Below are 72,089 nucleotides of genomic sequence, written 5' to 3' on the forward strand. Positions count from 1 at the left end.
AGTGATCTTCCTACTCCATCCTCCCAGGTAGCTGGGATTTCAGGTGTGTGTCACCATGCCCAGCTAATTTTTGTAGAGATGAGGTTTTACCGTGTTGATCAGGCTGGTCTCGAACTCCTGATCTCAAGTGATCCACCCGCTCAGCCTCCCAAAGTGCTGGGATTATAGGCATAGCCACCGTGTACGGCCATATTTTGCCTTCTTGTTTCATACCTCCCTTCTGGTTTGGCTGTGGTATTTTAAAGAGAATTCCATACATCAATGTCATTTAAAGGTGTCATTTTATTTTGCTCATATAAGAAGGCCAGAAATTAGTAGTTGCTGGCTTTAGCAGCTTGGTGACAACAGGGTACACGTTACTTCTTAGCTTTTTCCACTTGCTCTCAAGATGGCCACTGCCTCTCAAAACACCATCTCTGCTTTCAAGGCAGGAAGGGACTATGCCAGCCATCTCTGTCCCTTTTAATAGGAAAACATGTGCTTTATCAGAAGTCCCCCTAACATAATTCTCTTGGGTTAGAACCAGCTCATGTGGCATCCCGAGCTGCTGGGGAGGCTGGGAAAGCAGTATTTGGCTTTTAAACCTCTCTAGTAGAGCCAGCAAGGGAAAAGGGGGTTGGACTTAAGTGAAATGTATATCCCTCTACACCAATGTTATCCGTCTTTGCTCCCTAACACATACCATCTCCTACACGTTCATAAATTTCTAGTCATACATTCTGTAGGACAAATAGAAAGAAGTAAGGGTGTCCATAAACCCCTTTGAATGACCAAACGGATGGCAATCAGACAAAGATTGGCTCCAACCTCTAGGAGTGAATGATTTCTTTGGATGCTAAGTACTGTGGTCTCACTGTGTTCCTCAAAATTCGTATGTTGAAACTTAATTACCAATGTGATAGCATTAAGAGGTGGGAGCCTTTAGGTGGCTACTATGTCATGAGGACACGTAAAGGGGCTTGATGAAATGGGTTTGCTCTCTTCTGCTCTTCCACCATGTGAGAACACAGAATTTCTCCCCTTTTTGCCCTTCTGTTCCTTCCACCATGTAAGGATACCTAGTTGGCATCATCTATGAGGAATATGCCTTCACCAGCCTCCAAACCTGCCAGTGCCTTGATCTTAGGCTTCCCAGCCTCTAGAACCATGTGAAAATAAATTTCTATTGTTTATAAATTACCCCATCTCAGGTATTTTCTTATAGAAGCACAAACAAACTGAGATACTAAGGTAGATACAGTTCTTTTGTTTTGTTTTGTTTTGTTTTGTTTTGAGACAGGGTCTCCCTCTGTCACCCATGCTGGAGTACAGTGGCACAATCTCAGCTCACTGCAGCCTTGACCTCCCAGCTCAAACAATCCTCCCACCTCAGCTTCTCAAATAGCTGGGACTACAGGCATATGCCACTACACCAGGCTAGCTTTTAAATTTTTTAGTTGTAGTAGAGATGGGGGTCTCCCTACGTTGCTCAGGCTGGTCTTGAATTCCTGGGCTCAAATGATCTCCCACCTTGGCCTCCCAAAGTGTTGGGATTACAGGAATGAGTCACTGCACCTGGCCTAAAGTTGGGTTTTGACTTGTCTGATGATTCCATGTTGGTTGAAGGATATTAGAGGAAACTAACAATATGAGAATGAAGTTGGGGTGAGCGTGAGAGGCCAGGGCAGATTTGCAGGAAACAAAACAGAAGCCAGGTTCTCACGAGTCAGAAAGCTGCCCTGACATCAGGAGATTTTCACTGTAGTGGGATTTCTAGCTACCTCTGTTCAGTATCTCCGACAGATGATATTTGAATGTTTGAAACTCCCCCTTAAAGTGGATGAAATCTATATCATAGTTAGCAATAATGTTAAAATTTAAATAGTTCTGGAAAATTAGCCTTAACTTACTTTTTTTTTTCAAGATATAAAGAGCTGATAGGAAAAATGATGTCATTCTTATTTAATTTAAATAAAGTTCAGGCCAGATGCAGTGGCTCATGCCTGTAGTCCCAGCACTTTGGGAGGCCAAGGTGAGAGGACTGCTTGAGCCAAGAAGTTTGAGATCTGCCTAGAAAAAAAAATTAATGTTAATAAATAAATAAAGTTTAGATTCTTCACTTCCAGGGGCCAAGAGTAAGAAATCAGTCCTTTTGTGTACTGCTGCTCAGCAGAGTTCTAGTTAGAATATTAAACAAATGGCCAGGCACCATGGCTCATACCTGTAATCCTAGCACTTTGGGAGGCTGAGTAGGTGGATCACTTGAGGCCAGGAGTTTGAGATTAGCCTGGCCAACATGGTGAAACCCTATCTCTACTAAAAATACAAAAATTAGCCTTGTGGTGGTGGGTGCCTGTAATCCCAGCTACTTGGGAGGCTGAGGCAGGAGAATCACTTGAACCCAGAAGGCAGAGGTTGTAGTGAGCTGAAATCACGCCACTGCACTTGAGCCTGGGCAACAGAGTGAGTCTCCATCTAAAAAAAAACCACAAAAAACAAAAACAAAGACTTTGCTGGAGACTAAATAGCAAAGGCATAATAAAAGTGAAACAAACAGCTCGTAAATAATCCAGTTTCTGGTATTTTTCTTTAAAAAAATTTTTTTTCTTGATTTGATAATCCAGATTTTCAGACACAGCTTGTATTCCATGATTAAAGACCCATAGCATTATTCAGGGAACCCAGGGAAAGAAATCTTTTGAAGATTTTCCTTCTTCTATGTGGTGGATGCCATTTTAACCTCCATCACCTAAGTATGCACTTAGTACTAGTGCTATTTTAAGCTCTTGGCATCCACATTGAGAGAGAGAAAGAGAGGCTGAGTCTCCCTCCTGCCTCTTTAGATTCTGACTAGAGTTCTAGTTTCCTGTCTGATCTCCCACAATGTACTCAAATGACTGACTCCCCAAATGACCTCCCTCTTCAAGTGAGAGATGTATTTACAAGATTGGGGCCTGACTATGACCCCTGCAGGATATTCGTATCAGAATAAAAGACACCATCCCCACAGCCTCAACACTCATACACAACAGGGAAACAGAATCGCAGCTGGGGGGCCGGCAAGGGGGCCAGTGCAATAGGAATGTAATGTCCATACAAGAACCAATATTAGCTCCTCTGAGTAGGGGAAGGATTATCTGAAGAAAAGAAGTAAGGCCAAACTACAAAATGTGGAAATGAGCAGAAAGCTAAGCCTAGGGTCAGAAAAACATAACTCATGCTTTCCAAATAGATAGTAAGAAGTACATCACAGTAACAGTCAGAGTTAGCATTACTTTATGAGACCCCCAGGCTCTATGCTTCTGAGAGTCCTGGGAGTGTTTCACTTTGTTCCTAGAACTCATCCTGTGGCAATCCTGGGCGCTGACCCTTTTCCTCTGATGCACTCTGGTGACATATCCCATGACTGCCTGCCCAAGTCCCCATGCTGAGCACTTCTAGTCTCTGTGCACAGCCTGGCTGTGCAAGGCTCCTGACGCCACCATTAGAGCACATGCTGGCCTTTCTCCCATCAATGACAAGTCCCTAATGCTGCCTGTAGAGTTGTTGATATTGCCTCTGGGGATATTGATGCCTCTTAACTTAGCATAATTTTTATTTTTATTTATTTATTATTTTGAGATGGAGTTTCACTCTTGTTGCCCAGGCTGGAGTGCAATGGCGCCATCTTGGCTCACTGCAACCTCCGCCTCCCTGGGTTCAAGCAATTCTCCTGCCTCAGCCTCCCGAGTAGCTGAGATTACAGGCGCCCACCACCATGCCCAGCTAATTTTTTTTGTATTTTTAGAGAAGGGAGTTCTCCATGTTGGTCAGGCTGGTCTCGAACTCCCAACCTCAGGTGATCCGCCCACCTCAGCCTCCCAAAGTGCTGGGATTACAGGTGTGAGCCACCATGCCCGGCCTCTTAGCATAATTTTTAAAACAAAACAACCTCTTTTAGTTCCTGCTGTTTCTACTGCAGTCCATTTGCTCAAAACAGGAGAAATTGAAGGGGGTTGGCCTTGGGAAGGGAGTCCATGTCAGACTTCCTGGCATGCTCCACTTTGTTTTTGAACTAAAAGTCAGGTCTCTGCCCCTGGGGAGCCATTATTATCCCAGCAAGCCCCTGGATTTCTCAAGTTCCAGTCCTCTAGTGGGCTGCCTCCCCTCCCTGACCTTACCATATTCCTTGTATAAATCCCTGCGCCCACGTCTGCTATGTGTATGCTGGGGCCTTTGTTATGTATGACTCATCTACTTCCCCGCTTTTCTGTTTTTCTGCTACCTTGTATGTCCTCAGCAAAAGTTAACACTAAGCCTGAAAAATATAGTCTCGCACATATAAAAACCAAGGAAAAAAGCAATACGTGATGTAGTATTGAGAACTTCATCAAAACTGTGTGTAAGCAACAATAGTCATTTAAAATGTTTTAAATTATTACCCAATTTAAAAAGTATAGGACCAATAGAACATTATATCTTGAGATTGCCTTAAAATCATTTGCCTCTCTTATTTGGTAAGTAAGCTGAGGCTCAGAGAAATTAAATGACTAGTCTAGAGCCACAGAGTTGATTAGTGAAAGAACTAAATTAAGTGAAACTTTTACAAAGTGTAATATATGAATGGGAATTTACATATCTATATAGCATTAGTGTACATATTCTAATTTGAAGCGGTAAAACATTCTATAATAATCTTGAGCTTTAGCTGTTGACTAAACTGAATTTCAGTTTGAACATTATCTTCCCACTCCCAACCCTTAACACATCAGCACAATATGCTCAGCTAGGTCAAAAAAATTCTTTAAAGGTCAAGCAAATGATAATTACAAAGGAATGGAGTGCTTCCAATTTTACTCTCACAGACAATGCGATTTTTATTCATTAGCTTATAGTTTATATGCAGTTTACTGTACTGTTAGCAGATGTCTCTGGAATGTGAGTGCTGGCTGTGGGACTTTGGAACACAGAGATGGCTATAACCAAAGAACAGTCAAGGAAGCAGAGATTTGTAATTATTTGGTTCATTTGAGCCCTCAGGTAGCTTATTTGGATAACTCAGAGTCCAAGGCCTGGATTTTCTCATGTTAATCATTCTAGTTCTCTCTCTTTTTTTGAGATGGAGTTTTGTTCTTGTTGCCCAGGCTGGAGTACAATGGCACAATCTCAGCTCACTACAACCTCTGCCTCCTGGGTTCAAGTGATTCTTCTGCCTCAACCTCTCAAGTAGCTGGGATTACAGGCATGCACCATCACACCCGGCTAATTTTGTATTTTCAGTAGAAACAGGGTTTCACTATCTTGGTCAGGCTGGTCTCAAACCCCTGAACTCAAGTGATCCACCTGCCTCAGCCTCTCAAATCTAGTTCTTAACAGGTACCCAGTGGGTGCTTAATTAATGCTTAATAATGAGGGCGACAACTCACATTTTATAGCATGGTCCTCTCCATCAAATCTTTTTACACATGAAGTACTAATAATTATAAAACCTTCACTATATGTTGTATAGCTTCAGCCTGAGTAAAAATGCTGGGGGATCAGCCTGGCATGGAGGCTCATGCCTGCAACTCCAGTACTTTGGGAGGCCAAGGGGAGACGATCTCTTGAGCCCAAGAGTTTGAGAACAGCCTGGACAACATGAGGAGACCTCTCTACAAAAAAACTTAAAAATTAGCTGGGCATGGTTGTGAGCGCCTGCGGTCTCAGCTACTCCTCAGGCTGAGGGAGGAGGATGGCTTGAGGCAAAACTGACTTTGTAGATTGGGAAATTGGATGCTAGGCAGACAAATCAGTGGTTTTCACAGTTGGTCTGAGTAGTACAGAGGCGTGAGAGGGGAGTTGGCTGGGATGAGCAGGAACCCTGTTTAGGCTGTGAGAGGCTCTTACCTCCTATTTCCTCTTTCCAGAGCTCCCACTTTGTCTTCATGAAAAGCAGCAAAGCTGGGGGTGACGGAGTGAGATGCTATCTAAAAAAAAAAAAAAAAAAAAAAGCCGAGAGACCGCTGTAAACATTCTTTCTCTAGCTCGACCGTATTAGATTGGGACCTGACAAAACAAAATTTTAACAGGAAGAAAAACTCAGAGAAAATATTAAAGATGAGCCGGGCGCGGTGGCTCACGCCTGTAATCCCAGCACTTTGGGAGGCCGAGGCGGGTGGATCACGAGGTCAAGAGATCGAGACCATCCTGGTCAACATGGTGAAACCCCGTCTCTACTAAAAAACTACAAAAAATTAGCTCGGCATGGCGGCGTGTGCCTGTAATTCCAGCTACTCAGGAGGTTGAGGCAGAAGAATTGCCTGAATCCAGGAGGCGGAGGTTGAGGTGAGCCGAGATCCTGCCATTGCACTCCAGCCTGGGTAACAAGAGCGAAACTCCGTCTCAAAAAAAAAAAAAAAAAAAAAAAGAAAAGAAAATATTAAAGATTATTTTCAAATAAAAAGGTGAAACAGGAAACTATCCTGAGCAGTTTTTTAAAAAAAGATTTTACAAAACTGAGAAGATAGTACAGCGTTCCCATATACCCCATACCATTTCCCCTGTTATTAACATCTTACATTAGCATAATAAATTTATTACTATGAATACACCGCTATTTATATGTTCTTATTAACTAAAGTCCACAATTTACTCAGGTTTACTTCATTCTATGGAATATGTTTTCTGTTGTTCCAGGATCCCATCCAATATGCCACATACATCTGGTTTTCTTGTCTCCTTAGGTTCCTCTTAACTGTGAGTTTCTCAGATTTTTCCTATTTTTGATGACTTTGGCAGTTTTGATGAATACGACTCAAATATTTTGTGGGCTGTCCTTCTCTTTGGATTTGTTAGATGTTTTGTGCATCATTAGACTGGAGTTATGGGTTTTTATGAGGAATATCAAGAAGGTAAAGTGCCATTTTTGTCACATTATATTAAGGGTACCTACTTTTTTTTTTTTTTTTTTTTTTGGAGCAGGGTTTTTCTCTTGTTGTTCAGGCTGGAGTACAATGGCGCAATCTCGGCTCACCTCAACCTCCGTCTCCCAGGTTCAAGCAATTCTCTTGCCTCAGCCTCTCAAGTAGCTGAGATTATAGGCATGCGCCACCATGCCCGGCTAATTATTTTTCTATTTTTAGTAGAGACAGGGTTTCTCCACGTTGTTCTGGCTGGTCTCGGACTCACAAACTCAGGTGATTCGCCCGCCTCAGCCTCCCAAAGTGCTGGGATTACAGGCGTGAGCCACCACACCCGGCCCAGGGTACCTACTGTTTTTTTTTTTTTTTTAAATTCATTTATTTTCCATATATCCTCTGAAGGATACCTACTATTAACATACTCTACCATTGTTGATGTTGACCTTGATCACCTCGCTGAGGTGGTATTTGTCAGACTTCTCCACCATAAAGCTACTCTTCTTTCTCCCTCCTTTCCATACCGTACTCTTTATAAGGAGGTCATTACACATTTCCTCACTTAAGGAATGGGGAGCTGTACTCCACCTTCTTGAGGACAGAACATCTACATAAATTATTTGGAATTCTTCTGAAAGGAAGATTTGTCTCATCCCCATTTATTTATTTCTTCTGTCAGTTATATCAGTATGAACTTATGAATGTTTATAGATTATGGTATAATTCAATGTGGGTTGAGTATTCTGCTTGGGACCAGAAGTATTTTAGATTTTGGATTTTGGAATATTTACATATACATAATGAGATATCTTGGAGATGGGGCCCAAGCCTAAACAAGAAATTCATTTGTGTTTCATATACACCTTATGCACATAGCCTGAAGGCAGTTTTATACAATATTTAAAAATCATTTTGTGCATGAAACAAAGTTTGTGCTGAGTACTTAGTGGTGGGATTTTCTACTTGTGGCATCATGTCAGCACTCATAAAGTTTTGGACTTGGAGCATTTCACATTAGTGGGGTTCAACCTGTACTATTTCATTTTGTTGCTCAAATTGTTCCAACTCTCACCATCTCACAGCTCTTTCGGATGGTTTCTGTGTCCCTTTGACACATTCACACCAATGTTGGGTTTTTTACTTAATTGTTCAATTTCAGCATACATGTACAATAGTATCAGAATTGTTAACCCGTGGGAAATGACATCAGCCAGAGGACAGTGCTCATGTATAAGTCCCTTTTGTCTTTTTTTCTTTGCAATTTATTTTTAATTTTTATATATTCAAGGGGTACATGTGCAAGTTTACACATGGATATATTATGTATGATGAGGTTTGGGCTTTCAGTGTACCCACCACCTGAACAATGAACATTGTACTCAATAGGTAATTTTTTGACCTTCACCCCTCTCCTATCCTCCCCCACTTTTGCTGTCTCCAGTGTCTATTATGTTTCTCTGTATGTCCATGTATACCCATCATTTAGCTCCCACTTAAAAGTGAAAACATGTGGTGTCTGATTTTCTGTTTCTGAGTTATTTCACTTAGGATGATGGCCTCTAGCTTCATCCATGTTGCTGCAAAAGACATTATTTCATTCTTTTTTATGACTGCATAGTATTCCGTGGTGTATATATACTACATATTTTTAATCCAATCATTGGTTGATGGACATTTAGGTTGATTGCATGACTTTACTATTGTGAATAGTGCTGTGATAAACATATGAGTGCAGGCATCTTTTTTTTTTTTTTATAAAATCCAGATCCTGTACAACAATTTTTTTTGCAGGTATCTTTTTGATACAACATTTTTTTTTTCTTTCAGGTAAGTATTCAGTAGTGGGATTGCTGGGTTGAATGTTAGTTTTATTCTTAGTTCTTTGAGAAATCGTCATACAGTTTTCCATGGAGGATGTACTAATTTATATTCCTACCAACAGTGTATAAATGTTCCCTTTTCTCCAATAGGAATGCTTTTATACTGTTGATGGGAGCGTAAATTAGTCAATCATTATGGAAGGCAGTGTGGCGATTCCTCAAGGATCTAGAAATAGAAATACCATTTGACCCAGCAATCCCATTACTGGGTATTTATCCAAAGGATTGTAAATCATTCTGTTATAAAGACACATGCACACATATGTTTATTGTGGCACTGTTCACAATAGCAAAAACTTGGAACCCACTCAAATGCCTATCAATGATAGACTGGATAAAGAAAATGTGGCACATATACACCATGGAATACTATGCAGCCATAAAAAAGGATGAGTTCATGTCCTTTGCAGGGACATGGATAAAGCTGGAAACAATCATTCTCAGCAAACTGACACAAGAATGGAAAACCAAACACCACATGTTCTCACTCATAAGTGGGTGTTGAACGATGAGAACATATGGACACAGGCAGAGGAACATCGTACACTGGGGCCTTTCAGGGGTGGGAGGCTAGGAGATGGATAGCAGGGGGTGGGGGGATAGGGGAGGGATAGCGTTAGGAGAAATGCCTAATGTAGTTGATGGGGTGACGGATGCAGCACACCATCATAGCACGTGTATAACTATGTAAAAAACCTGCATGTTCTGCACATGTACCCCAGAACTTAAAGTAAAATTTTTTAAAAAAGAAAAAATATTACCCCTTGTGAATACTAACCTTTTCTACAACATTAATAAAAGTACCTTGATTTATGTAAAAAAAGTAAAATAAATAAATGTTCCCTTTTCTCCACATGCTCACCAACGTCTATTTTTTGACTTCTTAACAATAGCCATTCTGACGGCTGTTGAGATCATATCTCATTGTGGTTTTTGTTTGCATTTCTCTGATGATTAGTAATGTTGAGCATTTTTTTGTATGTTTATTGGCTGCTTGTGTCTTCTTTAGAAAAATGTCTTTTCATGTCCTTTGTCCACTTTTTAATGTTTTTTTTTTTCTTGTTGAGCTTTTGATTTCCTTATAAAGTCTGGATATCAGTCCTTTGTTGGACACATAGTTTACAAATATTTTCCCTCATTCTGTAGGTTTGTTTACTCTGTTGACTATTTCTTTTTCTGTGCAAAAGGTTTTTAATTTATATAAGTCCCATTTGTCTATTTTTTATTTCACTGCATTTGCTTTTGAGGTCATAGTCATAAATTCTTTGTGTAGGCCATTATCTAGAAGAATTTTTCCTAGGTTTTCTTCTAGGATTTTTACCATTTCAGATCATACATTTAAGTCTTTAATTCATCTTGAATTTAAAATTTTGTATATGGTCAGAGACAGAGGTCCAGCTTCATTCTTCTGCATATGCTCCAATTTTTCCAGCACCATTTATTGAATAGAGTATCCATTCCCCAGTGTATATTTTTGTTGATTTTGTCAAAGATCATTTGGTTGTAGGTATGTGGCTTTATTTCTGGGTTCTCTTTCTGTTCCATTGATTTGTGTGTCTTTTTTTTTTTTTTTGAGACGGAGTTTCACTCTTGTTACCCAGGCTGGAGTGCAATGGCGCGATCTCGGCTCACTGCAACCTCTGCCTCCTGGGTTCAGGCAATTCTCCTGCCTCAGCCTCCTGAGTAGCTGGGATTACAGGCACACGCCACCATGACCAGCTAATTTTTTGTACTTTTAGTAGAGATGGGGTTTCACCATGTTGACCAGGGTGGTCTTGATCTCTTGACCTTGTGATCCACCCACCTCGGCCTCCCAAAGTGCTGGGATTACAGGCTTGAGCCACCGTGCCTGGCCCTGTGTGTCTATTTTTGTACCATTACCATGCTGTTTTGGTTACTATAGCCCTGTAGAATAATTTGAAGTCAAGTAATGTGATACTTCTGGCTTTGTTCTTTGTTAATTTTTTTCTTTTTTGAGACAGGGTCTTGCTCTGCTGTCCAGGCTGGAGTGCGGTGGCATGATTTTGGCTCACTGCAGCTTCAACTGCACAGGCTCAAGTGACCCTCCCACCTCAAACTCCCAAGTAGCTTGAACCACAGGTGAGTACCATCATTCCCAGCTATTTTTTTATTTTATTTTTTATAGATATGGGTTCTCACCATGTTGTCCAGGCTGGTCTCACACTCCTGAGCTTAAGCAGTCATCCTGCCTCAGCATCCTAAATTGCTGAGATTACAGGTGTGAGCCACCACACCTGGCTTATTTTAGTTCTTTTTGCTTAGGATTGCTTTGGCTATTCAAGCTTTTGTGTGGTTCCATATAAATTTTAGAATTTGTTTTTCTAATTCTATGAAAAATTCTATTGGAAATTTGATAAGAAATGCATTGAATCTGTAGATTGCTTTGGGCAATATGGTCATTTTAGTGATATTAATTCTTCCAATCCATGAGCATGTTTAGCCATTTGTTTGTGCCATATGATTTCTTCCATCAGTGTTTTACAGTTCTTCTTGAAGAGATCTTTCATCTTCTTGGTTAAGTGTATTCTTAAGTATTTTATTTTTGTGTGTGGCTATTATAAATTGGATTAACTGCTTTATTTTGTTCTCAGTTTGATCTTGACTCACTGCAACCCCCACCTCCCAGATTCAAGTGATTCTTGTGCCTCAGCCTTCCTAAGTAGCTGGAATTACAGGCACCCACCACCATGTCCAGATAATTTTTTGTATTTTAGTAGAGATGGGATTTCACCATGTTGCCCAGGCTGGTCTCGAACTCCTGGCCTCAAGTGATCTGCCTGCCTCGGCCTCCCAAAGTGCTGGGATTACAGGTGTGAGCCACCATGCCCGGCCTGATCCTTTTTTTTTTTTGAGACGGAGTTTTGCTCTTGTTACCCAGGCTGGAGTGCAATGGCGTGATCTTGGCTCACCGCAACCTCTGCCTCCTGGGTTCAGGCGATTCTCCTTCCTCAGTCTCCTGAGTAGCTGGGATTACAGGCACACACCACCATGCCCAGCTAATGTTTTGTATTTTTAATAGAGATGGGGTTTCACCATGTTGACCAGGATGGTCTCGATCTCTTGACCTTGTGATCCACCCGCCTCAGCCTCCCAAAGTGCTCGGATTACAGGCTTGAGCCACTGTGCCTGGCGATACTTTTTTAATTGCCAAAAAATATGCCATCATATGGATATACCATAGTTTATGCATCTATTGAAGGACATCTTGGTTGCTTCAATTTAAGAGTTATGAATAATACTAATGACATTGATTAAAACAGTGATAGAGTGGCATAAGAGCCTACACAAAATCGGAATTGGTCAGATATAGATAATTATATAAAGGCCACATATGCTGGTACATTCCTGGAATCCCAGCACTTTGGGAGGCTGAGATGGGAGGATTGCTTGAGCTCAGGAGTTGGAGACTAGCCTGGGCAACATAGAGAGACCTCATCTCTACTAAAATTCATGATTATTAGCCAGGCATGATGGTATGTGCCTGTAGTCTCAGCTACTCACAAGTCTGAAGCGGGAGGATCACTCGAGCCCAGGAGATTGAAGTTGCAGTGAGCTATGATCATATACTGAACTCCAGCCTGGACAACAAAGTTAGACCCTGTCTCAAAAAACAAAATTATTTCAGAAGGATATATTTTAAAATTAGTATATGATAAAGTAGCAACTTAAATTATTGAATATATCATTTTCATTACATGTCGCCTGCCACTTACTCAGTGTTCTTCATGTATTCAGATGATTTACAATAATTAATCACCTATATTTAAATCATTTGAGTCTATTAAAAAAGGTATTACTTGTGATAATTTTTTAATTATGCAAATCCAAATGTAAGGCTTTAATTTTATGGCTCATTTCCACATAGTTTTATTCCATTTCCGTGGATTACTTACTTTTTATGAGGGCCATCTTGATTTCCTCTTAGGAAAAACCCAGTGTAAAAGCATTTCTCTCATTTCACAATGAATGGTATAATTAAGATTTAATTAGAAGCATACTAGTAAGGGAATTGAAAGCTACTCTGAACCTGTAAATGAAATGTTACACTTTAAAATTGTTCACATGTTGCAACTCACAGCCTTAAAAAGCTACCATATGTAAACTTAATTTGAGATGGAGCTTTTTAAAATAACATGATTACTTGTTACATTGAACCTCTTCCTTGTCATGTGTCCACCAAAAAAAGAGCTCATTTATCTAAAAGAGAAAGGCTCACAGATGCTTCAAGGAAGAAAAGGGGAATTTTCAGTACATGTGCTTTATGAAGAACATCCTGTACAAGCATTCAAGGGTGAGGAGAAGACTTTACTCTCTTTAATACAGGTCCTACCTACTTCTCCCACCTTTTTATAGCCTCACAAAGATACATGTTTGGGAAGTGATTTGCCCATCACATATGAATTGATTTTTAATAAATATGTAACTTCGAACAATGCTTTAAAAATAATGCTTATCAGAATTTGGGTCTTCATTATTGCTTCTAATCTCATTAACTTTTTTCAAATTTAGAAATGCCATTTCCAAGACGAACAGAGGGTATATTTAAAGGTGATTTGCATCTGCAGCCATACCACCCTAAACATGCTTCTCATTTGAATTGAGATTAACTGCTTTTCTGAATGGTGGGTTGGAATAGCAATTTAGTGTAGAATTGTGAGCCTTGGTGAGGCTGCTGAAAATGACCTACTGATATCAGTTGACTATAAGAAAGAGGAGTGGCTTTGCTGCAAAGTGGATTTCTGGAAATTATAAGTGCCTAAGACTTGAAAGATTTCTGATAACCTGGACTATAAGTAGATTAGTATCATAGAAACCTTTTCTGTCCATCCTGTTCTTTATATCCAAGTCCAGAGGGCCTAATCACGAGATGAAGCAGAGAAATAACCAAGTGCTTGTGAACATTATGGAGACCAGAAATTGCAGGAAATCCAGAACATCCAAAGGCTTGACATTCTCAGGGTGGCCCAGAATTTATACTCTAAATGCAGAGCATCTCTGGAGACATCCACAGGTCTCTGTCATTAAGACAATATATTATCCTAATCAGTACAACTAATAATGGGGTGGATATTTTAATATATTTTAAGAGGATGTAGAAGGATCTTCTGGAGGTAATTATTTTAGAGAGATGGCTAATTATCTCATGTATAAAGATCTCCAGGAAAGATGATTTTATTAACCTTGAACCTTAAATTTCTTTTTCTACAGTTTTTAGAATATAACCTGAATAGTAGTGGCCACATGTAATGCTTCCCAGGATGACATTAAATCACATTTCTCCCAGGATGACATTTGTTTGCTCAGAATATATAACCAAGGATACACACACACACACACACACACACACACCAGAGCTTAAGATCCACATGGAATAACAGACTTGCTGTCCTGAGTTGAGTTGATATCATTTCATTCTAAAGCAGAGACATTTGATGGTTTTGAAGTTTTGATGTTTTAGGCAGTCCATCATAGCTTTGTGCCAGGTAAGTGTATTATTTGCTTTGTGAAATACTAGAAATACCTTATGGGTCTTTAGTTTTTTCCCTATGAATCCTTAGATGTCCTGGGATCTGAGGCTGAAACCCACTGGTTTACAGAATGGAAACAATGGAGTCACTACTTGTACATTATGATCATTTCAGGCACTATGGCAATTGAGTTGAAGCTCTGCAAAGATGAGCCAGATAATCAATATATATTTGCAGATGGATCATAATCCAGGAATAAGTTTGCCACAATCAATTAAATCTTTTTTTTTTTTTGTATAAAAATGGTCCAAATATGTAGCTGGACATGGTGGCTCATGCCTGTAATCTTAGCACTTTGGGAGGCCAAGGCAGGTAGATCACTTGAGCCCCAGGAGTTCAAGCCAGCCCGGGCAACATGGTGAAACCCTGTCTCTACCAAAAATACAAAAATTAGCTTGTCCGATAATCTGGTCTCAAAATAAGTAAATAAATAGATAAAAATTTTAAAATAAAACATAATATCTCTTCCTTCCTTAGATAAAAAAAAAATGAAAAAGAATGGTCCAAATAATGAGCTTTATGTTTTTCCTAAAGAACCATAAATATGGTATGAATTGAAGGGGCTCAGAAAGGTCCAGTTGCCTCAAAATTCCTCCCTTTACCAAACCTGCTTAATCCCATCTACCTCCTTTTCTTCAGTGTGGTCTCCAGAAGGATGCTGTTTAAGATCCATTTTCCATTAAGAGGAAAGAGAGGGCCTTGCACTGGATGCCTGTTAGGTTTGGCACCTAGTTCCCCTTTTCTACAAACTTCTTCCATCTCTGCTCATCCACATGGTCACAAGTTGGCTTCCAAGCAGCCATGATTATATTTTATGGAGTCCTAATTAGGGAAAAGGAGTCAGACTGACAGGATGAGTTGAAAGCAAAGAGATAAAGCAAATAAGCTACAGGATTGCCTTTCTTCATTGTCCAGGAGATATAAACAAAAAGAGGGAGAAAAGCTATAGGTCTGTCTGTCTTTACGGCCCAGGATGTATAGTTCTCCTGAGCAAATAATGTACACAACTCACAAACTTCCTGCTTATCACCAAATGCTTCAATTCATCATCAAACACGATGGCTAACAGAAGAATGCAAGTTGGTTTCCTGCTACCTTGGCATTATCAATCAGCCCAAGAACCATCCAATAAAATCTCCAGCAAGCTTTTGTTTCCTTGCAATCAGCTCCTCTTCTGCTGGTTCTGCCCACTGCTCCCTGGCAACATATTCTCATAGTTTCTTTAATAAATCTGTCTTTCTTTACCTACAACTGTCTTGGTAAATTCTTATTCCTCTCCCCCCTCCCCAAATCCAACACCTCACCACCAGCCCAGATAGTTGCTGCTCACCTGAGACATACATTATGGCTCCTAACCACCTTGTTGGCTACAATCTGGGCTGAACAGAAATTCCTTAAAAATTTGGGATTGGGATTAAGAGGTCTGGTCTTTGGCTGGGTTGAAAATTTTAATGTAAGCCATATGAAAAATGAGTTTGGGCTGGGCACAGTAGCTCACACCTGTAATCCCAGCATTTTGGGAGGCTGAGGTGGGTGAATCACCTGAGGTCATGAGTTTAAGACCAGCCTGGCCAACATGGTGAAACCCTGTCTCTACTAAAAATACAAAAAAATATCTGGGTGTGGTGGCACACACCTATAATCCCAGCTACTTGGGAGACTGAGGCAGGAGAATCGCTTGAACCCAGGAGGTGGAGGTTGCAGTGAGCTGAGATTGCACCACTGCACTCCAGCCTGGGTGACAAGAGTAAAACTCTGCCTCAAAAAAAAAAAAAAAAACTAACTAATGGAGTTTGTGTAGCTATATTTTCCACCACAAAGCCTGGGGAAAATTAGAAACATGTAGAATAGAATAAGAACAGACAGGGTGTGTGGTGCATAGTTCCAATCCCATCCCGAGACATGGCCTTGTATTTCTCACTTTTTGCTAAAGTTAACTTGCGTTGGTTTCTGTTTCTTAAAACCAGTACAAATCCAATAGCTAGGCTGTCTTGATGGAAGTCTACTGGTCAGTCCCAGAGTCATGTTATTGCCTCTACCAGATCAGTTAGTAGTTGTCCTCAGATGCACAGAGAATCTAGTCTCTGAAGACATAGGAATATAAACAAGGTATCAGGAGAATCAAAATGAGATCTTGGCTTACATCTGACTTATCCAATATTTATATGTATACATAAATATATACATATTTCTTTGTTGTAAAACCAAATTTAAATAGTTGTCATAGCCTTTAAAATGTTAGCACACCAATGAAAGGGAACTGATATGCAACCATCTTCCCTGTGGTATTCTGAGCAGTAGAATGGTTTTTCTTTGTTTGTTTGTTTGTTTGCTTCTAGTGGGTAATTTCTTTCTCTTTCTCTCTCTCTTTTTTTTGGGGGGAAGAAAAAAAATGACCCCGTCAATAGTTTTATCATTCAAATATAGAAAACATAGATCTCCATTCTTCATAAAGAACTGGGGTGGTCGCAGCTGGAAATAACTGGATAATTAAAATACCAATCAGAAGAGCTGAGATTAAATGACTTTATTTGAATAGAGCAATTGGGCAAAATTAGAATTTAAAGGAAAATAAAATAGCTTATAAAAGAAGCAAACATTTTAACACTGGCCCTGTCTTCAAGTAAGCATAGCATAAGGATGGTAAGACGTGGTACTTGGGCCAAATGTTGCGATAGGTAAATTCAGGAACATCCACTTCTCTGAGACATGGACATTCATACACTTCATCTTTACTATAACATCTGCTTCCTGTGCTTCTATTGTTATATACACAGTGAATATAAACTATGACTTATTTACAAAGAATATTTACATTTTGATATATTTTTAAAGACATGCTGTATAGAAATAACATCTTGATTTCTTTAGAAATCTATATATCTTAGGAAATTAAATGGATAATAAATAATAAAACATACTTTGAAACTCAAAAGACACATAAAATCCATATGTGGTTATTAATAAGCATTGAACAAGTTTGTCTTTTTTTTTTTTTTTTTTTTTTTTGAGACAGACTCTTGCTACATTGTAGGGTAGCCAGAAAGCATAAAAGAAAAAAAAATTTTTTTTTTTTTTTTTTTGAGACGGAGTTTTGCTCGTTACCCAGGCTGGAGTGCAATGGCGCGATCTTGTCTCACTGCAACCTCCGCCTCCTGGGTTCAGGCAATTCTCCTGCCTCAGCCTCCTGAGTAGCTGAGATTACAGTATGCGCCACCATGCCCAGCTGATTTTTTGTATTTTTAGTAGAGACGGGGATTCCACCATGTTGACCAGGATGGTCTCGATCTCTTGACCTCGTGATACACCCACCTCGGCCTCCCAAAGTGCTGGGATTACAGGCTTGAGCCACCGCGCCCGGCCTAGAAAAAAAAATTTTTTTTAAAAGACAGACTCTTGCTATAAGTGAAACTATGAATCTTTTATGTCTGACCTAGGGCAGGGCATGTTCCAAGGTAGCAACAGCAGAGGAGCCTTGCCAATTGCCTGTTAAATTGACTGGTAGGAAAGCCTCTGATTGTCTCCTCAATACCACGACACTAGCAATATTTAAATTAGATATATTGTAATTAGAAATACAAGAGGCAAACCAAGCCTGTTCCTGTACTTTGGTCACAAATGTGGAGCTTTGGAGTATACTAGAAATGGCGGTTCCCATAAGGAAGACGTATGGATGGGTAGCGCAAATCAGGCACTGATCAGTGTTATTATGAAAAAAGGTCATAGTATAATTGTGACTGGAATTATGATATGTCCCATGCCAGGTGTTAAGGGGATGCTAAGATGTTCCAGGCACCATAGACTGTCTTGGGGTGGCATGGACTCTACTTGGGATCTGGAATATCTCATCCCCCTATTGGCCCAAATTATAAGGGAATGGGGCATGGCTACAAAACTGTCATCAATGCCATGACATACGCAGACATTAGTACGACCAACCTGCAAATGGCTGTGGGAGCGCCAGTCTAAGATATTATAATTGTCTAACTGGAGGCTACGTGCCTGTTTGCCATGACAGACCTCCCAGCTAGAGTGGAATCCATTACTTTTCTGGCTTTGTTCTTTAGCACAGGAAAAAATGTTTGGGAAAGTGGCATTGATTGCATTGCCTAGTTTGAGGCTGCCTGCAACTAAGACTGTTAAGGCGTTTCCTTTACCATGATGTAGTCACAATTGTGTTTGGGCAGGTACACAGTAAGGATTAGAATTTTTATAACTTACACACAGTGGGAGTATAGTAGAGTGATATGTAGTGTTACCCAGCACCTTAGTCCAATGTGTGCCATTAACGAGGGACCCTACAGGGGGTAAATCTATCCCTCCCAGTCAAGCAGTTATGTTATTAAAGGCTGGGAAGGGGGTGTCTGCCCAGGTGACAGGGCAAAAGAAAGGGAGATCAAAGGTATGAGCCCAATAGAGTGTAGCAGGTGCAGGTTGCAGACAAAGCGTCAGCATAAAAAGGATCAATACCCCATGCAAGTTGCAATGTACAACAGAGAGCATAGCAAGAAACAAATTATCTGGAGTACATGGTGTCTGTGGCCGGAGCAGGATTCATTCAGCCTCCTCTGTTGTCTTCTTCAGCATCCCCCAGGTGAGGTCCAGGGCCTTTATCTGAGGAAGCTGCATCATCTGGGGTTGTGGGTCCTGCAGAATTATCTCCTTCATTTCTGGTATCAAGTTGGGTCCTAGTCATGCCATGGTAAGGTTTGATGCATCGTGCTGGAATCCAAAGAGGACCTGAGGGCGTGTAAACACAAGCATATCCTCTTCCCCATGTTAGCAAATCATTTGGACCACACCATACTTTACTATTTACATCCTTCCATAAAACTGCAGGCTTTATGTTTTGAGAGGCTTTAGCAAAGTGCTTTTCTATAGCTGATTGAAATTTACATTTAAATTTAAGAAATTAAGGGTAAATAAGGCTTGTGCTAGTAGTGTTGCAGGGTCCTTACTCATGCTCCCCCTTGTTTTCTGAGCATATTTATAAGGGTGGAGTGAGCATGTTCTACTATGGCCTGTCCTTGGGGGTTATACGGGATGCCTGTGGAATGTTGGATGTTCCATGTGTGGCAAAATTGTTGAAATTGTGAGCTGGCATAAGCTGGACCATTATCAGTTTTAATTTTTGTGGGCTGCCCCACAAACACAAAAGTTAAGAGAAGATGTTTAATGACATATTGAATGGACTCGCCAGGAAGAGGATGTGCACTAATTAGATGAGTGTTAGTATCAATGGATACATGTACACATCTTAGTTTTCCAAATTCAGGGATGTGTGTAACATCTGTCTGCCATAACTGATTAGGTTCTAGTCTTCTAGGGTTAACGCCTGTTGAAGGAGGGGACGTGTCTGTGAGCTGACAATCTGGACATTGCAGGATGATTTGCTTGGCTAGTCTTTGGGTAAGTTGAAATTGTTTAGTTAAGTTTCTCCAATTTTGGTGGAAAAATTGATGTGATTGGGTGGATGTCATAACTTGCAGGTGTGCTTGATCATTTCCATAAGCCAGTGGGCCAGGCAGTGAGCTGTGGGCTTGAATGTGTGTAACGAAAATAGGGTGTGTGCGATGATCTAGAAATTGCTGAAGTCAGAGGAAAAGGGCACACAGGGTGGGCTCCAGAGTAGACTTAATTAGGGCTGTCTCAAGGTTCTGCAATAAATAAAGAGAGTAAGCAGAGTTACTAACAATATTGATGGGCTGAGTGAAAAAGTTTCCAAGGCCAATATCGGAGCTCCAATCTCAGTTCTCTGAGTGCTAGCAAATCCAGTTCAAGTGAGGAAATTATGTGGTCTCCACCAAAGGGTTGATTTTCCATGTTTACCAGATCCATCAGTAAACAGTGTTAAAGCGTTAGGTATGGGGGATTGAACAACTTTTGTAGGCAAAACCACAGAAGTACAAGATAAGAACTGAAAGAGCTTGTCAGCAGGAAGGACATGCTCTATATGGCCTGTGTAATCAGAGAGTGCTATTTGTAGATCCATAGATAATGGCAATACTGCTTCAAATTGCTTTTTACTTAAAGGAATCCTGTTGATATTAGGGTCATAACCTAGCAACTGATTGCATCATCTGCAGCTTGAATAGATGACTTTACTAAGTAGCTGGATATACGGAGAGAGTGTTTTAATCCAGGTATGTGAGCAAAAAACCCATTCTAGAAAGCGTAGGCGTGGGGCCATCTGTCTTATTAACTATGTAGGGGAGTGTTGGGTGGGAAAGACAAACAACTGAACCGAGTGCTTTGGGTCTATGTGATCTAGTTGCCTTTGAGAAATGACTTGTTCAATTCCTCAATTTCCCTTCTTGCTGCAAGGGTTAAATACCTGGGAAAATCCAAGGCTGCATTGCCTTTTAAGATAGAAAACAGGTTTTGCAGCTTATCGGTTGTAATACCCAAGGCGAGGCAAAGCCAGCAATTTCTGATAATCATTTAAGGGGTGTAAGTTGCTAGTATTTAATTTAACCTTTTGACTGGGAAGTTATTATGTACCCAAGATATTTCCAAGGAGAAGACATCCATACTTTTTCAGGTGCTATGATTAAACCTCTTAACTGTGTATTCTTTATGACACAGGCATATAAACTTAAAAGTATTGGCTCTGTTGGGGCTGCCAGTAATATGTCATTCATAAAATGAATAATCTTGCTATTAGGAAATTGTTTTCTACTGGGGATTAAAGCATGATCTACATGATGCTAACACATGGTAGGACTGTTCAGCATTCCTTGAAGAAACACTTTCCAGTAAAATCAATGAGCTGGCCTTTCATTATTGGTAGCTGGTATGGTAAACACAAATTTTTCTCTGTCCTCTTCTGCAAGTGGAATCTTATAAAAACAGTCTTTTTTTTTTTTTTTTTTTGAGACGAAGTTTCACTCTTGTTACCCAGGCTGGAGTGCAATGGCGCGATCTCGGCTCACCGCAACCTCCGCCTCCTGGGTTCAGGCAATTCTCCTGCCTCAGCCTCCTCAGTAGCTGGGATTACAGGCACGCGCCACCATGCCCAGCTAATGTTTTGTATTTTTTTTAGTAGAGACGGGGTTTCACCATGTTGACCAGGATGGTCTCGATCTCTTGACCTTGTGATCCACCCGCCTCGGCCTCCCAAAGTGCTGGGATTACAGGCTTGAGCCACCGCGCCCGGCAAAAACAGTCTTTTAAGTCAATAATGATAATAGGCCAAACTTGAGGAATTGCTGCGGGGAAAGGGAGGCCCTGTTGAAGGGGCCCCATAGGTTATAGATTAGCATTAATAGTCCATAAGTCATGCAAAAGTGTCAGTTTGCCAGACCTTTTAGGAATGATGAAAATGGGCACATTCCAATGGCTGTTAGATGGTTCCATATGGCCTGCCGGCTTTTAATTGCTCCTCAACTAATTCATGGGCTCTTTGTAATTTCTCTCCCTTCAGAGGCCACTGTTCTACCCAGATAGGAGGGAGCCACATCAGGAGTAGGGGAGAGATAATAGTGGCCACTACTAGTTGTTATTCTGCCCTCCAGAGGAGGTACTGACTGGTGTTTAAAGTTGTTTTAGCTAGCACTTGCCAGTCCCATGGGCTCATATGGAAGTTGTTTGCTATGGCTTTAATTAATCCTTTTGTAAATAGGCTAGTGGCTTTGTTTTCTCTAATGCTTTTTCTTACCTCTTTGTAAGCATACACCTGATTGCTTTTTTGATCTTGCATCGCCAAGTAGGCCAAGAGATCCCTTCCTAATGCCACTTGCCTAAGACAGGGTCCCATAGCTGTATCCCCTGTCCTTTTTCCAATTTACTAGGGGAGGAGGCTCAAGCAAAATCTCTGTTTCCTCTTTGATATTTTTACCTGGTAATTGCTGGACTGAGGGAGAAGGTAAGGTAGCTGATGGTTCCTCTTCTCTTCCCTTTTTGGGCTCTTCTGTGTAGAACGGGACCATAGCAGCCTTAACTAAGGTCCATAATGTTAGAGATGTTACTGGGACTCATTGCCTTTGTGCATGATGCTGTTTAAGATTTCTCCCCGCTCGTTCTCAGAGCTGTACATCTAGTGTGCCTTCTGCTGCTAGACGTTTTAATACTTTTATATACTGCTTCTGTTGTGCTGATAATGGTGGTTCCATGATGAAACCCTAGCCTGAACAATTCCCTCGAACTTGGAAATCCCAAGCAGGTACCAGTGACTTACTGACTTATTGACTTACTGACTTACTGAGTGCACAGTCTTCTTTATCTATGTTTTTGAGGGTTCCATTACAATCTATGATCCATTACAGTGATCCTCACGTGGGGCACCAACGGTAAGGTCCAACCCACAGACCCTGACCCAGAGATGGATGAACAAATGCACTGAGACACAGATATCCAGTGAAAAAGCAGGCTTAGGGGTCCACGTCACTCACAGACACCAAGGAGGGTGCTGTAAAGAGCCAGCAGCCACAGCCCTTACCACCTGGTGCTCTGGGCATTTATTCAGTATAGATTTAATGACAGAGGCTTTGAGTCAACACGTTTGTGGATAATTAACATGGTGCCTTCCCCAGAGAGAACAGTCTTATGAATGATTAAATGCCAGGTTCCAAGGCCTAAAGCAAACACCTTTTGTGGGTAATAACATTGTTGACCCCCTAAGTAGGGAGCAGTCATGTGCCCATGGATATTCAAAGGTTGCTCTTAGGACCACATGAGTAAACAAGCTCTTTACATAAACTCCCTTACATTCCTTTGTACCCACCTAATTTCCTCTGGGTAAGAACCACCGTCTTCAGCTCATTCCTTCCTGAGGCTTTTGCAAAATCCTCCCAGCCTTCTAAATAACATTTTTTCTCTATAATTTTTCTCTTATAATTTCTCCCAGCACCCTGACTGAACCCCTATAGGTTTGGTGATCAGAATTTGGTCACTGATAATATATATCTACTGAAACATATATATTATTTATGTATATTTTCATTTACCTGTAAGTTGAACAAATATTAAAATTATGTTGATACAAACTCAAAGTTCTAATACAATTCATTTATTAGAAATATACATTTACAGCTGGGCGGGGTGGCTCACGCCTGTAATCCCACCACTTTGGGAGGCTGAGGTGGGCGGATCACGAAGTCAGGAGTTAGAGACCAGTCTGGCCAACATGGTGAAACCCCGTCTCTACTAAAAATACCAAAATTAGCTGGGTGTGGTGGCATGTGCCTGTACTCTCAGCTACTTGGGAGGCTGGGGCAGGAGAATGGCTTGAACTCAGGAGGCAAAGGTTGCAGTGAGCTAAGATCACATCACTGCACTCCAGCCTGGGTGACAGAGCAAAACTCCGTCTCAAAAAAAAAAAAAAAAAGAAAGAAAGAAAGAAAGAAAGAAATATACGTTTACAACCAGACAGTCTGTCAAGTAAATGTGATTCAACTTCATTGTTTTAAAAATATCTACTAAAAGCTAATCAGAAACTCAAAAGAATGCAATGGATTATCAAACAAACAAACAAACAAAACTCCTAATTGCTGAAGATATAAGATAATCTATCTTCAGGTGAAAAAAAAAATCTATCTTCAGGTGAGAGATCTGGAAATGAGATTGGCCACTGGAGTGAATTGGAGATTGGACTCTGTACAAAGTATCATGAATGAACATGATTTACATGTCTCATGTGTTCAGGTCATTCTACTCAGGCATGCAAAGCTTATGGGCATTAGGAGTTAAGTTAGGGCATTGTTTTACATATTAAAGAATTACAGCCTCTCTGCTCCTCCTGTTCGCCAGACAGCCGCATCTAGTCTCCCATCACCAGCCACATCCCTGAGACGCCATAGGGAAGGTGAAGGTCGGAGTTAACGGATTTGGTCGTATTGGGCGCCTGGTCACTAGGGCTGCTTTTAACTCTGGTAAAGTGGATATTGTCACCATCAATGATCCCTTCATTGACCTCAACTACATGGTCTACATGTTCCAGTAGGATTCCACCCATGGCAAATTCCATGGCACTGTCAAGGCTGAGAACGGGAAGCTTGTTATCAATGGAAATCCCATCACCATCTTCCAGGAGCAAGATCCCTCCAAAATCAAGTGGGGCAATGCTGGCGCTGAGTACGTGGTAGAGTCCACTAGCGTCTTCACCACCATGGAGAAGGCTGGGGCTCACTTGCAGGGGGGAGCCAAAAGGGTCATCATATCTGCCCCTTCTGCTGATGCCCCCATGTTCGTGATGGGCGTGAACCGTGAGAAGTATGACAACAGCCTCAAGATCGTCAGCAATGCCTCCTGCACCACCAACTGCTTAGTGCCCCTGGCCAAGGTCATCCATGACAACTTTGGTATCGTGGAAGGACTCATGACCACTGTCCACGCCATCACTGCCACCCAGAAGACCGTGGATGGACCCTCCGGGAAACTGTGGTGTGATGGCCGTGGGGCTCTCCAGAACATCATCCCTGCCTCTACTGGAGCTGCCAAGGTCGTGGGCAAGGTCATCCCTGAGCTGAACGGGAAGCTCACTGGCATGGCCTTCCGTGTCCCCACTGCCAAAGTGTCAGTGATGGACCTGACCTGCTGTCTGGAAAAACCTGCCAAATATGATGACATCAAGGAGGTGGTGAAGCAGGCGTCGGAGGGCCCCCTCAAGGGCATCCTGGGATACACTGAGCACCAGGTGGTGTCCTCTGACTTCAACAGCAACACCCATTCTTCCACCTTTGATGCTGGGGCTGGCATTGCCCTCAACGACCACTTCGTCAAGCTCATTTCCTGGTATGACAATGAATTTGGCTACAGCAACAGGGTGGTGGACCTCATGTCCCACATGGCCTCCAAGGAATAAGACCCCTTGACCACCAGCCCCAGAGAGAGCATGAGAGGAAGAGAGGCCCTCACTGCTGGGGAGTCCCTGCCACAGAGTCCCCCAACACACTGAATTGCCCCTCCTCACAGTTTCCATGCAGACCCCTTGAAGAGGGAGGGGCCTAGGGAGCCCCACCTTGTCATGTACCATCAATAAAGTCCCCTGTGCTCAGCCAAAATAAATAAATAAATAAAAATAAAAAGAATTACAAAATATGTTTCCACTGATGTATCAATGTAAAAAGCACTTAAAGCACATGTGCATTTGTACTACATAAATTCAGTGTAACAAATGTATTGAGTGCCTTCTATGTGTAAGACATCAGGCTAAGTGCTTCTGAGTAAACAAATATGAATAGGACACAGTCCACATTTTCCATAAGATCATCTCATGGCTGGAGGGGACATAAGATATACATTCTGACTTTAATAAAAAGTGAGGTAAAACACAGAAAAGATTGCCATTTAAGACAGCAAGTTGAACATATGATTAGATCTGTTCCTTCCTGAAACTCCACAAGATTTGTAAAAGGATTTGTAAAAAGACACATAAGGATATAGAGAACAGGAGAGAAGAAAAGGTAAAAATATTGGTGCTTGGCATGGTGGTGCATGCCTGTAGTCCAGCTGCTTGGGAGGTTGAGGCAGGAGGGTCTCTTGAGCACAGGAGTGCTCAAGTCCAGCCTGGGCAACATAGCAAGAACCCATCTCTTAGAAAATATATTGGAAGCTGGAAAGCAGGTGGACTAATAAAAACTGACTTAGCAGAACCTAAGCAGAAAAGCTAATTTGTAGGCCTGTAATAGGAAAAAAAGGCAACTGAATTATATTGTAGAATCCTCAAAGAGCTCAAGAAGTGGAGGGGCATCAGGTACCTCTGAAAATGCAGATAAAGGAAGAACCAAAACAGGATGATTGAAAGGCTGTCTATAATACCCTCCCTGCTACTCTATGTCCAATCCCAACTCCAACAGAGTATCAGTAAAATCCTGATATCTGGAGAAAGCAAAGCAAAGGGAGTCTGGACCAAGAGACATAAGCATATTTGAGGGCAGCAACATTTTGCTAAAATAGGGGATTAAGTAAAAGTTCATTAACTGAAGTTTGAGCTGCTAACCTTTTTCCACTGCCAGGATCAGAGATTACTGGCAGCAAGATAGCATGCTGGCAGAGCCTTCTCTGGAGAGGATAATCTGACCAAGAGAAATGACTTAAAATACTGATGTTTTCTATGCTTTGTTTTGGGTAACCATCCTGTGCATTTTAAGATTTTTTGCAGTGTTCTTGGTCTCTATTCATTAGATGCCAGTAGCATACCCTTCTCCCAGTTTTGACAACCAAAAAATGTTTCCAGACATTGCTAAATATACCACAAAGATGAGGAGCAAAACTGTCCCCCCCTGAGAGCCATTGGCCTATACTGAAACTCACAGTAAAAAAAGACCTATCCATGAACACAGAGTTTCCATTCAGCTTTGTAGTGTCTCTCTCTTACATGTAAGCAGAAAGTCAAGGTTCACTAGACACTTAAAGTACAGTATCGATAAAAACGAACAGGAAACCAGGTGCAGTGGCTCATGTCTGTAATCCCAGCGCTTTGGGAGGCTGAGGCAGGCAGATTGTGAGGTCAGGAGATCAAGACCATCCCGGCCAATATGGTGAAACTCCGTCTCTACTATAAATACAAAAAATTAGCTGGGTGTGGTGGTGGATGCCCATAATCCCAGCTACTTGGGAGGCTGAGGCAGGAGAATTGCTTGAACCCCAGGAGGCAGAGATTGCAGTGAGATCATTCCACTGCACTCCAGCCTGGTGACAGAGTAAGACTCTGTCTCAAAAAAAAAAAAAAAAAAAAAAAATGTAAAGAAGATGCTGTAAAAGAATATAAGAAAAAAAAAAAAGGATACAAAGGGAAATGTGGTTATATGCAAATACTATGGTGTTTTATATAAGAGACTTGAGGATCTGAAGCTTTTGGCATCTGTGGGGAGGTCCTGAAACCATTCCCCAGCTGGTATCAAAGGATGACTATGTATTTTAAGCTATGAATTTGCACTGATATTTCTAATTTTAATCCAATATTACAGAGTTCGTTTCTCTCTTTTCGTATTTGTAACTTTCTTCGCTGACAGTCTGAAACTGGACTCCAATTATTCTTGATATATTTGCCGATTCCACCAATCCCTCTGAATGTGAGCAACCTCCCAGTCACTGCTGCCCAATCCTCTGCATGGAGACCCTTTTTATCCACTCAGAACCCAATACTCTGCTTCAGGCTGATGCTGCCACTCTCCCTTACACCACTGTTCTATTCATCTTACCTGTGCTCTGACACCTCTCTCTGGGCCTCTGACACGCATCCCTACCAAGCACAGATGCCTATCTTACTCGACTTGACCTTTAAGATTGAATTGTTCCAGGAAGGGAATGGAAAGAAAGATGCAAAGTGCCTGTAATTTCCTGCAACCTCTGCCTCTGCACCTGGCCCCTTAACATGCTTTTTAAGCCATCTTTTTACCATTACAAACAATATTGCAATGAGTAAGTATGTCTATAACAGTAAGTGTTGTGAACTTGCTGCATTAAAGGGCACGTGCATTTGCAATATTGTTGGTTCTGCACATTGATTTTCACAGAAGTTTAACAATTTACACATCCAGCTGCAGCACAGGATGGTGCTTGAAAGACCTGAAAAGAAAGCTAATTCTAATACATAAAAAGATCTAAAAGTTACATGATGATTTTTGCAAAACTTAAGACAACGTATTTTCTCTTTCGGAAATACATTTATTGTTACACCAATCAAATTACCTACTATTTAGTTTCTCAGTAACAAAAATTAAACAAAATTTAGCTATCCCAAGCAAACTTAGGAACACAAAAATAACCAAGCAGATGGGGTAAAAAGTAACCATAAGAACCCCCAGGCAGGGCACAGCAGACTGGGCCTGTATTCCCAGTGGTTTGGCAGGCTGGGGCAGGAGGATCTCTTGAGCCTAGGAATTCGAGACCATCCTGGACAATCTAGCGAGACTATGTGTCAAAACCAAACCAAACAAAATAACAACAAAAAAGTTTCTGAAGAACCCTCAGAAACATAAATTAGGACCCTAAGCTAAATAGAATTTAGTGCAGCAGCTCTTCAATTTACGAGGCAAAAATTACAACATTGAAAAGCAGGATGACACAAACCCCAGTAATTTTCTCCCAATCTGGTTGGTCAGATACTTGTCAGAAAACTGTTGTCCAGGTTATGAGCTTAAATTCTTTTTACAGACTGGGAATGGTATCAGAATGCTTGTTAGAGTGTCCCCTGCTATTGCCTGGGGCATGTCAGAAACTGGATGAGAGTCTGAAGTTGAGCAGTTTGTCCAGGATTTCCTGGATTTTAGCACTGCACGTGCTGCGTCCCTGGTACCCCAAGCAAAGCTGCACGTTGGCCACTGTAGGACAAGACCTGTGTCAAGTACAGCCGCCACTTGACAGATGTGGCTACTTACATTTAAGTTAAATATTTATTTTTGAGATGGGGTCTCACTGTGTAGCGCACACTGCAGTGCAGTGGGGCGATCTCGGCTCACTGCAGCCTAGACAGCTTGGCTCAAGCCATCCTCCCCGCTCAGCCTAGGACTACGGGCTTGCGTCACCACGCCCAGCGGCTAATGTTTGTATTTTTAGTAGACACGGGGTTTCACCATGTTCGCCAGGCTGGACTCGAACTCCTGGCCTCAAGTGATCTGCCTGCCTCGGTCTCCCAAAGTGCTGGGATTACAGGCGTGAGCCACCGCGCCAGGCCCCAAATTAAACAAAATTTACAATTCAGTTCCTCAGCTGCAGTAGCCACATTTCAACGGCTCAACAGCCTACATGTGGCCAGTGACTGCCCTAACAATGCAGATGTAGAATATTTCCCTCGTCCCAGAGAGTTCTGACAACGTTGCTATCAGAAGAAATGCTGCTGTTCTAACGGAGTTGAGATTTTTTTTAAAAAAACAAAACCAACAAGCTTGGAAACCGCTAGTCTCCACCGCCTATCATAACCAACAGGCATTATTACTCTCTCCAAATTGGATAAGGAAAAAAATTATGCTAAGGTACACCACGCGGAAAACCTGCCGAGGCACCGGCCAGCGGCCTTTCTCTAACGCAGGCGACGGTCACTTCCACAGTGGAGGCCGTCGCCGTCGTCCGGTCCAGCGAGGTAAGAAACTTGTAAGATGCCGGAAACTCGCAGAGAGGTAGGCGTTCAAGGGTCAGGAGCCCCGAGATGCAATTGCCCAAAGCGGTGGGCGCTCGTAGTCTCCGGCTTGCGAGCCTGGGCTCGGGAGCCCCCAGCGCACGGATGCGCTCCGCACAGCTCCGAACGCCCGCGGGGGAGCGCGCGGCCGCAGCGTGGGCGCGCTCCCGCACGCTCGCAAGCCCGCCGCCCGGAGGCAGCCGGCAGCCAATGGGGCGGGGCGCTACACGCAGGGGGTGGGGCCGTGACGCGCCCTCCTCGTGACCGCGCTCTCGGCCTGCGCCCGCGGAAGCCGGAAGCGGCGGCTGTCGGCTGTGCAGGTTGGGGACGGAGAGGCGCCGGTGGGCGCCCTGGGGTGTGTGAGCCCGGTGATGGAGCCGGGCCCGCCAGCCGCGCGGCGGAGGTGTTCGCTGCCGCGGTGGCTGCCGCTGGGGCTGCTGCTGTGGTCGGGGCTGGCCCTGGGCGCGCTCCCCTTCGGCAACAGTCCGCGCAGGGTCTTCAGCGACCTCCTGTCGGACCAGCAGTTGCTGGAGGTGGAGGACTTGTCCCTGTCCCTGCTGCAGGGTGGAGGGCTGGGGCCTCTGTCGCTGCCCCCGGACCTGCCGGATCTGGATCCCGAGTGCCGGGAACTCCTGCTGGACTTCGCCAATAGCAGCGCAGAGCTGACAGGGTGTCTGGTGCGCAGCGCCCGGCCTGTGCGCCTCTGTCAGACCTGCTACCCCCTCTTCCAACAGGTCGTCAGCAAGATGGACAACATCAGCCGAGCCGTGGGGGTGGGTACAGGACCACGCCCGGGACTGTAGCGCGGGAGAGTTGGGAAAGGAGGAGGATGTAATGATGGTCAACGCTGGGGCCTCAGTTTCCCCAATAGTAAGAAAAAGGGGTTGGACTGGGTCTGTGGAGTTTGGGGCATCAGAAAAAAGGGGGTGGCATTATGGGACTTGGGGTTTGGGTTTTTGCTTCCATGAATGCTGTTGGACATCTTTTAAGTACATAATCATACCTTGGTTTATGTAGGTGTGATTGGTTTTCTTGGGGGTCTTGATTTTCCAACCCTCTTCCTCTTCCTGCACCCACTCCACCATAGCTTCTCATCTTCACCTGGAGTTCCTAGGAAGGATCCTTTTCTGGAACAAGTGGGGTGGAGACACTGGTAGTGGTTATGAATTTGAGTTCTGTAGCCAGAAATGTTCTTGTCCACCACCTTCTAGCCAGGTAACCTTGGATTAATTATCTTCTCAGAACCTTAGTTTCCTCCTCTATAAAGTGGAAAGAACAGCTGTATTAGCTGTTGGAAGAGTTAAAAGAGCTATTGCCTGGGACATCATCTTAGTAATGTAGGCAGTCTGGAGCCAGCGGCCAGAAGTCCGGTTCCCCGCTGCTTATTAGCGGTATACTCTGGGCAAGTTACTTACAGTCTCTGTGCTTGTTTACTAATCTGTAAAATGGGGCTAAAAGGAGGTTTTAGAAAACTGACACAGTAATACCTCTAAGTAAATGGGAGGTAACATTTAAAGAGATTGTAAGACTGCCGTTCATTCTTGGTACCTTGAGGGTTTTTCTAGTCTTGTGGTAGCTGCTGTGAGGGTCTTAATTTTAAAAAGAAAGAAGGAAAGACACAATTTCTGCTCCTACATAGAACTTTATAAAGTTCAGACTAGGAAAAGATTATAGAGAGTCAGGGTTGGTGGGAGTCACGAGGTGTGGGCCGGATATGCTTGGTAAAGGAAAAACAGGAATAACACTGGAATTGGAGAATGAGAAAGTTCCTCTTGTATTAAAGGGACAGGAAGTAGTCTCATGAAAATGTGGTTGGAATTATTTCATAAATTTAAACTTATCTAAACTTGCTTATAGTTGCACTAAATATAAATTTGTGTCTAGTTGTATCCCGCTTTGAGTCAGCCTGTTACTATTTAAAATAAATCTCTCATGGCGGACGTGGTGGCTAACTCCTGTAATCCCAGCACTTTGGGAGGCCGAGTGGGTGGATCACCTGAGGTCAGAAGTTGGAGACCAGCCTGGCCAACATGTTGAAACTCCATCTCTACTAAAAATACAAAAATTAGCGGGCATGGTGGCACACGCCTGTAGTCCCAGCTGCTCTGATGACTAATGAAGTAGAATCGCTTGAGCCTGAGAGGCCGAGGTTGCAATGAGCTGAGATTGTGCCACTGCACTCTAGCCTGGGCAACAGAGTGAGACTCCATCTTGAAATAAATAAATAAATAAAACTAAAATAAAAATCTGTCATTTTACATAAATGGATTTATTTGCATTAAATAAATTCTGTGGTCAATCTTTCTGTAAAGAGCACGTTTTCTTTTTTTTTTTTTTTTTGAGACAAGGTCTCACCGTTGCCTAGGCTGGAGCGCAGTGGTATGGTCAGAACTCACTGCAACCTCTGCCTCCTGGGTTCAAGTGATTTTCCTGCCTCAGTTTCCCAAGTAGCTGGAACTACAGGCGTGCACCACCCACACCTGGCTAATTCTTGTATTTTTAGTAGAGACGGGTTTCACTATGTTGGCCAGGCTGGTCTCGAACTCCTGGCCTCAAGTAATCTGCCCACCTCGGCCTCCCAAAGTGCTGGGATTACAGGCATGAGCCACCACACCTGGCCAAGGACATATTTTCAAGGTAAATAAATCCAGGCTTACATGCAGTATTTTCCAGGTAGACTCCATTGGGTATAACAGGGAATATGTATCTTACTATCACTTTAAAATAAAGTACCCAAGACACGTTCCTATCAACTGCAGCAGGATATAATATAGCATCATATTCAGTTTTGAGCAGTTAAGTTGAGTTGTTTTTAGGGTGCCATTTACTCTAAAGAACAAGTGCTGTTGTGAACAGTATGGCCAGGGATTCTTAGCAAAGCTTAGGTCTTTGGAGGCAGCAAATGTTTTTCTTACGTGTGTAGGTATTGTGGAATTAAAAAGAGGCTAAAAGTAGCACCTCAAACTCCAGTGTGCAGTATTATGGGCATCACCCAATCCACATGTGAATTTCTATATGAATTCCCCACTACCCAGACGAGGCTTCCCAGTTTGGGAGCTGTAGAAACTCCTTTCCTCTTCCTCAGATTCTACCAGCAACCTGGGTACCTAGCTCAACTCACCCTGATGTGAAAGGAAGAGGATAAAGAGGTGAAGAGGCAGGGAAACCCTTTTTGTATTTTCTCTCCAGTTCATCCTAGGCCTTGGCCTCAGCTCTCCTTTTTTTTCCAGTAGAGCTGAATATGATTCATTAGCTTAAAAGCATGACTTCTACAGTTCTAAGGTAGTCTATGGATTTAAAAAGTTTTATGGACTGGTTTGGGAGCTGAACCATCATGTATAATAATGAACCTGTGAGGCCAAGCCTGGTGGCTCATGCCTGTAATCCCAGTCCTTTGGGAGGGCAAGGCAGGCAGATCACTTGAGATTAGGAGTTTGAGACCAGCCTCGCCAACATGATAAAACCCTGTCTCTCCTAAACATACAAAAAAAAAAAAAAATTAGCCAGGCATGGTGGTGTGCAGCTACTCAGGTGACTGAGACAGGAGAATCGCTTGAACCCAGGAGGTGGAGGTTGCAGTGAGCCAAGATAGTGCCACTTCTCTCCAGCCTGGGCGACAGAATGAGACTCAGTCTCAAAAAAAAAAAAAAAAAAAAAAAAAACTATGGAAAAATGTGTCATGAGTGAACTTGAAGGAATTAGTTTGGGGGAGGTTTATTTATCCACTGTAATGTATTTTCTTTGACTCAGACTCAGTCTTTCATTTAAATTAGTTTTTAGCAAGCACCTACTCTTTTTGAATATTGGACTGGTAACAGGATAAGAAGGAAAAGAAGGGTAAGATTCAGGCCTCAAATTATCAATATAGTTAGGGGAAATAAAGTACCTTATATGGAGAAGAAGGAAAATACCATGTTATAAATTGTGTCATAGCAATTTAGAGCAAAAGAGTGAAAAGAATGCCGAGTTAAAGGGGGGAACAGAGGCAGGTGCAGTGGCTCACACCTGTAATCACAGCACTTTGGGAGACTGAGGCAGGTGGATCGCTTGAGGCCAGGAGTTCAAGACCAGCCTAGCTAACATGGCAAAACCCTGTCTCTACTAAAAATACAAAAAATTAGCCAGGGGTGGTGGTGTGTGCCTGTAATCTCAGCTACTCATGAGGCTGAGGTGGGAGAATCACTTGAGCCTGGGAGACAAAGGTTTCAGTGAGCTGAGATTGCACCACTGCACTCCAGCCTGGGTGACAGTGAGACTCTGTCTCCAAAAAAGAAAGAAAAGAAATGAGGGAACAGAGCAAGGCTAGTTCATCAGAGGAATCCTGCAAGCTGAATCTCAAGGCATTCTTCCTACCCTTTAGAGTGAAAGGACATGGATTGATTGAGAAAGGAGTATAACAAGGAGAAAAAAAAGAATCAAAGCGAGAAACTAGTAAGCTATTTATGTGGTACCGCAATCTAATTAGTTTAACTATAATAGAATTTTCTGATAAACATTCTAGATTCTTGTCACTTTTAGAATTTCTGGCACAGGGATTGCATTTAGTTTTATTATCTCAAGGTAAAAAATACAGCGATTTGTGAAACCTGAATGGTAGAATCAATGGATTCCCTCTTCTATAGAGTCATACTTGCTCCTTTTAGTTTAAACTGATATTATCAAAATGGTCCTGAGGATGCTTTTGACCCCTCAGATTCTGAATTGGTAGGCTCTGCCCTATTCTACTTGGTTTGTTTAAAATTTGGATAGATAGACGGATCTTTATATACCTACATAGCTATCTATCTCTCTGTCTATCTATATAGCTTTGTGAAGTGCTAGTCATTTGGATTATGTATTTGGTGAGTATTCAGTATACTTTGACTATAGATTATTAAGTAACAAATTCTTAGGACTATAGGGAGAAAACCGGAACATAGCATAATAATCTATGTCTTTCATTAGAGATCAGAAAATGTAATATTTCTTCTGCATCACTAAAAAAAATTATTGAGTACCTATTATGGGCAGGTCGTGGTAGCTACTAGGAATATAGTGTGCATGAGCAGAACTTGTAGTCCGAAGACAGACATTAAGCATATCATCACACAAATAATTAATTCATGTGTGGTAAGTGTTGCTGATTAAAAAACCCCACATGCTACCAATGCATATGACAAGAGTGCTGATCCTGAGTATGACTAGGGAGTGGGCAGAATGGTCCGTGATTAAAGCAGACACCTACAATTTGGGAGAATATGGGGCAGGGGAGGGAAGGTATACATGTAAAGAAATAGCAGGCATGAAGACGGAGATGAGAAAGACTTTGTGGGCTATTTGAAGTCTAGAACACAGCACAGTGAGCAGGAAGGAGACCCATGGCCTGAGGTGCCAGGTCATGCGGGCCTTGTAGGATATGTTAAGGATTTTGGACTTTGATTTTAAAGCAATATGTTATGGAAAGGTTTAATTCTGTGGAATGACATAATCAGATTTGTACTTTAAAAGGCTGTTCTGGCTATGTGACAGAAAATGGAGGGGGTGGGGGCTGGGAGGGTAGGGGAAGAAGATGTGTGGGGAGATGAATTAGACTATTGCAGTGTATGAGAGAATGGTGACTAGGTTATGTGGGGGCCATCATGATGGGGAGAAATAGGAAGATTTCAGAGATACTTAGGAGGCAGAAATTATAGGCTTGGTGTTAATTGAATGTGGGGAATAACGGAAAGGTAGTGATGATTTCCAGGGCTTTAATAAGAACAGCTTAGTGAATAGGGTTATCATTTACTGAGCTGGAGGGAGGAGTCTGTTTAGTGAGGAAAGATCATTAACTCAGTTTTGAACTTGTTGATTTTGAGGTGTTTATGAACCATCTAAGTGGAGATATTGCCTATGTGGTTAAATATACGCATCTAGAGGACTGGACTGGAGATAACACCTTTGGGAGTGATCAGCATAAAAATGGCATTTGAAACCATGACATGGATGAACATACCTGAAGAATGAGTAGGAACACTACAAGTTTAAGATTAAGTAGAGGGTAAATTCTCAAAGGTGACTGAGAAGGAAGAATTGGAGAGAGAAGAATCAGAAGAGCACGATATCCTGTAAATCAAGAAAAGGGAAGGTGTGGCTATTTGTGTCAAATCCTGCTGAGAGAATTGGAGGTACATCTGTCAACACTGGCATTATTGGTGACACTAACAAGGGTAAATTTGATGGAGTCCTTTGGTATAAAAGTGAGACCAGAGTGGGTTGAACAGGGAATGGAAGATGAGGAGGTGGGAAGAATGAACCTAGACAACTGCTGAAAAGTTTGGGCTTGATGGGGAGATAAGAAAGAGGGGTCACTGAAGAGCAATGTGGGACTCAGGAACTTGCTTTCATTTCTCTCTCTCTCTTTTTTTTTTTTTTTTTTTTAAGACAGAGGCTCACTGTCGCCCAAGCTGGAGTGCAGTGGCACAATCTTGGCTCACTGCAACCTCCACCTTCCGGGTTCAAGCAATTCTCCAGCCTCAGCCTCCTAAGTAGCTGGGACTACAGGTGTGCACCACTACGCCTAGCTCATTTTTATACTTTTAGTAGAGATGGGTTTTCACCTTGTTGGATAGACTGGTCTCAAAATCATGACCTCAGGTGATCCACCCACCTCACCCTCCCAAAGTGCTGGGATTACAGGCATGAGCCACTGTGCCAGGCCAGCTTTCTTTCATTTCTTTTCCTTCCTCTGTCCCTCCATTCCTCTGTCCTGCCTTCTTTTCTTCCTTGCTCAAGATGGGAGGCAGCTGAACATGTTTAAATGTTGATAGGAAGGGTCCTTTAGAGAAGGTGAAGATTCTGTAGGAGGGAGTGGGAAGCAGACAAGGTCAGTTTCTAGAAAAGGCAGGGTAGATGGAATCTAGGGCATCCTCAGAGAGACAGGCCTTGAAAGGGACAGGTGCCTTCCCCACCATAATAGGAGGGTAGGAGAGGTTGGGTGTATAGGTAGGCAGGTTAGAGTTTCAGCCCGAAGGCGTCTATTTTCCAGGAGGTTAGATCTTTTGAGAGTAAAGAGTGAGAGAGAGATTAGAGCTTCTGGCAGAGTGGGAAGGATTTGAAATAATGGGTGTAAAAAGGAGAGAATGAGCAGACAGAAAAGTGAGGGGTATAGTTTGGGATCATGGATTTACTGTGGAATTAATCTGGTGTTAATTTTTTGCTGGCAGCTTCTGACTTCCTGGATGCAGGCATGACAAAAGGAAATGGTTGGATTCATGATGGTTAGGATTCTGCTAAGTGGTTATGATAGATTTGAGTATTAAGAATTCTAAGTATTAACAAGGAGCATTGTTTTTCTGGTCACTTGGTGAGGTGTTGGAAATACAAAGATGTGACAGTTCCATTTTAAAGGGACTTTTGTCCAGAAGAGAAACCTACACATATATAGGTGGATATCATGCTTTAAGAAACTGAGCCTCAGGGTAATGACTTATCCTGACCCATGTAGTGGAAGAGGCAGGGTTTGATTTCAGGAAGGCAGGACAGAGGGACAGAGGGACAGAGGAATGGAAAGAAATGAAAGAAAGTTCCTGACTCCCACATTGCTCTTCACTACCCTCTCTTTCTTCTCTCCCCATCAAGCCCAAACTCTTCAGCAGCTGTCTGGGCTCATTTCCCACTTCCTCATCTTCCATTCCCTGTTCAGCCCCCTCTGATCTCACTTTCACAACCAAGGACTCCATCAAATTCACTCTTGTTAGTATCACCAATAGTGCCAATGTTGAAAGATGCACCTCCAATTCTCTCAGCAGGATTTGACCCAAATAACCACACCTTCCCTTTTCTTGATTTATAGGACATCTTGCTCTCCTTATTTTTCCTTCTCAGTCACCTTTGATAGTTTACCCCTTACCCAGCTAACACTACCTATTTCATAGAGTTGTTATGAGGATTAAATAAGGAAATGCAGTTGGAACATGTAGCACTGTTAAGTACTTAGTAAGTACCGCATCATCATTTGGATTACTAATTATTTATTTTCTGTCCTCACTGTTGCCATCATCCTTTCATCATACCCGAGCTATAGAAGTAGCCTAATTAGTCTCCCTGCCTCCTCACGCTAAATAGCACAGCCGAGACATATATTCCTGAAACTGCTTTTCACGACACCGTCCTCAAAAATCTTCAAGAATTTCTCACTGTCTAACTCTGATGACCCTCAAGGCCTCTCATAACCTTCTAACCTAGCCCTCTAATACCCCTACTTTTGTAGACTACTGAATACTCCCTGAGTACCACATAATTATTACCACTTTCACCCCATGATCATTTAATTCTTCTGTTTTCCACTCCTCTTCTCTTCCTCAATATAGAGCTTAGTTCATATCCTGCTTCCTTCATGAACTCTTTGTTAATTTCTCAAAACTACATTGATATCTTCCTCAGCTGAACTGTTACACACATTGAACACTCATACAGGCTGTACTGTATTGATTTTTAAAATCAGCCAGTCAACTTAAGCAACTAATTACACTTAGCCAACTAAACCCACTTAGAGCACTTCAGGTTGGCAGTATGTTAGTTAGGTGAAATAGTATATGTCAGTCACTATATACCAGACAGTGTGCTGAGTGATTAATGTATGCTATTTAATACAGTAACTGTAGGATCCTTGATTTTGAAACTGAACCTTAGAGAGGGTAGTCAAGATCACTAGCTGGTGACCCAGGCTTGTATTAATACAGTATTATTACTTCTACTTAAGAAATGATAATAGGCCAGGCACGGTGGCTTACGCCTATAATCCCAGCATTTGGAAGGCGGAGGCGAGTGGATCACCTGAGGTCAGGAGTTCAAGACTAGTCTGGCCAAACCAGAGATGGTGAAACCCTGTCTCTACTAAAAATACAAAATTAGCAAGGCATGCCTATAGTCCCAACTACTCAGGCAGCTGAGGCAGGAGGATCGCGTGAACCCGGGAGGTGCAGGTTGCAGTGAACTGAGATTGTGCCACTGCACTCCAGCCTGGGCGATAGAGTGAGACTCCATCTCAAAAAAAAAAAGTGATAATAGAAATTTTCTTCTATGACTTCTATTGCTCAGAAAATAATTCTAAGAAAGAGACTTTTAAAATGTTTTGTTAATGGCTGGGCACGTGGCCGGTGCCTGTAATCCCAGCACTTTGGGAGGCCGAGGCAGGCGGATCATTTGAGGTCAGGAGTTTGAGATCAGCCTGGCCGATATAGTGAAACCTCGTCTCTACTAAAAATACAAAAATTAGCCGGGTATGGTGACATGCACCTGTAATCTCAGCTACTACTGAGGCATGAGAATTGCTTGAACCCGGGAGGCAGAGGCTGCAGTGAGCCGAGATCTTGCCACTGCACTTCAGCCTGGGTGAGAGAGTGAGACTGTCTCAAAAAAAAAAAATAATTTTTATAAAAAGTTTTGTTCAATTCACTATTTTAAAAGCAAGCACCCATTCAAATGTACCTTATAATGGGATGGCAAAACTAAGCTGCAAAGAAGATAACCTTCCCTAAATGAAGATCAGCAAGTATTTTAAAGCAAAAATTCTTCCTTTTTTCTCTCTTTTCTCCTTTTTTCCTTTTCTCCTCCCACATGACTGATCATTTTTCCCAGGAGTTACCACTCTCTTTATTATTCATCACACTGTATAACTCCTTTTCTGTGTATCTATGAGAGGTTCTCAAAGCCCCAGAATTGGTGGCATTTTTTAATACTTTTTATATCCTCAAAACTTCAGGATTTTTATAGTGCCTAGTAAATGGTAGGAGTTAAATAACTTTGAAAGAATGAAGGGCCAGCAGGACTCAGTTAGTTCCTTGCTTGGGGCACAAGGGAAAGGAAATAGATAAGGACCAAATAATTTGGGAACTTTGATTTATTATCTGCATAACATGAGTTTCTTTCATTATTAAAATGATCTGTAAAAGTGTATTTTTCCATTTGAATACAAACTAGATATAAAGATTTTCTTCTCTTGCAAACGAACCCAGTACCAGTAATATTAGCTGCTAATTACTTTATTACCATTGTTATTATTAATGTTAACATTATCTGGTCATATCAAACAAAATGTTAAAAGACTTATCATAAATGTTATTTTTTGTAAGGTTTTTGCCTCAAGTTGTTTGTAAAGTCTAAAAATACTCAGACTTATTTTTCTGTCTTCTTTTTGTTACAGAACACTTCAGAGAGTCAGAGTTGTGCCAGAAGTCTCTTAATGGCAGATAGAATGCAAATAGTTGTGATTCTCTCTGAGTTTTTTAATACCACATGGCAGGAGGCAAATTGTGCCAGTAAGTAATTCTTTCATTTTAATGTTGTACTTATAGTTCAGTAGTACAGATGTCAGGTTTTATTTTAGTGAATTTTGGGATCTTTGAAGCTGGATAATACTTTTTATTGCTAAGTCTAAATAAACTGTCATGAACACCATGGTTTATAAATGGTAACTGAGCAAATAGTGAAAGGCAGAAAAGTGTAGCAGTTACTATGAGCTTTGGATTTACACAGACTTGGGTTTGATTCTAAGCTCTGCATCTTACTAGCCCTAACCTACTAACTGTCAGATATGGAGAAAAACTTTGCCTCTTGGAAGTTCATTTCCTTCATCTGTAAATTGGTGGTTATGATAGAACCTATCTTTTATAGTTGCCTTGAGAATTAAATGAAATAAATTGTATAAAGCACTTAGCTCAATGCCTGACACATAATGTTCAAGAAATGTTAACTGTTTCATATAATAATAATTATGATGTTTACAATAATCCATCAAGTGGCATGTGGCAGGGGATGGGGTGGGATGATAATATCTGTTCCATCTTTGCAGGTTTGTGTGGAATTGTGTAATAAAATAAGATCTACTTTTAGGTATTCTTTGGAAAAATTAAAATCGCTATTCCAATTCACATGGTGTTTTGAATACCAACTATGTACTAGGCTGTTCTTATCTTTCAAGCCTTATAATTTAGTGAGTAAGATATATTTACAAATACAACCTAGGACAGACACATCCATGCTTTAATAAAGTTATAGTCCTTGGGGGAAGAAGAAAATAAAGAAGAATTTGAAATGACTTCCTGGAGGAGCTAGCTACCTTTTGAACTTAGGCCTGTACTATTGGACATGATTTCAATAGGTAGAGATGATGACGCCAGTGAGGTGGCTCACGCCAGTAATCCCAGGACTTTGGGAAGCCAAGGCAGGATTGCTTCAGCCCAGAAGTTCGAGACCAGCCTGGGCAACATAGTGAGACCCCCATCTCTACAAAAAAATTTTTTTTTAATTAGCTGGGCATGGTGGTGAGTATCTGTAGTCCTAGCCACTTGGGACGCTAAGGCAGGAGGATCACTTGAGCCCAGGAGTTCAAGGATGCAGTGAGCTGTGATTGTGCCACTGCATTCCAGTCTAGGCAGCAGAGCAAGACCCTGTCTTAAAATAAAAAAGCAGAAATGAGAGAAGAACATCGCAGGTAGTGGCATGAGCAGAGGCACAGAGGCATAAAAGGGCAACAGATGTTCCAGGAAGCACAATGGGAGGTAAAGTTGGCAAGGGAAGGTAGGACCTTGACTGATAAGAGTAGTTCACAATTTGGGCCAACAAAAAGGGTATATAGGCCAGGCATGGTGGCTCATGCCTTTAATCCCAGCACTTTGGGAGACTAAGGTGGGAGAATTGTTTGAGCCTAGGCATTTAAGACCAGCCTGGGCAACATGGCAAGACCTTGTCTCAACAAAAAATAAAAAATTAGCTGGACTTAGTGGCATGTGCCTATAGTCCCAGCTACTTGGGAGGCTGGGATGGGAGGATTACTTGAGCCTGGGAGGTCAAGACTGCAGTGAACCATAATTGTGCCACTGCACTCCAGTCTGGGCAACATAACGAGACCCTGTCTACAACAACAAGAAGCAAGAAACAAAAAAACAAGAAAGGCTTATACAGTGTTCTCCTATTGGGATTATATAGTATTCTATTAGCTATGGTGTCACTTGCTATAGTTTCAGTCATTGCAGTCAACTGCAGTCCAAAAATATGAAATGGAAAATTTCAGAAGTAAACAATTTATAAGCTTAAATTGTGTGTGATTCTGAGTAGCATAATGGAATCTCATGCCATCCTGCTTCATCCACTTGGGCTGTGAATCATCCCTTTGTCCAGCATGTCTGTGCTCTAGATGCTGTCCCTCCTGTGAGGCACTCAAGAGCATCTTGGTTATAAAATCAACTGTGGTGGTATGGCACTGCTTGTATTCAAGTAACCCTTTGTTTACTTACTATTTAGTGATAGTAACATAATTATTAGTTTTTATTGTTTAACTCTTACTCTGCCTAATTTATAATTTAAACTTTATAATGGGTATGATATAGAAAATTCTTAGGGTACTTTTGTTCTTCCATGAGGCATCCTATCTTGAAAATATTCTTTACATTGAACTTCTGAAGATCAAATAAAATGCCAGGCAGTTGGATATGTCTTATTTAAAAGACTCTTCCCAATTAAAATTAATTTGACCCAGATATATGATCTCAGGTAAAAGAAGCGAAGTACAGAGAAGTAGGATTTTTTTTATTGTTCTAAAAATACATATATATTTTGGGGAAGGCAGTTGGATAGCTGCGTGGGCAGGAAAGGAAGGAAGATTTAGTTTTTATTGTATTTGCATTTGAACTCTTTGGATTTTATGCCATAGACATTTAATACCTATTCAAAAATATATAGAAATTTAAAAAACAGAATGTTCAAATCTGTGACGAGTATTTATATGTTAGATGTGGTTAGAGAGATTAGCTATTTTATTTTCCAGAATTATGCATCAAAAATTATCTTTATTCATTGTCCCATTTACGTGGCAGAAGAGTGAAAGAGTAAATCCCATGTGTGAAGAAGGAACCTTTATAACCTAATCACTTCCTAAAGGCCCCACTTCTTGATATTATCACATTGGCCATCAAGTTTCAACACTTAAATTTTGGGAGACACATTCAGACCATAGACCATAGCAGGGGCTACTAGAATTTTTATAAAATAATATTAAAAAATAGAAAAATGTAAAAACATAAAAGGTAAAATTTTAGAAATAATACTATTAAAATGAATATACTGCCCAAAACTGTCTTTCTGTTCTGCTTACTTTAGCTTGAAATAGGATTGGCATCTAGTCTCTGAGGTTATTATTCATGAAAAGAAGGCTAGGAATCCAAGAGAGGAGAGAATGCCATCCATGTACTACTCCCATCCCTTTTCTCTTTAGAATTCCTATGTCTCTGAATGATATTAGTCTTGGTAGGAAACTGGTTACTGGAAATCGATGGAAGGTCAAAAGAAGTGTTAAGAGTGCAACTCTTTCTACTCATAGTATAGATAACATGGAAACTAGCTCTTATGGAAAACGACCGCTAAAAAGTAAAGAGAGTATGTTAAAGATTTCTCAGAATTTTAAAGCTGCGTATTGTTGACAAAGGGGTAGCCTTGTTATTGAGACCCTTGTTGATTATCTTGTGCATACAACAGTTAGATAACCAGCAGAATGACCAGATTTGATGAGTTCATGACTGCTTTAGTGTTTTGGTTCTTTGATAAGCAATATCCAGTATGAAGTATTATTGTAATAAGATAGGCCTCAGAATGATCAGTTCAGATATTTGTTCTTACACACTGAAAACTCACTCTGTCTTTATGAGCAGCCTACATCTTCAGTAATGCAGGTGATCTGGGTGATAATTTCTGAGCATAATGATGCTTTTGAACTACTCTATAACATTGATGTATATTCTGATTCATCAAAGGAAAACTAACTTTCAGTTAATACATAAAATGTATATCTTGATGCTTTAAAAAACAACAACAGTAGTACTTAATGGTTAACCAGAAGGTCAATTAACCGAAACCTTTCTTTCCCATATTTTATCCAGAGGGAAATGTACTAAGCATTATAATTATATTGTTTGTATCTTATAATTTAAAGTTTCTTAGTTTTCATATTTTTTAAACTTAATTAGGTCATTTAGGTACAAAGTTTCCATTGTTTACTTTGTATTTTCTGAAGCTTACCCTAAATGGGTGATTATCTCTGCTATTTTCTACAAAACTAGTTTTGAAAAACAGCAGTGATGTTTATAAAATTCCTAAGAGATGCCAAATGCTTTATTTAGAGAGATAATTCCTGTTATGATAATTTAGTAGGTTTCTATTTGAGGTCTTAACTTGAATCCTTAATACCTTTAAGAATGCCTCCTGAGGCCAGGCCCAGTGGCTTACACCTGTAATCCCAGCACTTTGGAAGGCTGAGGTGGGCAGATCACTTGAGCTCAGGAGTTAGAGACCAGTCTGGGCACGTGGTGAAACCCGTCTCTACAGAAAATACAACAATTAGCTGGGTGTGGCGGTATATGCCTGCAGTCCCAGGTACATGGGAGGCTGAGGTGGGAAGATCGCTTGAGCCTGGGAGGTGGAGGCTGCAGTGAGCTGAGATCGTGCCACTGCACTGTAACCTGGGTGACAGAGTGAGAGCCTGTCTCAGAAAAAAAAAAAAAAAAAAAAAAAATGCCTCTTGAGCTGATGCCTCAGCCTTCATGAGAAAGCCACTCTGTTAATCTGTCCTTGATGAGGCTCCATTGATTATCTAAGATGAAGGAAATTCATAATGACCACTTCACTTAGTGCTTATAGGAAGCATTATTATTATTAATATTCCTTAACTTACTAATTTCTAAACTATGTACGTTTTCACTTTTTATAACCTTAAACTCCCAATTCCTGCAAAAAGATAAACAAGGAATTTACTAAAGTTCTGTTATGTCAATTTGGAAAGTCAGAGCTCTTTAATAATGAAGATTTTTTAAACCCCATTATATAAATGAACTCCTTTGTGCTTTATGATACCACCGTCTAATGATCATTGAAAAAAGTTTGATGGTACTGTATTAATGTAGTACTTAACAAGATGACCAGTCTATATTGGCTTTTAGTTTAATTTCCAAATTATTTTAAGTGAAAAGTAAACTACTCTCAGATAGGAGAAATTTAACTTCTTTGGTTCTTCAGAGAATTTTTTTTATACATTACTTTTTAAAAAGAAATTATTTGTTTTAGTTATGTATCTTGCATAGAAGAAATTTGCTATTGCTCTCTCATGATAATGCACTTTATACTACTTTTGCAGGCAGTATGTGGACACACACCCCCTTTCATCTCTATATTGTGTATGTCAGTTGTCACGACATAGCTCGTTGTAACACAGATGTACAATTGTCGTGAATGAAATTGTGTTCCCTCAACTTCCCTGCAACACATCAACTACAAATACTGAAAACTTGTTCAATCTTCTTGGCCTAATAGCCTAATATTCTGCATATATGTAATTGTTTTTATATGAACTCTGCATCAATCCCAAAAGGGTAGTGGGCTACTTCATGATGATATTAAACTGGCATTAAGAGGGGCTTATGTTTATATGTTTATATGTATATATACACATATAAGTCTTACTCTGTCATACAGGCTGGAATACAGTGGTGAAGTCACAACTTATTGCAGCCTCAACTTCCCCAAGGTGAAGCGATCCTCCCATTTCAGCCTCCCAGGCAGCTGGGACCACAGGTGCACGTCACCATGCCTGGCTAATTTTTGTATTATTTGTAGAGACAGGGTTTCACCATGTTGCCCAGGCTGGTCTCGAACTCCTGGACTCAAGCAACCCTCCCACTTCCCAAAGTGCTGGGATTACAGGTGTGAACCACCATGCCGGGCCTATTTTTATTTCAGTTGCGGTATGATCATCAGCATCACCTATTTCTCTGGCTTAGTTTCCTAATTTTTAGTGATCCCTCAGATTTTTTAAATGATAAAGGTGAGAAGTTAGAATGAGATTCATGTTCTTGAGAAGATAAAGCTTCAGAGAATGTAGAATGTGAGTTCAGCGAGGGGATGACTCTAGAAATAGGTTCACCAAGAGGGTCCTGTGTACACTGGGTGCAGAAGGAGCCCTCCACAAGGGGCTTCTGTGAGGAGGTGAATGGGGCTGAGTTCCAGCTCAGCTTCTGGAGGTGGGAATGCCCCTTTGTAATTTATCCAGCCAGAGTGGGCATCTTTTTCTGATTTGCACAAAGGAGCTTTACTATGCTGTCTGCCCTCTGTCTACCAGGTTTAGGTTTCATCTCTATTGCTAACTCTGATCAGTGGTGGGGACTGCCTGAATCCTTGTATGGTATAAGATATCAATGGGTAGTGGAGGGAGTAGGGAGTGGCATGTATTTGTAGACTGTGAGTCTTGAACTTTTAATGATTTGATTATGTATGTAGATATAAATATGTTATTTGTTTTGCAGTGTTTGAGAGTTCAGACGCTCCAGATTCAGACTTTGTAGAGATTCTAGCTTTTCACATCAGTTTTATGACCTTGGGCAACTTCCTTAATTTATCTAAACTTCTGTTCCTTATTTATAAAATGGAAATAGTGATAATTTTTGCTTCATGGAATCATTGCAAGAATTAAATGGGCATATGTGTTTAAAGTGCAGTGTAAGCATAGTTCTTAGAACATAGCAAGTATTTCGTAAGTGTTAACTTTCGTTGTAGTGATTGTTGGCTATCAGAGTGCATGGATGTCCCTTTGTGTATCATATCGTAGTGTCTACCTAGTCGGTCTCTTTTTCCGCAAATTCTACTTGCTCTGCCACCTTTCTCCTGGGTAATTGCAATAGCTTCCTATTTTGTCTCCCAACTTTCAGTTGAGAGTGATCCTGTTAGATGGCCCTGAATTTCTAAATAAGGTGGGTATCATACAAAGCCATCTGTTGAAAGTAAGGGGAACAAGAGTAGGGCTGGGGACTAGCGATTAGAAAATATTTGGAACATCCCTTGTAAAGCAATTAGTACAGCATCTACAAGGATCGTTTTGTCACCCTGAGATCAGAACACATGAATTTGAATTGGGTCCTTTCATTATAATTCTAGAATTTCTGTAGTACTATTCTATAATCAGACTGAGAGTACAGAAAGTAGATATACAGAGGACTGCCCAGGATTGAAAATGTCCATGAGTGTGTGGAAGATAAAGAGGGCAAGGATTCTAGGAGAGTGAGATGGAAATGGCTAACCACAAGTTCCGGGATCTGGAAACAGGCAATTGAATCTCAATTGGAGATAACAGGCTGATAACACAAGGAGAGGTAAAGACAAAGGTTCACCTGAGGATAAAGACTAGGTTTCCTGGCTGAGCTCAGTGGCTCACGCCTTTAAGTAATCCCAACACTTTGGGAGGCAGAGGTGGGAACATCACTTGAGCCCAGGAGTTCAAGTCTGCAATGAGCTGCACTTGTGTTACTGCACTCCAGCCTGGGCAACTGAGCAAGACCCCATCTCTTAAAAAAAAAAAAAAAAAAAAAAGAATATTCCCTGAAGAAGGGAAAATGGATCCATAAATTGTGGTATACACATAGAAAATAAAAGGAATGAATGAACTTGAGCTAACTCTAAGCAAGAATAGCAAGTTGTGGAGTAATACCAGTTATGTAGGATTTTTAAAAAATGTAAAACAATTTTGTTTCTAGACTTTACTTGAAGCCCCCATGTCAGTATTTTAGGCAAAATTCTCACCGGTTTGTTTTTCTGGGCTCCCATCTGGATTAGAAAGAGCAAAATTTAAAAGTTAACCTGTTAGGTACAATAAATGACCCATTAGTGAAGATGGAAGACACATAGAACTATGACATTTGACACAAAAAATAATGATAAGGAATATGAGTTTTGGTAAAATTAATGCAGGGTAAACAGTCTTATGCCTAAATAGCACTGTTAAGGCAGCATTTGATAGCTGATAGTTTGTAATTATGACTTTGTGCCATCAAAAGTCAATTTGAATTTTATTTCTTACATTTTTATGAAAAGAGGAGTATATGATTATTTTAAGATGTTCATGAAAATGGTTATGACTTTTTTTTAACTTTTAGAAAATAAAAGCAGTAAGCTTTTTATATTTGGAAAATTCATGCTTGTTTGAATAAAGAATTACTGTAGTGTGAAACGAAGTTGATAGCTTAAGAGATAAATGACAACATATAATTGTTCTTGAGTTATATTAATATACTTTTTGAATTTTTTTGACAGATTGTTTAACGAACGACAGTGAAGAATTATCAAACAGCACAGTATATTTTCTTAATCTATTTAATCACACCCTGACCTGCTTTGAGCATAACCTTCAGGTATTTTATATATAACAATTAAAATTAAAATGCTGCTTTGTACAAAGGAATAATGTGCAGTTCCAAGTTTTTATAGCACCAATGATTGATATTTATCTAAACTCATGATGTAGAGGAGTTAGTGGACCTGGATTTCTGCCCTTGAGTAAGTTTCTCTACTTACAAATCATGAAAATGTCAGTTATCTCATTTGTAAAATGGAGGTAGTATCTAGCCTGCCTATCTTCAAGTATTTTGTAATGAGAATCTGGTGAGATAATGAGTGTGAAAACATTGATTGAAGTGTATGATTGTTTAATTAAAACACAATGTTTTTCAATCTGACTTATGTAGCTATTTTGCAGTTTAGTTTGATTCTGTCTACAGGAAGTTTATTCTTTGCCTGAAATTTGCTTAAATATATTTTACCTGCCTTAAAAAGCACTGTTTAGTAAGGTAAGTTTGAGTATTGAATTACAATACTAAAAGGTAGCCTTTAAGAATCTTAACCTTGTAGATTTTTGCCTTCTCTATCTCTGACTGTTGAATTTTGGTATTGGAACTTGCCTGGTGGTGGTGAAGGACGAGATTGGAACTCTGGTTAAACTGTAGTTTTGAAACTTACATAGCAAGTAAGTATTCCCCACAGTAAATGTACACATGCTTAGGATACAAGCATGTATGACTTCCTCTGTATGTTGTTCCCTGAGAGTAATAAAAGTTAGGTCGGACGTGGTGGCTCACGCCTGTAATCCCAGCACTTTGGGAGGCCAAGACGGGCAGATCACTTTAGGTCGGGAGTTCGAGACCAACTTGGACAGTGTGGTAAAACCCCGTCTCTAGTAAAAATAAAAAAATTAGTCAGGCTTGGTGGAGCACACCTGTAGTCCCAGCTACTCAGAAGGCTGAGGCAGGAGAATCACTTGAACCTGGAAAGCAGAGTTTGCAGTGAGTTGAGATCACACCACTGCACTCCAGCCTAGGCGTCGCAGTGAGACTCTGTCTCAAAAAAAAAAAATAAATAAAAATTAGGTGAACATTTCTCAGAATTTGTTCTGTAGCATGTTAATAGATCAGAAAAGGTTTAGTATTCCATTAAGGTTGGGAAATGCTTTACTACAGGACTTCAGAACCTTTAGAGGACCAATGTGTGTTATAACACTCAAATAGCAATTTTTCCATAAAGTCATCCCCCTTATCTATGGTCTAACTTTCCACAGTTTCAGTTACCTGTGGCCAGCTGTGGTCCAAAAATATTAAATGGAAAATTCTAGGTATAAACCAACAATTCATAACTTTTAAATTGTACACCATAAACAGCCTTCTTTTCATTTAAAGTACTTGTATGACTTTAGTAGATTTCTAGGGGTGGAATTACTATATTGTCAACCAACGAAAAAGACACTAGAGAAAACTATCTTCAAATATGATGAGTTTACTAGGGAATGAGAAAGGAGTATTATAATTTGGAATACACTGGCAAACCACCAGTACATCCAGTGAGGGAAAGGTAAAGGGAAGCTTAGAAACTAAGTTCATTGGTTCCAGAGACTCAAAGCCAGAGTTGTCCTCAGTTCATTAGTGGAGATGCCATTACTGGGCAGGTGTTCTTTGGAGCTCATCCTATCTAAATTTCTGCAGTCCTAAAGAATGGCAGTGATAAACCATGTGAAAGCAGAAGCTGAATGAAGGGCGTGAAAGGGTTTCTTGTGGGTTTTTTAGAAAGTCCTTGGAAACAGCTATATCAGGCATGTAAGCATGAGTCTTCTCTCCTTTGAGCCTTCCTGGTCCGATTTTGTCTGAGTATGACAAAAGATTTCATCCTAATGTCTGCAACTTTCACATTATCAAAAGATATGTGAATTTTACATTTTAATAAAAATGGCAGCCAGGTATGGTAGCTCCTGCCTGTAATCCCAGCGCTTTGGAAGGTGGAGGTGGGAGGATCATTTGAGCCCAGGAGTTTGAGATCAGCCTGGGCAAAATAGTAAGACCCTGTCTCAAAAAAAAAAAAAAAAAAAAAAAAAAAAAAAAAAGGTTAAATTACTTCCCATCAAGATTATGTGCCCAATTTTAACCAAATTGATTAAATGTACAATTTTTAGCTAAATGCACAATTGTTCTGTGAAAAGCAATGGGCTATTTCCTGCAGCAGACTAAGAAGAGACTTAGTTTTCCTGTCAAATATATGGTGAGGGTAACATTGTTGGGGCTACACCATGTAATTACTTTGATTTTTATCCTTTCTGTTTCATTTCATTGTTCAGTTAATATCCTTTCCCCATACTACATGGTAAAGAATAAAGGGCATAGAAAGCAAAGATGTGAATTGACTGTTTAGTAACTTACTTTTGAAAAGACAAATGTCAGTCTAGAAGTACAGAAGCTTGAGATTTACTAGCATAGTATTTTGTGTATCTCCACTATCCTCATTTTAGGGTATACCATTCTTTGGTATTTGGCCCTTTTTGTTGACGAGAAAGGCCTGGATTGTGACTTTTGTGATAAGAGAGTTGAGTGGGGATGCAGTTTTGGTGCCTTTTCCTTTTCCATTTAAAAAGTCCTGTCTCAGAAAGATAAACTGTGGTGTTGAAATCAGCATAGGCAGGAACCGCTTTTATTCATTCAGTGAGAGAAGGATAGATAAGTGCAGCTACATGATGAGATAATTTAGGAGATTTTGTGTTTAGTTATCAGTAATTTGGCATATGAATTATTGTTATCCTCAGTTAACATTAGCTAATGCAGCGGTTTTCAAAATGTAGGGGCGCATAGAAATTTCCAAACAGTTTGCCATCTGCTTCACATACCAGGTCTCTAGACCTTTGGACCTATAATACCTATGATAAAGCTGAGACTCAAAGTGATTTAGTGACCTACTCAACATCACAGCTTAGCACTTTAACATACAATATTGTTTCCTGTCTTCTAGAAGGGCAAATAGCTTACATTAAAGACATATTGTGTATAATCTTTATTGTATACGTTACATATGCCTTTGTCATTTTAGGGAAGTGCACATAGTCTCTTACAGACAAAAAATTATTCAGAAGTATGCAAAAACTGTCGTGAAGCTTACAAAAGTCTGAGTAGTCTGTACAGTGAAATGCAAAAAATGAATGAACTTGAGAATAAGGCTGAACCTGGAACACATTTATGCATTGATGTGGAAGATGCAGTAAGTACTTTGCTTCTTAGATGACACATGATTTTAGAGTGTTATTGAATATACCTTCAGGGTGATTATTCTTTGTGGAAATATGGTGGAATTTGCATATTCTGTCTTCAACCAGAAATAAAGTATAAAGTAGTCATAAAGTAGTAAAGTTTTAGAATATCCTGGACTGTTAAACCAAAATGGATATTTCCCTGGTAATCTTATGGTTAGGGTAAAAGTAAAATAAAATAGAAATTAATTAGGTACTTCATAAGTGAGTGATGATTTGGTACATTTAATCTTTTTAGATTTGAAAATATGTGCCATTTTCAGAGGTGTAGGTACTGTTATATGTTTATATTTCAGTTTCTGTGCACTTGTTGGTAATTTAAGAGTTTCTAGGTTTCACTACGTTTCAGAAACCATTCCTCAGTCACTTCCTATCCCATTGTTTAATTTTCTTCTGTTACCATCTGAAATATTTATTTGTTTATAGTCTGTCTTCCTTACTAAAATATAAGGCACATGAGGACAAGGACCTAGGCTTTTTTTATTCTCCGTTCAGTATTTAGGACAATCTGATACATAATTGGCTTAATAAACATGTATTAATCGAATGAATGGTCAAAAAAAAATTTTTTTTCTCCATTTTATAGCCTGCCTTTACAGAGTGTGCCACTAGATGGCAATCATGCCTTTTTAGGCAATATGATGCCTGAGTATTGAGGCATTAGAGGAAAGGGAAATTACTGGCTCAAAGTAGAGAGCTTGAGGTCAAAATTAATAAGCTTAAGAATTGAGAATGAGTGTGAATTATCACAGCCCCTCAAAGGGACCAATAATATTGGAGATGGTAAAAAGCACTTACAATGAAATGTACAGTGTGGATTTTTGTTTTTACTGCTCCATTCCTATTGCCTAAAAAAGTACCTAGTTTCTAGTAGACTCTTAACAAATAATAAATATTTTTTAAATGGGTAAAACAGTGCCTAACTATATTCCTCTTCACACAAGTTATCTGAATGTACAAATGGTTGACATTCTAGAATACTTTGGTCAGTATTATGGACTTAGAATATGAAATTTCTGTGTGGATATAAATTTATACAATGACTAATTGTGAACCAGCTTTTTTTCCTAGAAGAATAAGTTGTCCTCAACTATCAGTAGGTTTTTAGAGGTATGTATTTAGTCTAAATTCTAGGTTCCTGTTTAGTTATTAGCAAAATAATTATAAGAAATTAAGACAAGTTAAATATAAAATAGAATGATATTGTTTGTCCTTGTTCCAGATGAACATCACTCGAAAACTTTGGAGTCGAACTTTCAACTGTTCAGTCCCTTGCAGTGACACAGTGCCTGTAATTGCTGTTTCTGTGTTCATTCTCTTTCTACCTGTTGTCTTCTACCTTAGTAGCTTTCTTCACTCGGAGCAAAAGAAACGCAAACTCATTCTGCGTAAGTTTTTTACAATTATTTATTTTATAGGTAAAAGCCCGTATTATAAAATTTAGGCCTGTTTTAGAAGTGATTGATATTCCGAGAACTCAAAATAGATTAGCCTGAAAGGGCTCTTTGCTTTAAATTTTACAATCGTGCTTACTAGTGAAAGAACTGTGTAAAAATTTTATAAGTGCAGACGATAGAAAGTTAAAACACAGTGTCTTTCAGATGATTAAATTGAGAAAGCTAGATTACCCCCGGAGTAAGGTTGGCAACAACAGAAGAATAGATACAGAGGCTTTGCACTCCTGACATGGCAATAGCAGGAGATATATACAGTTCTTAGGCCCATTGGCGTCATGGCAGAACCACCTAAAAGTGTGGCAGGCAGGAAGAAACTATAGCTAACATACACACAGTTTGTTTATGAACAAATTGGAATTGTAGTTCCAAGGACGTTATTTGACATAATAGTATGTGCTCAATAAATATTCATTCCTTTTCTTTCTCCCTATAAAATAGGCCAGAGTAAAAGAAGCACTACCTAGAGATACCATGCAGCTAGAGAATAGTGGCTTCTAAGTCACATGGTTTTCATTTTATTAACAGACTGAAAGTATGGGCTTAGGCCTTAATAATTTTAGCTTTTTTTAAAGAGAGAACTGTTTAAGGAAAAAAGTTAATTTTCTTTTCTCTCAAATACTACTTGTAGTCTAGGAATCTATGATATAAAAATCTTTTCCCTGTAAATTTCTATCACTATTTCATCCAGCTTCACTAGTAATATATCTTAACTTTTTTAAAAAAAGTTACCTGGTTACCTGAAGATCAGTTTAAACTGAATTTGTAATGTTTCGTCACCTTAAAATGCTAGCTACTGTAGGGGAGAATCTTTGTCATGGGTGTATTTAGTAAAGCTTTTTGAAGGTTGCCAGCATTCTGTAAATATATAGTAGCTTAGGTCCTTAAAGCACTTATTTAGAATAACAGCAAAATATTATGGGCACCTCACCATTGAGAAACTATTTTTCAGAGCGTGGTATGCTTTTAAAGTTTAGCATCTTATTTGCCTTGCAAACCTGTTTAACTTTATGGAAAGTATTTACTGCTTCTGATCAGGATTTTTTGTTTGTTGTCACAGTAAGTGACACTACCAGTGTCACTATTTGCTATGGAAGCCACAAACTTTGTAGTCATTTCTTAATTCTTTTCTTTCTTTTGTTTCTCCATTTCCACATTCTGCTCCTCATCCCCTTTTAATTCATCAGCAAGTATGCTGCCAGTCCTACTTAGTTTTCTCTCTGCCTCCACTGGTAAACCCCAGCCCAAGCCGCCTTCATCTCTTACGTGTTTTAATGCAGGAGCCCCTTAAGTGGTATTCCTCCTTCCATTTCTTGATCTACTAAAATCCATATGCTACATAGTGGCTAGAATAATTTTTTAAACACAAATTTACCATGTTCTCTGCTACTTGGAACCCTTAATGTGTTCCCATTGTACCTAGAATAAATCCAAACTTACTTTACGGGATCTGCTCTCCAAGCTGTACATGACCTCTGGCCCATAGCCACCTTTCTAAACTTGTCACATCCATTCTCCTCATTACTCATGGTGCTGTGGACAGTCTGGTTCCTTTCTTTTCTTCTCTGCTACCAAGCTCATTCACACTGCCCCTTTTCTAAGGCCCTTCCCGCTTTCCTAACCTGGCATCTTGCAAGCCAGGTCTTAGCTCTAAAGTTACTTGCTCAAAGAGACCTTTTATGACTCCCCAGTCTAAGAATACACCCCTCCATTCATTCTTCTGTGCCATCTTTCTTTAATAGCACTTAATCATTTAATTTAAATTAAATAATTTGTTATTTAAATCATCTTTTTCATTTATTCTCTACCTTGTTTGTCTCCCCTGCCTGGACTGTAAGCTCCATCAGAAAAAGAATGTTGTTTATCTCGTTTACCGCTGTATCACCAACCTTTAGAAAGTGCCAGCCCATCAGAGGTGCCCAAAATATTTTTTGAGACTGAGCTTGGTGGTTCATGCTTGTAATCTCAGAACTTTGAGAGCCTGAGGTGGGAAGATTGCTTGATGGTGAAGTTCAAGACCAGCATGAGCAACACAGCGAGACCCTGGTGTCTACAAAAAAAAAAAAAAATTGAGGGTTAGTCAAGCATGGTGGTGCATACCTGAGGTCCCAGCTACTTAGGAGGCTGAGGCAGGAGAATCCCTTGAACCCAGGAGTTGAAGGCTGCAATGGGCTATGATCAAGTCACTGCACTATAGCATGGACCACAGTGAGACAAGGCATATGTCTCTAAAATAAATAAATAATTTAAAAAAATTGTTAAGTAAAAGAACATTACACTTGGGCCGGGCACGGTGGCTCACACCTGTAAGCCCAGCACTTTGGGAGGCTGTGGCAGGTGGACTACTTGAAGTCAGGAGCTCAAGACCAGCCTGCCCAACATGGTAAAACCCCGTGACTGCTAAAAACACAAAAATTAGCCTGATGTGGTAGTGTGTGCCTATAATGACAGCTACTAGGGAGGCTGAGGCAGGAGAATCATTTGAACCTGGGAGGTGGAGGTTGCAGTGAGCTGAGATTGCGCCACTGCACTTCAGCCTGGGCAACAGAGCAAGACTTCATCACAAAAAAAGAGCATTACACTTAATGTGAACATTTTGCAGAGTATGTTCCTCAAAATACTACTCCTGTGAAATTCTCTGTTTAAAAAAATGGATCAAGTAAGATTGGGAAATGCTGCATACCATGTCCTTTTCATGAGCTTTGTAATGCATGTAAACCTAAGTTAAAGGCTCTGAGAGTGCACGTCCCAAAACGTGACAGTAGAACCTTTGCATAATACCTATTCATGTTTCACAGAAGCATTGTTCATGAAACACTAGGAAATGGTAAGACTGTATAAGCAAACCGTTCTTGTGCCACTAGTACTTCAGGGACATTTTCATTTACTTTTCTTAATGTTTCCATCTATCAAACAGTTATTGAATGCTAGCATTGTGGTAGGAATTAGGGATTAAAAAAGGAACAAGGCATAATGCATGCCCTCAAAGAACATGTTGACAATAATCTAATTATATAACACATTTATTACAGGTATATATAGTATACAGTTGGACCACAGAGGAGAAGGAACAACTAACTGCTTTAGAGTTGTTGAAATTCACCATTAAATGATCCCTGGGGGAGAATTTTAAAGGATGTAGGGATGTGTCAGGTAGAGAATATAGAGGCAAGGAAGTTGTAGGTGTATGTACTTGTTAGTATTTAAATTGGCCAGTTTATTAAGTCATTTGAAATTTAGTCAGAAGCTAGATCACTTCTAGTAGTTTTTAACAAAGTAAGTCTTAAAAACCCAAGCTATTGATTTGGTTTGTCTCCCAAATCTACTGAAGGCTTAAGAAGTAGATTTTAGTTTAGGCCGATGTTTTTAGTTTAAGTTTTCCCGTTTAGTTTAAACTGAAGCAGTACACTGGTCCAGGAAGCCATGTTGTCATTTTCCACTTACAGTGGTGGTCAGGGGGACCCTGACAGAAACCAGAGACACTGGTTCTCATCGTTGGCTACATATCAGAATTATCTGCGGAGCTTTAAAAAAACGTACGAGTACCATGGTCCCATTGCGGAGCTTCTAAATCATAACCCCTACCCCAGTTTTGTGAACCTCTGAAGTAGGGAGACTTCAGATAAAAAATACTTTTCACTATGGTACAATTATTTTTCATTCTAGAACTTGAGAAACATTCATGTTTAACTATAAGTACAAAACATATTACCAAGCCAAATAGGCATGATTTGTTTTATTAACCCTAATGACTCAGTCCCATTAGCGTCAAATCAGAGTTGAAGTTAATGTATTTTGTTAGCAGCCATATGTGTTCATGTGTGTATATAATATACAGCTCACATTTCTTTGAGGGTCATTAAAATTTTTTTTACATTACAGAGTTCCATAATAATATACAATTCACTTTTCTTTGAGGGTCATTAAAATATTTTTTTGCCATTACAGAATTCTTTCACTGAGTTTTTTTTTTTTTTAATCTGAAAATAGAAGCAGTTTTATTTCTTTCTTTCCAATATGTATACTTTTCCTTTTCTTTTCTCTTACCTGTTGCATTGATAATAAGTTAGTGGCATGATGTTGAGTAAGACCAGGTATTTTTGTCTTCTTCCAGATCTTAGGGGGAAAATCATCCTGTCTTTCACAGTTAAGCATAGTGATTGCCATAGAATCTTTGTATACGTGCTTTATCAGGTTGAGGAAATTTTCACTGAATTTTAAGAGAAATTTAGATTTGGATTTCTAACTTAGACTTTTAGATGTATAATTTTGTTATTCTGCCTTATGGCATTTTCATTGTCTAAGATTTATTTCACCTACAGTCCATATTTAAGATTGTGATGTTCAAGAAGTTATAAATGATGCTGTTTTATTTGGTACTGCTTCTAATAAAGTCATGTGCAGTTTCTAACAAAGTTATGTTTTTTGAGGTTGTAGAAAAAAGTTTTAATTAGGTTTTAATTCTTATAAGACTGGATCTGTCAGGATTCAAACATAGAATTAATAGACAAATGCTGTAGTTTACATAAAAATAGTAAATAATCATGTTTGATAATTAAATTTAAATTAAAACATAATTTTTTTGACTTATCTAGCCAAACGTCTCAAGTCTAGTACCAGTTTTGCAAACATTCAAGAAAATTCAAACTGAGCACTTCAAAATGGAGAATTGACATCTCATATCATGTGAATTAATGGTGGAAGACACAACTGGGTTTCAGAAAGAAGATAAACCGTGATTTGGCAAGTCAAGCTCTTAAGAAATGCAAGGACTTCAGATCCATTTTTAAATAAGAATTTTCCATTTTTCTTTCCTTTTCCACTTCTTTCTAACAGATTTGGATATTTTTAATTTCCAGGCATAGCAATGTTGTCTATTTTAATGTGTGTTTGTCACAGTAACAGAAGATGCAAGAACAATCATTATTTTATAGGCATTTTATTACTGTTCTAGACTTCTGGTATCTTCTTACTAACATAAATATCTCAAGTAGAAAAGTTTTTGAAAACTAACATTTAAAAATGAATCAGTTACAGCAAAGACTTTGAAAAAGAAATATATTTGTCAAGAAGTAGCAGGTCCAAAGATTAATTACTCCCCATTGCAGTATTATTGTTATATGTATAGTTAATATATTGTACATCACAATAATACATAATTCAGTCTCTAGTTTCCCTAGAGTCACTTTTGAAACCACTGATTCCAAACCTCCCTAACAATTTTTAGAAGTGGTAAGCCACATTACATTTATCTTTGTAAAAAGATTTATGGTAACTGGTTTCTTACTTGACTTTTATAAGTAGTATTTTACATCTTATTTTTGCCTTTATTTCATAAGTAATCTAAAAATCAGTGGATTGCTTTATTATATTCAGGGCAATATGGATTCTTTTTATACCAGGGATTTGCATCGTGAATTACATTAAGTTATTTGGCAATTTATAATTTATTACTACTTTAAATTTAAATCAAATGTAGCATTATCACACTGTATTGTTATTTTTTTTAATGAATACTTTCCTCTTGAGATATATAGAGGATTTTGGAGAAGAGCCAAAGGAGGGGTTAAACCAGCTTCAGGTTCAGCGAGCAGACCAGGACCTGAGAGGATGCTCACTGTAAGACTGTTGGACAGTGGTTTCTATTGAGGGCATGAATCGGAATGATGGTCTCAGACAGAAAGCAGTGACATTAAGATGATCTTTATTTTTTCTAAATTATTTCAATCAGAGCCTTATTTTTTCTAAATTATTTCAATCAGATGAAAGTGATACAATTGAAATGAAATCACATATTTCATGCTCAGAAATTCTATTTTGGAATATTTGTATTAGCCTTTAAAAAAACACTTTGTTTCAGAATTCTCACAATTTTATTTCTTAGGTTTTTAGAGTTTTTATGTTTTTCTTCTTACTTTTTTGGTGGAAATAGGCTTTGTTTTAAACATTAAGAATATAAAACCTCTTCTGTGTAGAAACAAGAGTTTTGTTAAATAATACGAGAATTCGAATCTTTCCTATACTATAAAATGCTCTATAGGGAGACATAGTGTTTCTTTTTTCTTTTATGTTTACCATATATGCGGAGTGAAAGATAAGGCTCGTGGATGTGTAACATGTTCAGAAGCTGTTACACTTTCTCTGGTCTGCTGAGAGCCATTTAAAATGTGCCGGGGTTTGTTCCACTATCACTGTTCTAGCTGCTGGAACTTAGCACTGTCTTGATTTGAAGCATATGGTTGAGAACCATTGGAAGCAATCTTCATTAATGCAGATAAAACAAGTTTACATGTGCAGAGTTAGAAAATGACATGTTCAGTTCTGTAAGTAGTGACTTTTTGGGCACCTTTCAGTATTATGTATTCATAAAAACCATTGTTTTGGATATAAAGCTAATAAGCACTTTAAAAAGGAAAAGCCAGCCTTTGCAATTTTTTCTCGTTGAGTCATTGCTCTTTAGACATAGCATCAGTAATAGATTTCAAAGATAAGTATTAAGGCCGGGTATGGTGGCTCACACCTTTAATCCCAGCACTTTGGGAGACCAGGGTGGGTGGATCACCTGAGGCTGGGAGCAAGACCAGCCTGACCAGCATGGAGAAACCCCATCTCTACTAAAAATACAAAATTAGCTGGTTGTGGTGGCACATGCTTGTAATCCCAGCTACTCAGGAGGCTGAAGCAGGAGAATGGCTTGCACCTGGGAGGCAGAGGTTGCAATGAGCCGAGGTTGTGCCATTGCACTCCAGCCTGGACAAGAGCAAAACTCTATCTAAAAAAAAAAAAAAAAAAGTATTAAGCACTACACTAAAGTGTGTAAATTTTTCATTTTGTCATCGTATTGAAAAATTATTTGCATAGTTCTGAATGCTGAGGGACGGCTTGTATGTATGCACAAGAATATCTTTGTTTTTTGACATGTTAAAATAAAGGAAATAAGGAACTTACGAGTTTTATTTGATTTTTAAAACAGATTTGAAAATTTTAGATGTAATTTAACATCGCATTTCAGTTTTTCAGGTATTGAGTTTAGATGCCTACTTTTAAGAGTACTATCAGCTGGACACAGTGTCTCATACCTGTAATCCAGGCAGATTGCTTGAGCTCATGAGTTTGAGACCAGCCTGGGCAACATGGTAAAACCCTGTCTCTACAAAAAATACAAAAATTAGCCGGGTATGGTGGTGAGTGCCTGTAGTCCCAGCTACTCAGGAGGCTGAGATGGGAGGATGGCTTGAGCCCGGGAGGCAGAGGTTGCAATGAGCTTAGATTGTACCACTGTACTCCAACCAGGGTGATAGAGCCAGACCTTGTCTCAAACAACAAAAAAGTACCATCTCAAATTTTGCTGCTGCAAATAAAAGTGTACTTTTAGATTATTTATTATTAGACTTGAGATATAGAAATAACATCAGATATATTTTTTATTTTTCTTTTTTTAAAAATTGTTTTTTTTTTTTTTTGGAGAGACAGTGTCTCACTATGTTGCCCAGGCTGGTCTTGAACTCTTGAGTTCAAGTGACCCTCCTGCCTCAGCCTCTCAAAGTGCTGGAATTACAAGGATGAGCCACCACACCTGGCTGAACATCAGATATTTTAAAGTGTAGCCCAGAGTCTAGTTGGCAAATGTTACTTATACTGGGACTAGTATTTTCTAATGTTTCTGGGATATGCTTCCTACAAATCGAAATGTTTTCCTGGAACAACGCTAGTTAGGATTGCATTCCTGGTTAAAGACATGACATCAAATAAGTAATAGACATCACCAGCAATGAATTTGGAAAAGCAAAAAATGCTATTAACCTATATAACCATTTAAAATGGAAAAAAATATGTTCCAAGTGCCTCTATTTTCTGATCCAGAAGAAACCTTGGAGGCCATCTGATCATAGAGTCCCAGAGTTGGATAGATCCCTAGATACCACCTAATCTGACTTTCTGTCCATTGCATGGATTCCTCTAAAAAGTGTGTCACTTATTTCCCTACCTTACTAACTAAAGAAGCAGAACATCATAGAGCTTTTTATAACAGCCATTCCTTGATAGTCAACTGTAAAATGGAGATTTGAGATGCTTAAATATTGTATTACTTTGCTTATCTTGTAAAGATTTCATAAAATGATAGTATTGATTATTTAAAAAGGGCTCTGGCTTATGCTGAATTATACATGTAACACCAAAATGTTACAACTCAATTTCCTTGTTCTAAACTATTATATTAGCTGTAATAAATATTAGTCATACATGTAACATGTTTAATGACCAACAACTTTCTTTGTCTCCTTGGAATTAAAGAGGGCTTTAAAAAGATAATTTGACTGATCCATGCTTATTATAGTGTGGAGCTTTTCAATAATGATTTTTAAAATATGTTTTTCTTGTGATAAACAGATATTTTTAAAAACCCGTTGGGTGTGGTGGCTCAGACCTGTAATCCCAGAACTTTGGGAAGCTAAACTGGGAGGATCACTTTGAGGCCTTGAGTTTGACACCAGCCTGGGCGATATGGTGAGACCTTGTCTCTACAAAACAATTAAGAACTAGCTGATCATGATGGTGTGCACCTGTAGTCCCAACTACTCAGGAGGCTGAGGTGGGAGGATCACTTGAGTCTAGGAGGCAGAGGTTTCAGTGAGCCAAGATTGTGCCACTGTACTCCAGCCTGAGCGACAGAACAAGACCCTGTCTCAAAAAAAAAAAAAAAATCATCTCAATACCCTAATGCAATCAAAATATATCAAAATTTAAAATGAATGATGCTGGGTGTGATGACTCCCGCCTGTAATCCCAACAGTTTGGGAGGCTGAGACAGGATAATTACTTGAGGCCAGGAGTTCAAGATCAGCCTGGGCAACAAAAGTGAGACCCCCATCTCATATTTTGAGACTTAAACAAAAAGTAACAGGACTGATAGGCACATTTTAGCTAGATATTGTGGTAATTCCTCCATTGTCTTAAATGCTCAGGATGGTATCTGAAAGATTTGCCCAATAGCACTGGAAGTGGAAAATAATTCAATTGTAATTTCTCAGACAATTATATACAACTAGAGCATAGATAAGAAGAATTGGAAATTATTAGCTGCTTGTCCTGTTTTGACTTCTGAAACATAAGAGTGATCACATGAAGGTGGGAGAAGGGCCAGGCGCAGTGGCTCATGCCTGTAATCCCAGCACTTTGGGAGGCTGAGGCTGGCAGATGATTTGAGGTCAGGAGTTCAAGACCAGCTTGGCAAACATGGTAAAACCCTATCTCTACTAAAAACACAAAAATTAGCCAGGAGTGGTGGTGTGCACCTGTAATCCCAGCTACTCAGGAGGATGAGGCAGAGAATCGTTTGAACCTGGGAGGCCGAGATTGCGCCACTGCACTCCAGCAAAAAATAAAAAGAAGGTAGGAGAAGGCTACTGTCATTGTATTGGATATCTTTAGAGGCAGGGGCCCACAGCAGAAGGCTGATGTAGAGAGGATCAACTATTTCTTCCTTTTCCTCTCCTACTAGTACATGATTTTTCACAATGATTTGTAGTGCTATTGCCAGTAATGTAATAGAAGCTGAGATACAAAGGGCTTGGACTTAGCTTTTTGAAATCCTCTTTATGTCTTGGCTGTCCTCCATTAAGTAAAGCACAGTGTTTATTTGTATAACCCAGGGACTCATAGCAGTCAAAATCCAACACCCACCCACCCACCTCCCTCCCCACCCCATGCTCATGTTCTCTTACTGCTTTTCTCCTGTAGGGTTGGAGGATTAATGACTGTGGTGTAGGCAAACAAGCAGCATAAGGATAGCATAAAGACGGTAAGTAAGCAAGCAGAATCTCCAGACTGAACATCCACTGCCCCCAATTGTGGCTCCATCCTGTGATTCCTGAATGTATGTGAGAGACCTAGGGTAGCAGTCTACATGGAAAAGGGAAGTTGGGGGTCACTTGTCTTGAAGCTGTGTATGCATAGCAAATTATAAAATTAGATTGTCTATTTACTGGGGGAAGATTTTGGGAAATGACAGAAATTATAGAAAGGACTGAAGTTCTGCTTGGCCTTACACTATTTGGCATATTTTGCCCACCATCCATTTCAGGACATACTCCTTGCTCCAACCCAATATCTCAAAATAGGAACACATGGGTGTTTAGCTGCTTCAGTTCCTCCTGGGCCTGTGATCTCTGCACCAGCAGATTCTTTGTTCACCTTCTTCCTGTCTCCTAATATCGCAATAGATGAAATAATAGAAACTACCCTTTGTAGTTTGGCTGTTGTCACAATCTGCACCATTCATTCTGTGTCTTTGAGACATTGGGGGATAGGTGCTTAGGTGGGCACAGCAGTTAGGCAGTTGTGCTTATAACCAACTCCACTGTGCTGAAAGTGATTTAGAGAATGTAGTCTCTGATGTGGTCTGGCTCTGAAAAACCCATTTTGGGTTTGGGGACCTTGCTTATTGATGGTCTGATTTCAAGAGGCATACCCACGTCATTCTGGCTCTCAGGTGCACCCTAGCACCTTGCACCTAAGTCCTATCATTTACTCTTATTCCCAGAGTACCACCATCCTTTATCTCAACTCTAGCCCTGATTAGCCTCACCAACACCAAGATTTCAAGTGACCTGATAGGATTGTGGTAAAGTCTAAGTTTTCTAATACTTTAAAGAAGTTACCCCATTGCCTCCTGGCTTGCAAAGTTTCTGTTGAGAGCTCTGCTGTAATTCTCAATTTCGTTCATCTATATGTAATGTTTTTTTTTCTTGCTGCTTTCTAGATATTCTTCAAATTTTTTATTTTCAGCAGTTAAACCATGATGTGTCCAGGTGTGTTTTTCTTTCACTTGTTTTTTTTGTTTTTTGTTTTGTTTTTTATACAAGTTTGACTCTTGCCCAGGCTGGAGTGCAGTGGTGTGATCTCAACTTACTGCAACCTCTGCCTCCTGAGCTCAAGCAATCCTCCCACCTTAGCCTCCTGAGTACCTAGAATTACATGCATGTGCCACCATACCCAGCTTTTTTCTTTTCTTTTTCTTTTTTCTTGTAGAGATGAAGTTTCACCATGTTGCCAGGCTGGTCTGGAACAACTGTGATCAAACAGTCCTCTTGCCTCAGCCTCCCACAGTGCTGGGTGCATGAAGCACCGTACCCAGCCTCTGGGTGTGTTTTTCTTTGTATTTATTTTGCTTGGGATTCTCCAGGCCTCTTGGATCTGTTTGTTGTTTTTCATTAATTTTAGAAAATTCTCAATCATTATATGATCAAATGTTCTTCTGAGACTGCAATTAGATTTATGATAGGCCATTTGATATTATCCCACAGCTCTGTTGGATGTGCTGTTTTGTTTTATGCAATCTGTTTTCCTTTGTGTTTCAATTTGGATTATTTCTGTTATCCTATTTCAGGCTTGCTGAATCTCTTGTTCTGTGTTCAGTCCACCGATAAGCTTGTTGAAGAGATTATCTCTTAACATCATATTTTTATTTCTAGCATTTTAATTTAACTCTTTTTTGCAGCTTTCATCCTGTCTACTGAAATTCCCTATCTATTTATGCATGCTGTCCACCCATTCCACTAGGTCCTTTAGAATTTTAATCATAGTTGTTTTAAAGTTTCTGTTGGATAATATCAATCTCTGGGTCATCTCTGGAACTAGTTCTGTTGATTACTTTATCTCTTGATAATGGGCCATTTTCTTCTTTTTAAAATGTCTTTTTTTTTTTTTTTTTTTTTTTAGAGATGGCGTTTCGCTCTTGTTACCCAGGCTGGAGTGCAATGGCGTGATCTCGGCTCACCGCAACCTCCGCCTCCTGGGTTCAGGCAATTCTCCTGTCTCAGCCTCCTGAGTCGCTGGGATTACAGGCACGCACCACCATGCCCAGCTAATTTTTTGTAGTTTTAGTAGAGACGGGGTTTCACCGTGTTGACCAGGATGGTCTCGATCTCTTGACCTCGTGATCCACCCGCCTCGGCCTCCCAAAGTGCTGGGATTACAGGGTTGAGCCACCGCGCCCGGCGTTAAAATGTCTTATAATTTTTTATTAAATGTCTGATGTTGCATGTTGAAGAACGATAGAAACTGAGGTAAATAGTATTTATATCTGGAAATGGGAGCAGCTCTCCTTCTATTAGACCATTAGTGTTGGGGGAGAGGCAAATAACAAATAAATAGTTGATCTGGGTTTGAGTTTGTTGCTGCTATAGGGTTCCTTCAGTACACCACAGATTACAAATTCTTCAGTGGTGGACTGCTGCTGCCCTGGACTTAGTATGTGGCTTAGAGTGCCATAGTTTTTCTCAGTGTTCCTGCTCCACCCTCAGCTTCTAACAGACTCCACACACTTGTACCACCAATGATAACTCTTTCTGTCTGCTCTTGCCCCTCCTCAGCTGTAGAAATCTATTGCTTACTACTTTGTGCAAGGCTTATGGTTGGGGCAGGAGGTTTTTCTCCTCCTCCAGCCTCAGTCTCATGCAAGCCCTGGGTGTATGAGCTTCAGGGCTGGGTCCCCTTTCTCCCTGGATTCAGACCCTGCTTTGTAATTTTGGGGGTCTTAGGTGAGAGTGAGTTTCCTGTCCCTCTCTCAGTAGCAGGAAACCTTTGCTTTATATCAGTGAGTTTCCTGGCCTACTCCAACAGCATATGGTTTTTAATGCAATTCCTCCCTGCCTACAGCCAACTAACTGTGTTGGTTGAAACCAAGGGATAGGAGGTTTTGTATCACTCCCCTGGTGGCAGATGGCTTTTTCTTTATGTCAAAGAAGGAACTGGGTTTCATGTCTCTCTCACAGTGTTAGCTGGTTGTCACCTTCATGCCTGTGTCACCGAAAGGAGTCTCTTTCAATTCTCCTGTTCTGTCCCCACTTTTTCTTATGAACACCTAGTGGAGGCTATGGAAAAGACCCAGTAATTGGAGCTAAACTCTCCTTGTCTCTGTGGCTCCTGGGGATTCTAAGCTGTCACACTAGCCCACACTTGCTCTTTAAGCATTTGTTAAAATGTTAGTTTTCTTCTCTGTTTTTTTTTTTTTTCTTTTTCCTGCTATCTTTCCTCCTGTACTCTACCCAAGGCAAAGCAGTTTGTGAGAGCAATGGCTTCTTGGCTTTCTCTAACCTAAGTAGAACTGGAGCTTATTGATTGCTTTTTTTGTTGTCAAGTTTTACTTCAGAAAATTGCTCTGAAATTTGCATAATGTTTGAAGAGATAAAACAAGAAACAAGATTAATAATTATGGAAACCATAAAAAGAACCAAATCCCAAATTAAAAAAATATGGTAGCTGAAATTAAGAACTAAATGGAAAGGTTGGAAAGGTTTTCTAGCAAATAAGACACAGTTGAAGATATAATTAAGAATATATTAGAAGAACATTTCCAGAAGGAAACATGGAGAGAAAAAAAATCATAAGTACAGACAAGGAGGTAAGAGATATAGGGGATGCAATGAGAAGAATTAATATAAATGTATTTAGAGCTCCTTAAAAGCAGAAGAGAGAGAAAATGAGAGAGAAGCACCTTTTTTTTTTTTTAGACACAATCTTGCTTTGTCACCCAGGTTGGTGTGCAATGGCTCAATCTCCGCTCATTGCAACCTCTGCCTCCCAGGTTCAAGAGATTCTCCTGCCTCAGCTCCTGAGTAGCTGGCATTACAGGCACCTGCCACCACGCCCAGCTAATTTTTGTATTTTTAGCAGAGAGAGGGTTTCACCATGTTGGCCAGGCTGGCTCGAACTTCTGACCTCAGGTGATCTACCTGCCTTGGCCTCCCATAGTGTTGGGATTACAGGTGTGAGCCACTGTACCCAACCCAGAAGCAACTTTTGAAAAGTAATAGCTGAGGACTTTCCAAAAGTGGTGAAAAGCATTGTCACAAATTAAAAAACTCAAGCAGAATTTAAAATAAAAAACCCAGGCACATTCATAGTAATTGATAACCAAAGATAAAATCTTATAGCTAGAGTAAAAAAGACATCACTATCAAAAGAACAACAACTAGACTTACTGCTGGTTTCTCTAGAGAAATAATGAAATCCAGAAAACAAATGGAAATTTTCAAAGTGCTGAAAGAAGGTAATTGATTGGCCGAGTGTGGTGGCTCACGCCTGTAATCCCAGCACTTTGGGAGGCTGAGGCAGGTGAATCACTTGAGGTCAGGAGTTTGAGACTAGCCTGGCCAACATGGCAAAACTCCATCTCTACTAACAATACAAAAATTAGTCAAGCATGGGGGTGCATACCTGCAATCCCAGCTACTCAGGAGGCTGAAGCAGGATAATTGCTTGAACCAGGAGGCAGATGTTGCAGTGGACTGAGATTGCACCACTGTACTCCAGCCTGGGTGACAGAATGAGAGACTCTGCTTAAAAAAGAAAAAAAAAAAAAAGAGGGTAACCAATTGTCTAGAATTCCATGCCTAGCAAAAATGGTCTTCAAAATTAAAAGGGAAATAAAGACGTTTCAGGACAAAAAGAATTTATCACAAGTAGGACTGCATTAAAGAAAATACTAAAGCTATCTTCAGATGGAAGTAAAATGAACCCATTTGGAAACTCAGAGGTGCAAGAAAAGGAAATTAGTGTAAAGTAACTATATGGATAAATCTAAATAAATATTGGCTATATACAATAATGTCATGTGGAGTTATATACATGTTATACATATATATTTTATATATATAGAAATATATAGAGAGATATAAAGATATATAGTTATATATATAGTTAGAGAGAGAGAGAGAGAGAATAAAATGCACAAGTGACATAAAAGTCAAGAGGTGATTTGTATTCGGGTTCTCCAGAAAACAGAAGAGGAGAGAGGGATATATAGTATATAAGCCATATTATATATGATAATACATAAGCCACTTTTGATTTAATTTTATTTTTGAGACAGAGTCTCACTCTATTGCCCAGGCTGGAGTGCAGTGGCATGATCTGGGCTCACTGCAACTTCTGTCTCCCAGGTTCAAGTGATTCTAGTGCCTCAGCCTCCCAAGTAGCTGATTTTATAAGCACATGCCACCATGCCTGGCTAATTTCTGTATTTTTAGTAGAGGCAGGGTTTTACTATATTGGCCAGGCTGGTTTCAAACTCCTGACCTCAGGTCATCTACCTACCTTAGCCTCCTAAAGTGCTGAGATTACAGGCATGAGCCACCATGCCCAGCCATAAGCCACTTTTTAATAATACGTATGTCATAGGAGATAAATATTTTATATATGCTTTACATTTAATATGTCATAGGAAAAATAAGCTACATATATATAACATATTCTATATAAAACAGTCTAATGTTATATGTTCTATATCTTATAGATTCACTATGTATTATATGACTCCTATGACATATTAAACATATATAGCATATAAATGTCTCCTGTCACATACATACATATTATAAGAAATTGACTTATGTGATTATGGCACCTGGGACATCCCAAGATGTGCATTTAGCAAGCTGGAGCTCTGGAAAAGCTGTTGGTGTAGTTCAAATATGAGGGCAGGAGACTAATGTCCTAGCTCAGAGTAATTTTCTCTTATCAGCCTTTTTATTTTATTCAGGTAATCAATTAAATCAATGAGGTCCACCAACATTGGGGAGGACAATCTGCTTTATTCAGTCTATGAATTCTAATGCTAATCTTATTCACAAATACCCTCACAAGCACACCCAGAATAATGTTTGATCAAATGTCTGGGCACCCTGTGGCCCAGTCAAGTTGACACATAAAATTAACTATCACAGTATTCTTGGAGTTAAAATCTTTTATGGTTGTTGCATTATTTAGCCAGAAGGTAAAAATTCAAGTAACATTGGAGATTAGAATTAATGTTGAAATCTTTAAGGTAACTGCTTAAAAAAAAAAGTAGGGCCGGGCGCGGTGGCTCACGCCTGTAATCCCAGCACTTTGGGAGGCTGAGGCTGGTGGATCATGAGGTCAAGAGATCAAGACCATCCTGGTCAACATGGTGAAACCCCGTCTCTACTAAAAATACAAAAAATTAGCTGGGCATGGTGGCGCGTGCCTGTAATCCCAGCTACTCAGGAGACTGAGACAGGAGAATTGCCTGAACCCAGGAGGTGGAGGTTGCTGTGAGCCAAGATCGCACCATTGCACTCCAGCCTGGGTAACAAGAGCGAAACTCCATCTCAAGAAAAAAAAAAAAAAAAGTAAAAGAGGGTGTAACTACCAAACTAATAGGAGGAAGGGGAAATATCAGTATAACAGGAATCAAGAAAAGAGGGAAACAGGAACATAGGACAGGACAAATAGTAACATGGTATATTAAGCTCAAATGTCAGTAAGTGGATTAAATAGAAGAGGGAAAGAAGGAGGGAGGGAGAAGAAGGAAGGAAGGAGGGGGAAGGGGGAGGGAAGGGGAAGGGAAAGGGGAAGGGAGGGAAGGGGAAGGGGAAAGGGAAAGGGAAAGGGGAAAGGAGGGAAAGGAAGGGAAGGGAAGGGAAAAGTTGTATAGCCATCGGGGTTACCTGTCCTTTTAACACCTGTGAATCTCTTTGGAGCCCTGATTCTGCACAACTGGGATTGTACTTGTAGACACTTAGAAGTTGTACAAATCTGCCCTGGCTGTCCCTTCACCTGAGCTACCATTTCTAGAAAGCTGTCTACTCTGAAGGTTACTTCTTGCTATAACTGCATTTCCAGGATGCTATTGCAGAAATTATAAAGAAGACTCAGATTTGTCTTTGTTAAAAAAAAAGTCAAACAGAAGTAATATTTGGTACATATGACAATTCAAAAATCTTTTTTTTTTTTCTTTGAGATGGAGTTTTGCTCTTATTACCTACACTAGAGTACAATGGCACGACCTTGGGTCACTGTTATCTCTGCCTCCTGGCTTCAAGCAATTCTTCTGCCTCAGCCTCCCAAGCAGCTGGGATTACAGGCATGCACCACCACACGTGACTAATTTTGTATTTTTAGTGGAGATGGGGTTTCTCCATGTTGGTCAGGCTGGTCTTGAACTCCTGACCTCAGGTGACCTGCCTGCCTTAGCCTCCCAAAGTGAAAAATTCTTAATATATAAAGTTCTTCTAAATTAATGAGATAATTAAAATCAATTTTAATTTATAAAATTAAATTTAAAATAAAATTATTTAGAGGTAAATAAATATAGAAAAATAAGCAAAGCCAGGTATGGTGGCTCACGCCTGTAATCCCAACACTTTGGGAGGATGAGATGGGAGGATTGCCTGAGTTCAGGAGTTCAAAACCAGCTTGGGTAACATGGCAAACCCTATCTCTACAAAAAGATACAGAAAAAAAAAAATTAGCTGGGCATGGTGGCATGTGCCTGTAGTCCCAGCTACTTGAGAGGCTAAGGTGGGAGTATCGCCCAAGAGGTCGAGGCTAAAGTAAGCCAAAATCATGCCACTGCACTTCAGCACTTCAGCCTGGGAGAAAGAGCAAGACTTTGTCTCAAAAAAAAAAAAAAAAAAAAAAAAAAAAGCAAAAGAAAAGGCACAGAGAATTCTAAAACGAAGTTAGGCTGCAAAGATATGAGTAGGTGTTCATATCTACTCACTAAAGAAACACAAATTATAGCTGCATGGTGATACTATATTCCATCTCTTGGATTGGCAAACATTGAAAAGCAATGATAGTGTCCGGTATTGGCATGAGAACAGTGAATTTATATAACTTACGGTGTGAGTGCAAATGGATACAAACTTTCTAAAGGGACATTTTCTTAATTATTTCTTTCGGCTTAATTCCTGGAAGCAGAATTGACTGTCAAACAAATTGCGTCAAGCCATTTGCTGCGTTTAAGTTGGGTTGGAGGGTACATTCAGACTCAGATCCAATTCCATTACTTCCATGACATCTTACGTGATTTTCTTCTGCTCTTGACCCTTCATTTTTCTTAAAGAAACAACTTGTCATAAAGGAAAAGGCAAGGACTTTGAAATCAGAACTGGGTTTTAATCCCTCCTTTTCCCCCTATTTGAACAAGCAGCTTGGTTCTCTGACCCTCGGTTTCTACACCTGTGAAATAGGAGGTCATAATACTTGCCTCAAAAAAAAAAGATTGTGCAAATTAAGTATACAAAAAGCCTCCAGCACAGTACCCAGCCTGGAGTATTTCATGCTGCTCAGTAAGTACTTGTCCATCTCTCTCCTTATGGGCTACACTGCACAAATTGGCTATGTAATTTGGCACTTTTTTATGCACTCTCTCGTGCTGTTTCTAGCTTCTTTATTGTGTGTGATTGTTATTCCTCCTCTCCCAACCACATTGTAATCTCTTCCAATTCAAGGACTCCATCTCCTTTGTCCTTTGTACCCATACTTCAATGAATGGCTTTTGAAGTTAGAGTAGCACTTGTTTGAGAAAAGAGAACAAAATACATTCCTAAACTACATTGTATTATGTTAGAAGGTGTCTTTGTGGCAGATCTATGGAAAAGAATGTTTGAGACCTTAAGGAAAAGTCCCTCAGCTGCCCACAAAAAGTATAAATGGTAAAAACATAACTATTTAGTGCAAAGTGAGAAGCACTGCTTTACCATTCATGAACCCCTCCTGTTAAAGCACTGAAGATTCCAGGCTGGAGCCAGTGCTGAGTATCATGAATTACTGCCCTTAAAACCAGCATCTCAAGTCATATATAATACCTTTTCTGGGCAAGAGTCCCATCTTCTTAATCTCTGCTAAATGAGTGTTTATTAGATCTCACTGTTGAAAAATACCAAGTTAAATCAGACAGTTAAAAAAATCAACATGATGTCCATAACTGGTTTAATTTATCTTTCCTCTTCAGTAATCCCACACATTACCTACTTATTTGCTGTAATGAACATGTCATTCAGCAAAATAAGATTAACTGCTTAAACCATGGCATTACAGGCAGAGAACTTTAATGCTGCTTTGTGTTTCATTGTAAGGGTTCAGCAGTTAAACGATATGGTGTTGTCGTTTCTTCCTTTGTAATCAAGACGGTTTCACTTAGGATTAGTGCTCCCCAGCTGATTCTCCTGATGGAACATTTGAAGCAGCAAATTTATATGTCTAAGTTACAGCCTGGCAGCAATAACAACCTTCTGAATCAAACCTGTTGGCCTCATCAGCATTCAAATTGCACTGTTCTTTGTGAAGCCCCGTCTGCTCTAATGGTGATGGAAATCTCGCCTGCCATGCAGACCAGGGATGGAAAATTGAAAGGGGACTTGGGCATGCATCTGGAAAATAGCACTGTGGTGCCCCAGGTGGGATCAGGGTTCAGAAAATTAACCCACATCCCCCCACGTGAATGAACATTTCCCTGTTCTCTGCATCAAAGTCAAATCCGACTTCTTCAATTGTGCTTTCTGGACTGTTCCAACCCCATGCATCTCCTTTTCTTTGAACTCTTATTATGATTACACATCTGCCTACATTACTTAAGGCCAATTATTTATTGATTTATGTGAATCATATCATTATTCTCTACGAACTGTCTCTTCACTTATACTGCAAGCTCTTATAAGTCCAGGACTAATAAATAACTGCATGGTCCTGAACCTATAGGAAGGGCCCATAGGAAGCTCCTTGACTGAGGGAAATGCACTCTGTGCACTGTGACCTATATTAAGACTGCCTGGATAGTCCAGAGTGAGGCAGCAGCTCCAGCTGAGTGTGCTTGAGCCTGTCTCCTGATCCTCCCTCCTCTTCCATGGAGCATATTTTATTCTTGTGGCTCGCCACATCTGGCACCACAAAGAGAGTCAATATGATGACCAACCATTTGTTATCCATCCATTTGTTCAATTATTCACTCAGTAAATATTTACTGCTGGGCCTTATGCCTACAATCCTAGCACTTTTGGAGGTAGAAGGATCACTTGAGCCCAGAAGTTAGAGACCAGCCTGGGCAGCATAGCAAGACCTTACCTCTACCAAAAAACAAACAAAAAATATA

At 40.1% G+C, this 72,089-nt stretch overlaps 1 protein-coding gene and 1 pseudogene across 2 annotated transcripts; both read left to right on the top strand.

The window, feature by feature from the left end:
* Window positions 1–24,187: 24,187 nt before the first annotated feature.
* Window positions 24,188–25,283, top strand: LOC116549503 (annotated as a pseudogene). The gene has a single exon (XR_004267909.1). The product of XR_004267909.1 is annotated as a glyceraldehyde-3-phosphate dehydrogenase pseudogene (transcript).
* Window positions 25,284–29,606: 4,323 nt separating this feature from the next.
* OSTM1 (osteoclastogenesis associated transmembrane protein 1) lies at window positions 29,607–58,606 on the top strand. The gene is made up of 6 exons (XM_032275106.1): window positions 29,607–30,114; window positions 39,507–39,621; window positions 47,432–47,529; window positions 50,519–50,686; window positions 51,958–52,123; window positions 56,785–58,606. The coding sequence occupies exons 1-6, from the start codon at window positions 29,713–29,715 to the stop codon at window positions 56,838–56,840; spliced, it is 1,005 nt and encodes a 334-aa protein (XP_032130997.1). The 5' UTR covers window positions 29,607–29,712; the 3' UTR covers window positions 56,841–58,606.
* The last annotated feature ends 13,483 nt before the right edge of the window (window positions 58,607–72,089 follow it).

The sequence above is a fragment of the Sapajus apella genome, unplaced genomic scaffold (assembly GCF_009761245.1).
Source record: "Sapajus apella isolate SASKATOON/1434 unplaced genomic scaffold, GSC_monkey_1.0 scaffold6, whole genome shotgun sequence".
In the NCBI taxonomy this organism is placed as follows: domain Eukaryota; kingdom Metazoa; phylum Chordata; class Mammalia; order Primates; family Cebidae; genus Sapajus; species Sapajus apella.

Coding starts and splice junctions, on each gene's coding strand:
- OSTM1 (XM_032275106.1), top strand. CDS start 29,713: ATGGAGCCGGGCCCGCCAGCCGCGCGGCGGAGGTGTTCGCTGCCGCGG. Junction 30,115..39,506: donor ACATCAGCCGAGCCGTGGGG/GTGGGTACAGGA, acceptor TTTTTGTTACAG/AACACTTCAGAGAGTCAGAG. Junction 52,124..56,784: donor GAAACGCAAACTCATTCTGC/GTAAGTTTTTTA, acceptor TGACTTATCTAG/CCAAACGTCTCAAGTCTAGT.